The following is a 53,736-nucleotide window of genomic DNA, read 5'->3' as shown; positions in this document are numbered from 1 at the left end:
ATATATATATATATTTTGCAGGAAAAGCTAGCATCCCTTTCAGGCGAGGTGAGATTTGGAGAGGCTTAGCTTCTCCGTGTTGACTGTGGAGATATCACAGGCAAGTGAGACATTGAGAGGCAAGTGGGATGAGCGCCCTTCATTGAAAGCACAGACTCCAGCAGCTGTATAAAGGCTGCTCTGAAAATTGCACTGCCCCTTGCCTGTTGGAATTTGGGTGACCTTGCCTTGGAGATGGACACAAACCAGGAGTAAAGTTGCATCAAAATCCTGGACACATGGTAGTATTATTCACAGTGCGCCCTGCCAAAAATGTGCCACAAACTCTCAGATACGTTTTTAGAGGGGAAAGAGAAAAAGCAACAAAACAACCTCTCTGCCATGATTTTCATTCCAAATAGAAAATGAAACAAATTTACTGTTCATGAGCATAAAATTAAAAACTTAGACTACTGAGCCATTTGAAACGACTATTTAAAAATAGGACTCATGCTCTCTTGAAACTGATACTGCAGAACACAAAGTCAGATTTACTTTAGAAGTGCTACAACCGGATTACACAACATTATAGGCATTTTTATAAACATTTTTATAAATCTGTAAAGCGTTGTATTATCTCTAACAACACAGTGAAGGGTGACCTACCAGTGGACGTGGGAAGGCAGGATCCTGCTTTAATAAGACATACGTATATTAAAGACACTAATTTTGAACAGTTATGGAAACTAGATCTGACTGTACAGTAGGTGTTATAAATAAGGACCTGAACTTTGTCAAAATTCAGATGTATTTTCATTCAGGGGTTTGCTCCAAAATGATAATACTAACCGAAAAAATCCTTGAATTGCTAAGATGCACTGAGGAAGTTCTGGAGGGATGTCTGTTGCATGGCTACCGAGTTTCTGCATTCAGATTTTGCCTCTCCAGCTTTAAAACAGAGGACTCCTCTCACTTCCGTCTTGCTGTTCACAGAGAGGTCACCTGTAGTTTCTTCAGAACCATCAAGTACTCTCAGAGGCTTCTTATTTCACAGTTGAGAAGATGTAGCTTCAAGGTCATAAAACTTTGATGTCCTCATCAAAATCTACAGTGTTGTAAGTGTATGCGAGGCCATTTATCAGAGTGTCTGACAACCATAGCCGAGCACTGAAAATATACAACACTGAAATGGTGCTTGCCATTGATAAAGAGACTTCAGGCAGAAAAGTGCTAGCCTGTCAAAGCTCGACAAGTTCAGATGTCTCCAGATTAGCCTAGATATCACCAGCTACTAAGAAGTTTCAGGTAATTTTAGCCTACATGTTAAGATATAATGGAAGGTGCTAACAAGATCCACATTTTACTAGGGAACACATTCCCTCCAGTATTAAACTCACATAGCATGAGCTATGCTAGTGGGAACCAAATGGAACCATGCCAATCTATGGATCTAAAATGAATAGTTTACAGTAAAAACAAAACAAAATGCTCATAAGCTATGCAATGAACTTTAAGGTTTTACAATCTTGTCTACTTTCTGGATGCTGACAGCAAATCATGGCACAAATAACTGAAGAGAAACGGAAAGGAAATACCGATCGGAAATACTGAGACTTGTTTTGTGGTTTTCCCCCATTCTTCCTCAATTTAGAAATGTTTGCTAATTTCAGTGCAGAATGTTTTTATTATTTCTATAGCCTTTTCAAAGTCTCTCATGAAACTTTACTCCTTTAATCCTCTTTACTCCTTTACTCCTTTAATCCTCTTACTCTTCCCTAAAGCAGGTATCTAATTTTGGGACTGTTTCTCAGATAGGGGAAAAAAAAAGTCATAATAACTAATTTGTTTGTTACAGCTTGTTAAACCTGATGTTTATTTCCAAGGTTACAGCCTATCCCATCTATCTGAGTCCCCACTATTTTTTTCTGTCAATAAAGCATCACCTTAAAAATTTGTCTCCATAACTGGCATCTAAAAGAACAGTCTTCAACTTTATCCAGTAACTTCTGTTTCTACTGGCTTTCACACAATTGTCTGTTTCAAGTATGTAGACGTGCACTTGAACACTTTATAATCATAGAACCATAGAATGGCCTAGGCTGGAAGAGATCTTAGAGATCATCTAATCCAACCTCCCTGTCGTGGGCAGGGACCCCTCTCAGGTAGATCAGGCAACACATGGGGACTGAACGGGGATCAAACCCGTGACCTTGGTGTTATCAGCACCAAAGGAGACATTCACTTACAATTACTATATGAAGATTACAGAGAGGGAAATTATGCTTTAAATACAGTTTACTATATGGTTATCTTAAACACAACAGTGGAAAGGAAAGTTGCCATGCCTAGTGGGTTTTCTTTGCAGGGAACGAATCTCCTCCTACAAGCCCACATTCTGCTCCATCTCGCTGCTCGAAGCTACAGGCCGAAATCTTTTCACATCTTCAGTTGAAATGTAAGCCCTCCCTCTCCAAATTGAATGCTGACATGAGAAATTGTATTATAACATCATATTCTGCCGACACATCTCAGAGCAGACATGTGCACCTTAGCATATGTTCTCATTGTAACCACCTAGTCCTGAAAGCTGGGTCTTGTCTAAGGGTCTCATATAGCAGTGAGAGAAACCAAGTGTGCAAATGGATTCCCGGCACGTTGAGCAAGAATGACAACTTCCCGCCCTTGTACTAAGTAAGCAAACAAGCACGTAAAGCAGCTGGGCTCTCCTTCCCATTTTCTACATCTCCCCAATTTACAGATGGCTTGGTTATGTTTTCACACTAACAAACTGTTGTGAACTACTCCAAAGCCCTTGAAATCTCAGACGACTCACAGAAAGACTGATGTACGTCCAAGTTAGCCCTGCTTTGAGCAGAAGGTTGGACTAGATGACCTCCAGAGGTCTGGTCCTTCCCCACCTGAATTAATCTGTTCTATGAAGTAGGAGTCAAAAGTACCATCCAGTATAGGTTCCACTTGACAAATTCAACTTTACTGTAAGACTGCAGGAGCAAAAAAATTACAATATTTAAAGCAGTTCATTTATCTGTAGCTCAGAAAAATCTGTGTAGTCTGTTAATGATGTTAAGGATTATATAAGCTAACCAACAGTAGACTTAGCTACACTTGTGACTACAGTTTGGCTCCAAATGTATTAAAATTACAAATAAAACCTCCCTTAAGAAAAAAAAAATCAGTTCCAGGGAATATGTGAGTAACTAAAAAATGGTTTTCATTATATTTCTTTTTGCAAGTTCATGCTTCTATTGATCAGTAATGCTCACTGTTTCCTTACTATCCTCATCTGAATTCTGCTTCTTTTAAAAGGTGGTCAGTACTTGATGAAGTCACTTAAACTTCAACAGGACTTGGCAATTGCTGATTCTCTTTGAAGAATCTTTCCAATTGCCTCAGTTTATTGAACCAGAGAAATAGACTTCCTTACTGGAGTTTATATTAGGATAATGAGCCAGAGAGCTGACCAGTCAGATTACCTTAAGCAGCAGCAAATGTAGTATCATCATTTACAGTAGCTATAGGATTCATTGTTCCAGCTCAACAGAATATCAAGAATTACTTTAGTGGTTTAATTGGCTCTCTGATTTTAAAGAGTGAAAGAACACAGTAAAAAACTAAATGAACTCCTTTTAAGTGAAAAATAATAGCAATAGAGATTTTTGTTACTTCCATCTAAATATTTACTTATCTAAAAATCCACAGAACTCCTGACCAAACAATCAGAAGAGAATTCCAATTAAAAAGAACTGCTATAGCAATATAATGGGTATTGTGACAGCACAGTGATGGGCCTTTTACAAAGAGAAAACATCTTTTCCACAGTTCCACTGATGCTGACACTCATTGCCATGGTCCCCCTTCTATCCCCCCCACTTCTTAAAAAACCATAATAGATCTGTGTGTAGCTGAATGCTCAGAGGCAATGGTGGGAGGAACCTTAGAAATTTGGAAAATTCGCCAACTTCCCACTGAGGAAGCAGCAGCAAGTCTGGCAGGAGAGAGATATTTAGAATTCTCAGGTTCCATCCTAGGGGGTAGAGAAGTCTCCTAGTTGCACATACGGGCATCTCGGTCAGGATCTGCTAAGTGGGTGCTGATGCACATCTGATGGCCAAGGACACTCACTAGACAGGACATCAGAAGTCCAAAGGCCAGAAGCCCAGTATCATAAGCTTTGGGATTTTCACCTTGTGGGTTTTTTTCCCCTCAAACACAGATTTCAGGGAAGGGCTTTTTCACCAGTCTAAGAGCAGTCTGACCTGGCAGGACTACAATGAATTTGATAAGCATGACCTAGTTACAGATTTCGAAAGGAAATTAGGTGCTAAGCTCTTGCGATGGGTGTAGATTTCAGTCTGTCCCCTTGTTCTCCCTCTGTAAGATGAAGATACACTGAATTCCAACTGTATCACATAAATAAAATGGAAACCATTGTACTAACAGGCTGTAGAGATAGTCTGATACCTCACCTGAAATGAAGTCACCCATGTTTACGATACGGTATAAATGAAACATTGCAATTCTCATTTTAAAAAAAAAAAAATTACTCATTTGAATATGACGGTCCTTTAAAATCTTGTCAAATTTCAACAAGAAATAGCTGAGAAAAAGTCACCCTCAATTTTGCATTGCTTATAGATGCACACAAGTATTACATTCCCGAGGAAAGATCACAAAGGACTGTGTAATGCTTAGCAGGCTACTGCTTTGATGAGGGAGGTCTGCATATACCATCAGGATATAAATGACAGTATTATCCCGTCAAGTAGAGCATACAAGGAAACACACATTGAAGTTTTTTAGGACTGAGGCCTGATCACACTGATTAAATTCCTGATTGGAGGGTGGATTTGTCATCATCTCACATAGTACCAAGTTTTACCCGTGCCTTATCCACAACTAACCAAAGAAAAACTGATCACTCCATCATCATATAAATTGATCTCTCTGTGACTTTGCAAGGAGTCAGAGCAGCAACGATATTGACTCTGTAAGAATATTAGGTCTGTTGCCCAGAGGCATTAACCTTTGTTTAACCAAAAGGTAAATCTCTTGATGAAAGGCAACGTTTTATTACTATACACCTGCCATAAATAGCTTGTTTCTTACTACTGTAACTCAACTGCTGGCACCAAAGAGCAAAACTTGTGCTTTACATTCAGAGGCTCTTGAGTAATTCACACCGAGGTCATGGATCAAACCTGATTATATAGTTGTAATGATCAAGTCCTGCAAGGTGTTATGCCTAGAACAGAGGGCTCAACACAGCAGGTAAATCTGGTAGAGATAAGAGTTTGTGAACAAATTTACCTTTAGTCAAGAATACAGACCAAGTTGCAGGAAGAGGATGGCGAAGCAGGAAAGGCGTTCTTGACTTCTGGGGCAGAATTGATCCTTTCAATTGCTCCTTTATTAAATTTTTCTGAGACAACCCACATAAAACTGAGTAGTCACTGTTACTCTCTTAGTTAAGAAACTGCTGAAAATCCCAGATCTGGAATTTTTCCATGTCTTTTGAATTAATGACTGGCAAGCTTATGTTGCCAAAGGCCCATCAAACACCACAATTACCAGTGTTTACTTCATCCTCAGCAGTCTCTCATGGTTTGAGAGCATCTTGCCATGAATCAAATACATTAAGCAAGCATTACATCAGGTATTTCCTTGGGCATTTCACTGCTCTGTAAGATAAAACTCCGCCCATAAGCATGTGTCCAAACCAGATGATTTTCTGCAACATTCTGCATACCCAGCCTTGGTTGTACCTGCTCAGCTCCTACCCCAACACAGTCCCAAAGTTGTGATTTTCTCTATATGCAGTTTATTTTTCTTTATTAAAAGCAAATGTCATCGGGGCTTTTGAAATCTGTAGGCCTACATGGTAGGCTGCAGCAAACAGTACTGCCTTCCAAATTTAATATTCGTTAACGTGTTTGTTAACAGAACATTGACGTTTGTTTAATGCTTTCTTAACAAGAATGTGTCAGATCTCCCCTTATGTGTTTCCTGCCAACTCCAACTATCAGCTTTTGCATTTGCAAAGCAGAACATGAAGAAGTAACAATGCAGCTTAAAGTTCCAGAGCTAAAATCTTGCATAAACCTCTTTCTTGTTATTATTATTTTGGAAAGTGCATCTGCTTTTGCAAAAATTTTTCATCGCGGTGATCTCATATACTGAGTTCTGTTTAAACAAAAGCCACCCATTTATGGGAAAACTACAAAGCAAAGCAATGAACTAAGGAAAAGATAGTTAATACATATCAGTTCCCTTCATGCCAATGTTGCCAGCAAAACTCTAGTGCAAATCAGGTCCTTCATTGGAAAGAATTTTTGGCAGCCTAAAAAGGAACAGCAGCAACTCAAGTATCTTTCTGAATCTCACTTATAAAACCAGTCTCATGTACTGTAAACTCTCACTTGTTATTTTTAACCCTCAGGATTCCGTGTTTTGTTTTCATTTTGTCAAAACAAAGGAATGAGAGATGTCTATTAGACTCCTTCACTCAGCCTGAGGGTTAATTACTCAGTTTGGTAGACATTTGAAAATATTATGTTACCTCTAACGGCAGAATTGATAGAAGCTTGTTTCAGGCTCACTTTATGTCATTATGGCAGATTAAATTAACTAATCATAAATTACATTGGCTAAAGTACATTGGCTGCTCACTAAACCTGCAGAAGGAAGGGAATGGTTTTTTTTCTGAATAAGAGGTAAACGCCATGCAGCAAATTAAAGACTTTTTTCAAAACAATAAAGATATATTCGACTAACAAAAGCTGGAAGCATCCCAAAGATGACAGTGACAAATTCTGAAGATCATGACAAGAGTGTAACACTGAGCCTGTAGTGCTGTGGAAAGGCATCAGCGCTGCAACGCTGTAGGGGTATATCCACAGATCAAACAGTAAAGATGGTTCATGAAAGAATAAAGAGGGTCAATTAAAAAAGTATGCTCACACTGTTGATATTCAAAGACACCTAACACCATGACACAAGGCACATGTTTGCAGCCTCTACTTCCAACATCACCTTCCATTTTCTGTTCAAAGGAGCTGAATGCACACATACTTTACTGGTCTAGAAGACAATACAGATTTTACGTTGATTCTCTCCTTACCCTCTACATTTCAGGACACAGATGTGACAGCTGATACCATGCCAGTAAGACTGAATTCCTAAACATGGCACAGACAATTGAAGTAAGAGAGATGTGGGCAGAATAGACAGAAAACACAGGCATTCAAGACCTCTTCTGTGCAATATAAAGAATTGAGTCCCTGTCTGTAGACAGGGTAGACTAGCCCCTGCAATCACATTAAATGAGGATTTTCTTTCTTTTAGGAGAAAATACGGAAGAAAAGCAGTACTATATTGCATTACATGTGGATTCATACATACAGTTGACAGTTGAAAAGCAGAGCATCATTTTGGGATGACCAAAGAGTGTTGTCCTGTCTAGGAAATAAACTTTGCTGAACATCTCCAAAACAAGTCCAAGTAAGGCAATCATCCTCCCAGTGATTATGTTTAAAGGGAGGGTAAACAAAGAATTGACAAATCTGTTGTATTCCTTCAGGTGTCCCAGAGCCTCATAAAGCTTTAGGGATACCAAATAGCCCAAACTTTTTAAGGTGTGAACTCTCAACATACAAAGCCTACTGGAGAATTGTAGCTTTCTAATCTACTGTCGCCAGGTTCCTACTCCATCAGTCCTTTGAATCAGATACTTCTCTTAGTTCCATCCAAGTCCTTTTCCCTCATATTTCCTTTCCCTCCCATTTCACGTTCTCTGAACAATATTTCCCAAGCCACCTTCTAAATATGACGCACACAGCTACAAAAGAGTCAGAAATGCAGCTACACAAGGATTTAGAGGAAAGCAGCAAGGAAGGGAACTGTGTCCCTTGCCAGCATGCAGAAGGCAATGATGAGGTTTAGTCCTGCAGTGGAAAAAATTATAAAAACTTCCTCTGAAAATAAAAGAAAGCTTAGATCACCATCAGTCACTGGATAACCTATTTTAAGCCCATCAGAGCCAGTACGCTGTTCCCATGTTGCTAATTAAAAATGATAGATTCATCAATTAATCTCTCTTCCTGTCCCCTGGTCTTGGTATGAGATTTCTCAAAGGGACAAATGGTAGTTAGGGCCCACAAGTCACAAGGATCATTTCAGCCCAGAAAACTTATGCCTTTGTCACCATGAACGCGACCTTTTCTCTTTGCACAATGAAATGACAAAAAGAAAACCATAGGAAGCTTTGCCACCCTGAAAAAGACAACAGACTTACAATTTGGGAATAATCTTATCCTCTGTACAACGAATATCGCTACATAAATCCTTCCTGGGCTCCAATCCGAACTTTCTCATTGATAGATGAATAAGCCTCTGTTAAATTTGGCAGAGAGAGATATTCTAAGCTTAGATTCTTGATTGAAACTCAATTGCTATACTTACTACAGAGCAGTCAGAGACACTCCACTATTTAGGAAAGAAGCGATGTAGGCAATCTATTTTTATTCACATTGAAACGGAGACAAAGATAAAGGTCCCGCTGTTCACTTAGTAAAGTGCCAGTCGCATAAAGCAAGCCAACGAAATGGGTTTTCTTTTCCCCTTTCAATATATGTATCACCAGGCAGTGAAATAGAATTGGGGTGTACAAGGTTAACAAGCCAGCATCATGTTATGAAGCAAGCAATAAAATTGTCTTATAGTTCTTAACTCTGACCTGTTCCAGTGAAAAGCTGCCAAGCAGAATTATGTCATCCTGAACATCTCTCTCAAACTGTTCGATATATGAAGGAATCTCTTCATCTTCAAGCTCCCTGTGAAGGTCACAAGCCTTACTGGAGCTGACAGGCATCACAGAGTCTGGAAAATCTTCACTGGCGAGGTGGGCTGCTTGAAACAAAAACAGCAGATTATCTCTTAGTGAATGGGAGTTCATTCACTGGTTAGTACCTTCTGGGTTAATATGTTTGGCCCACTGGCATTGTAAAACAACAATTCACCTTATAAAAAGAACAGTAATAAATAACAGCAGTAGAACAGCTGGCGAGTACCAAGTTATTGGGAAAACTCTCCTCAAGAGCAATATCTGCATGCAGGTACAAATCCAGTGCATGCAGCTTGTTCCTTGCTTTCAAGTGGTGCTCTGCAGTTCACTTTGCTTCCCTATAATTCTTAAAGGAATTGAGATTTGGAATGGCTTTGACTTTTTCTCCCGAGGAAGAGGAGGAACAAATGCAGTTGAAAGGGAGTTTCAGATAGAGCCACACATCTTCCTTCCACTCACTGCAGAGGATTGGATGCCTGTCCTAGGTGTGCGCATCCAGCTCCTGCTTAACTAATTTGGTCCAGTTTTGCTCTCACCCACATCATTCCTCTAATTTCACTGTGGTGGCATATGAAGAACCCAAGGATATGCATCACACACAAATCTCATTCATAAAGTCAACCCTAAAGAGAAGCTGTGTCCTTTCTTCAGTAGAATTCATCATGCTACATTAAAAAAAAAAAAAAAAAACCCAAACAGATCTTCTCATTGATATCTGCTGCAGTACTAGTACTAGTTTGGGTCATAAATAGTAAGGATAACTTTTTGCTCATTTCTCCTCGTTAGGATCATGAAGAAATAACAGATATCTTGTTATCCACATCTATCTTTCTTGCCTCATATTTCTGTGTGCAAGTTTTTATAGTTCTCTTTGTTTTTCTCTGCAAGAAACTGCCACATCTAGTTATTTGCTTTTCTCTTTGTCCATCCTAAGACATGAAAGCAGTTTAAAGACTTTTTTTTTTCCTCACTCCCTTTGAAGTCTTTCATTCTCTAATGAAGACCAGAAAAGGAAAGATAAAACTAAGGCTATTAACATTTTCAGTTTTGCTCACTACTCATTGTTTAATGACTTTAATTGTTGAGCCTCCCAAGTGCTTAAATCACCTCGGTGCCACCAACACACAGGAAGCAGGGTGGGGTTTTTATTTAATTACAACAGGATACAATTCAAAATCATGTGGGGGGAAATGTACAGTAGATATAAACAACCGAGACCGTTAACTTAGGGTACACAATCTCCTCACTTAGCATCTTACAAGCCTAATGAAAAGCGATTTGACCTACAACTATTAACTGCAAAAGTAAAACAATATTTACGTTTAAATTTGTTGTAACATTAAGGATTTGGCTAGGAGATGGAAAATCCAGGAATCACTGCCAACAGCAGAAGCTGCAGTACCTCTTGGTCCCTTATGTCACATGCAACCGGCCCAAGTTGGTATAAATCAGCTGCTTTACCACTTTGCACAGGAGTGGTGCAAGACTTCAACCCATACATTCCTATCTCAGGATTCTCTGGGTGTAAGCAGGTAGTCCCCGTATGTCAAAAAAGGAATTAAAACTTTTGGTTTACAAAGACAACCATGCAGTGATTGATTGAAATATCCTCTTTTTTTGTATTTATTATTTGTATGAGGAATCATATTATGTGAACTCAGCTTTGGTGGAAGACACTAGGCTCATTTTATGCACGTTGCATGGAAAAAGGAGAAAAGCAGAGAGAAAACATTTTCAAATGCCTTTTTAAGGGAAGTAGCTGCTAAATATACAGAGACAAATTACAATCCAGCTTTGAAGAATATTTGATTAAAACACACATATGCTCATCTAAGCACACTTGGAAAAACTGTCCATGTGCTTGAGCTAGAGGCAGGGAAAGAACAACAATGTTCAGTTGGTCTATTCCTTCCAGGCTGGCTTTGCAAAGAAACCTCTGAAACTTTGTCACCATCACGTTGCTTCTGTTCTGAACTGACCCACAGGTGAGAGGCTTGAGCTGCCACCCGGGAGTAAAGCCTGACCAAAGCCTCTACCTCCTTGCTGTACAAAAGCAGTCCCTGTATTAAAAAATGTTACTACTTTGTACGAAATGTGCTGAAAACTTCTGAGGAAATTCATCAATAGATTGATAAACTAATTCAGAACTGGCTGCTTCAAGTTGTTAGCATCTGCGTCAAGCTTTTCGTTGCCTCGGCTGTATCTGAGTCACACTTTCAGCACAGTTTAAATCATTTTTTCTCCTTAGCATAGGCTGTATTTACAAAGGCTGTGCTGTAATTAAAACAATCTCTCCAGTATTAGCTTAGAAGGCTATGTGTGTAAATTGTAGCTAAAAAATGTGCTTCATCAAAGGTTCATGCATCCTTTTCAAACTACCAAAATGTTGCATAATATTGTACTTGGATTTTTCTGTTGTTGCCAAAGAATAGTATAATAAAAAGTATTTTTTATAGTACTCACCAAGCATCATTTTAGATGTGTGTGGATCATGATCTTACATTGTTTGAGAGATTTTATCCCTAGGTAAAAAAATATTGAGTCTATATCTTTCTCTCAAAAACAACCAACCAGTACTGCCTATTAAGTTGCCCTGCAACATGAACTAACAAATAGCACAAGAATGACCAACGAGTTGCTCAACAACAAAATGATTTAAATATACAATAATAGAAATTCTGAGCCATGTTCTTTCCCTTCCTTTGGGGATCATTTATTAATTAGGACTGTATGACTATGTGATTTTTCAGCTCAGTGGCCAAATGAAGAAAAGACTGCTCTGTAAGAATAGAACCAAATGAATCCTAGTTTTCTATGGATTTTCTGATGTCTAATAAGGGTCAAACTCCCATATTATTTTTTTCTCACTGGAGACATTAATAATGCTTGTCTGCTCTGCTCAGCTGTCCCCTTCCATAAAGCTGGTAGGGAAGTCAAACCTGTGAGACTTGCTCTCTGTTAAAATGGGGTTTGGAAGTCAACAAGCTCAAGAACTGACCAGGCAGAAACACAGACAGGCAGAAATAAATAAAGCCTGATATAGGCACACAGAGGTGGAGACTGCATAAGCCTTGCTTCTACAGGAAAATCTTGTTCTTTTCTGGATTTTATTCTTCCAAGTCAAGAAAATTTAAAAATTCCTCTAGGATGGTGTGCAACACCCAACTGCAGAACAAGAGTCTGATATCCATGATGGCATTTTTCAAAAATAAAAGCGCCAAGGCACCACTCAAGACACAAGACAGGAGCAGGCTGCAGTATATCTCTTACTCACTGCCTTCATGGGTATACGGGGGCTCTGACGCGTGCCCGGTGTTGCAAGACACTCGCATGTTAACACATTTGCTTGCCCTTGAATTGAAGTTGTCAGCTCAACAACCTTGGCAGCCTCAACAGGAGATCACTGTCCACAGAGTACACCACCCATATTCAAATGGCTTTGGATGGGTGAGAGATTTGAATCTGCCTCATGCCCCGCATAACCAAACAGTAATAAAAGCATTTTGCCTCTCATGGTGATTTGATAAACTAGTTGGAGAACAAAACATTTTTAGTTCAAAGATACCTAGTGAGTTTAAATTATAAACATTTGAGGAGGTCAGTGAAACCTTATTTCCCTCTGAATATGGTGTTTGCTATTATCCTCATAAAACATCTGTTCCTCTTAATAATATTCATTAATATTACTTGTAACAAAGTCTAAAGGCACCAGGTTGAAGGAGAGAGCAACCACTGGTGGACAAGGAAAGCTTCCCCTTCCTTCCCTTACTTAAAAGGGGACAAATACACATGGTACAATTCGGCTCACCTATGCTTAGTCATGCAAAAGGTAAGTCTATGTTTAGACTTGCAAAAGGCAAGTCTAAGTCAGTTATTCAAGACCCTTCTGGAGCCAAAGGAAAGAACAACCACTTAGCTGGTTAGACAAATTGCATCCTGTAAGAGATGTCTGCACCAGGTGGGCTGAACCACTGCCCAGAAGTGTTTCTCTCTCCTTCTTGCATCACTCTTGTGAGAGCCCCAGAAGGTGACTTTCAGAAAACTGTGGAAAGGGTACCAGGCCCCATCCCAGGGCAGCTAGTAAAATAGCATCACGACATTTTCCTTAATAATACACGTGTGGTTTTTTTGATAACAAAGCTATTGAGGAATATGAGATGCTATAAATAATAGTAGACAAGGGCTACATAACTATCACAGATAGACATACCATGTCAACCTTTCCTTTTGAAATAACATTGGCTTCTCAGCCAAACACGTTTTAATTTTCATCTATGTTGCTGCAGAATAACAACCTGCAGCACTGCTGTAATCTTTCTCAGCAATGAGGAGCTCTGTGTTAACACACAACAACAGAGAGCGTGCTAATAATTTATTAAAAGTTTTTTCTTAAACTATCTGCATGAATTCAGCTGTGACAGTTGTGTTTTCTTTTCCTTGCATTTAAAATGAGACAAAACAGGTTTCAAAGACATTACTGACAACAAACAGTGCCAGTTCAAGGGGTTTTGCAACCCTAAGCAAATGAAAATGTTTGCCTCTTTTAGAACAAAGCTACTCACAAATAAAACAGTCATAAACCATGTTGCAGCTCCTGGAGCTCTGGTGCCATAGGCAACCACCTGCTGTCTCTCTGACATAGTAGGTGCTGTGTAAAACTGAAATATAACAGGAAACTTCACGCAGATACATAGAACAGAAAATGCATTTGCACCGAAGACTTCTGCTTAAAAAAGAGGGCAGATACCCAAAAATACAAGTGAAGCCCTGAGCTGGGGCTTGTTCATACCTCACTTCTAGGATGACCCAGAGGAGAGCAGCAAACGTGTACCCTGTGTAAAGGCTGTGGTGGTAACTGCCTCGTGAATCAACTGGATGTGAAATAACACCTGTAAAAGTAAGTGAAGCCAAAGTAAAGCTGTTGGCTTGAAGTGAAGAAAACTCTTCTCCTACATTTTGTTGTTTTTGCTGTAGATGGAACATCAGTTTGTGTTTTCTAACTAAGCCACAGAAAATATTTCCTTACTCACCTGCTAGTGTAAACCCTTATGTAGATAACCTCACACACTGTGTGACGTGACCTGTGCATCTGACAAACAGCCTTATTTATGAGCTTAACTAAGGATTTAGATTTCTAGCTTTGAGCACATAAGCGATGATATTTCCAGTCTTTTTCATGAGGGTGGAATTCAATATGCAAGGAGGCAGCCTAGAGAAAGCATGCCACTTAGGTTACACTTAAAACCACATAAACATGACTCAAAACAAAAACATTTGTGGAAAAAGTTCTTACAGGCTTGCATTAAAATCAATGTCCCTTTTCCTTCTCTGCTCAAGGGGATGGATTACCCACTCTCCTCCTGCATCCAGACTCAAAAGAGTTGTATTTGATTTAAACAAATGATTTTAGTATTTACCTTGGAAGTCCAGCATCTTGTTTTCTTCTTCTAAAAGCTTCATCAGTTTACTGTACAGGATTTTCTCAGCAGAATTCTCAGGGTCTTAAAAAAAAAAACCAACAATGAAACATCTATTGTTTCTTCCAGCAGTATGTCAGGAAACACTATTTTAAACTATAAATAGAGATATAAAAATACAGAAGTTAAGAAACCATTTGACACTTAGTTTTCACAGTGCTAGTTTCATAACAGAATTGACTAGCATTTTCTTCTAAGTCATGAAGGAGAATTTAAAATTAAAAAAAAATACATAATGTTATACTTTTAAATGGTGAGCAATGCTGTATCTTGAACTGGACTGAAACTGGTTTACTGATTCTGCTAACAGACTAACTGAAATGATTATACTCAAATTTTCAGGTGAATTCTATTTGATTCAATAAAAATCAAAGCACTAAGTTCTTTTCTAATGCATTTTTGGATTGTTGCTAGAAATGTCTTGCTGTCCATAACACTAACACATTATCTAGTATGAAGAGTTATTACAGCACACTGTGAATTTTGATTTTGTGGCTTATCAGTCTTTCAAATTCCCAGTAACGCCTTCAGATCTTAAAAAGGAGCAAGGGACACACACACATGTACATTTTGCCATGACACCTAAGAAAATCAATTCAAATGTCTATATTCGAGGGAGAAAAGACAGACTGAGATTGACTTCTCTCCAGGTCTCCCAGACCCTGGCTTCTCTAAATTGTTGGTGAAGACAGGCAGGTAGAAGGCCAAAGAAATGCAAACAAGGTAGTCAAATTGAAGTACAGCTAGAAGTGACCTTGGGTGGTTGTTTTTAAGCCCTCGATAAAATATTAAAGAATAAATTTTCTGTACCATGAAATTTCGTGGCCAAGTTTACGTTGAGCAGTCAAAGAGGAAGGCTTCTGCAAAGCTCTTCTGCAACTATGGAATCTCTTACATTTCTTTTAGCAAGTAACGTTGAGACATTCCCCTGGTGTGGGGGGAAGCAAATCCATAGCGGGGTGTTGTTTGTTCTCAGGGCATTATCAACTCAGACAAGTTTCCGGAACAAATTTAATTTATCAAATATAGAAAAGATAATTGGCAATATCTTCATTGTCATAGAATAATCCATTAAAGAATCCCATATGATGAACACATTAAAATTATATTTAACTTTGTATAATAGAGTTAGTGGCTGAAGATTTACTTTTTGCCAGCTATTCTCTTTGGGCATTGGGCCTGACTTGCTTAAATTATAAGAGTGTAACTTCAAAGTGTGCCCTGATTTCTTAATTTTGTTCTGCTTTTGCCTCTTGTTAGTGACAAGCTGCAGCTGGAAAGAGGAGGGAAATGAACATGGTTCCCAATCAAAGGATGACCACAAAGGTCCAGACTTCAGTTCTGTCTCTCCTTTTAACCCTATCCACTGCATACAAATGCAGCTCTGCTAATTTAACACCTCTTCAAGAAAAAGGAAAGCCATGAGCCTGGTTTGTGAATACCATTGATTCAGACTGCCTGAGGGGGTAAGGGGCTTCTGGAAGTCATCTGGTCCATCCCCTCTGCTCAGAGTCACCTAGAGCCAAGTTCCCCAGGACCATGCCCAGATAACTTTAATATCTCCAAGGTAGAAGCCTTGCTCTTGGCAGAAGTGTTAGTAAGTGTAGCCTTACAACTGCTCTGCAGATGTCAACACAACCAACCTAAGGCCAGTATCGCTGCTAACAGACCTTTAATAAACAAGTGTTACCCCAGCGTTTGAGTGACATTTTGGTTGGGGAGAAAAAGGTGGAATGTCAAAGGACAGAGGTTCACACAGAATCACAGAATGTCAGGGATTGGAAGGGACCTCTAGAGATCATCTAGTCCAGCCTCCCTGCAGGGAGAATCCTCAGAACAGGATCCCCTAGGGCAGCCACACAGGAATGTGTCCAGGCGGGTTTTGAAATTCTCCAGAGAAGGAGACTCCACAACCTCCCTGGGCAGCCTGTGCCAGGGCTCCAGCACCCTCACAGTTTCTCCTCATGTTGCGGTGCAGCTTCCCATGTTCTAACTTAAATTATTTCTTGTTCTACTGCTGAGCACCACTGAGAAGAGATTGTCTCCTTTCCCTTTGACACCCACTCCTCAGATAATTCTATACGTTAATAAGGTCCCCTCCCAGCCGTGTCCTTTCAAGGTTGAACAGCCCCAGTTCTCTCAGTCTCAGGTCTAGTCTGATATGCAAGTGCCTAAAATCATCTCTCCACTCCCACCCTTGGAACTGTGTGGACTTCCTCAGAGCTTTCATCTATTCTGAACTTTATAAATAAAGAAATACATGAATACATTTAAGATTAAGTGTGCATCACTCAGCTTTTTTCTTAACACACTCAAGAGAAAGTTTTCTCCCCATGAAAACTGTCCTTTAACATATCCCTAATGTCACCCCTCTGTTCATACTTTTTTTTACACACACATGTGCAGTTACAGAAATCTAATCTGCTTTTCATTCTCTGGTTATGAAGCAGATCATGACTCATGAAGCTTATTCATGAGATGAGCCAAGGCAGTGCCAACAGGAAAAAAAAATAAAAATCTTTCATTTAAAAACTCAGTCAGAAGCCGACTTCCGAGATGTTACCTTGTTGTCCTATACAATGAGTGGGGAAATTAGAGGGGTTAGGTGCAATTCACCCTTGATAAACCTTGTATTTTTTCAGCAGTACACAGAAATTCAAGACGGGCATCGGAGCCTGTTTTTCTCAGTCATGCAACTTCTTGCCTCAGAAGTTTAAACTCATATCTACTCAAAGCAAATGTTTCTCATGAATTCTGGAAGTTACTCACTCTAAGACACTTTGTGGCAGATAATTTTTATGGTTTTTTTTTATTTGACTATAGCTGTGTGTCTAGAGTCTCTGCAGTACGAATGAGCACAAGATTTTAAAAAAAAAAAAAAGCCAAGGGCTAGCAATGTAACACAGAAGAGCTGGGTCTTGCGTGCTGTCAGGTTGTTAGTGCCTAACAACAGGAGCAGGGCCAAAGCATTCAGTGTGTAGGCTAAGCACTTCATTACCATGATGATGTTCTTACTTAAGTCCATGCAAATTCAGGCAGGCCCGTTCCCACCCTCTTTTATCTAAAAGCCATGACAGCAAAGAAGAATTTCCTCTGCTAGACAACACCTCGTGGTTAATCTCGCTCATACCTGTGCACGGCTTCTGTTCTTCCAGCTCTGCAGTCACACCCTCCCACTCCCGGCTATTGCCCACAGACAGCAAAGCTAAACATCTCGCCTAAGCCAGCAAAAAGAAAACCAAAAATGCCTCCTTGGGTGCCAAGGATGTGTATGGACTCTGGGATTTTCTTCTATTAGACAACCACATATTCAGCTCAGCAGTAAAATTGCTCTCCAAGAAGGACTTCAGGAGCAGGACTGCAAGAAATCTACAGCTTAATACTCAGTTTTAGACCAACTCTGTTAAAGAGAACATGGTGTAGACAGCGTTCCTTGATGCTACAGTAGCGGAGGGAATACAGCACAGCCTCACTTTTACCCATCCATTAACTCACTGTCCTTGATCAAAGACTATGTACACTGGCCATCATGTTCAGAGTGGTTAAGGCTTATAATTTAAATTGTAAACCTCAATATTTAAATAGAACTGCATATGTGATCTTTGTCACCTCATTTTCATGAATGGAAAAGAATATTCTGACACCAAAATTACATACTTAATTCTGTCTCACCTTCTTCACTGACCTCCATCCCACACTGCCTTGGGTTTATTTCCTCATCCATCAACGGGTCAAAGTAATTTCTGCTGTATTCATTTCCTGTGGAAAGCACATGAAGTAAGGGTCAGCGATTATTAGAAGCACATGAACCAAAATGTTAATTTTGAAATCGACACCAGCAAGCAAAGGGGCATTTTTTGCTACTTTATAAACTTAATTTTTTTAACAAGTCCTCTAAGCCTACTAGTACTGCAATTATCATCTTGTGAAAGGTCAGAAAAGGTAATTCTGGAAACAAGTGCACTTTATGCTACTTTTGCTCAGAAACTAATGAGAAAAATTCTCAAATTTAGATGATGGAAAGGTAAAAAAAAAAAAAAAACCAGCATTCCCAACATAAGCCAAATTATTCTTGAAACACACTGTACAAGTGAATTACCCATGCTGTAGAGGAATTTGTGTTTCACAGCTGACCCCTTCAATTTCAACAGTTTTAAATTTCACCACAGAGGTTTCAACGTCTGGTGCATCTTTAATACTGTATTCAACCAGAGAAGTGCTTAATTACAGAGGAATATTAGAATATTACCTCATTAATCTGAACAGCAATTATATTCAGTTAGGCTAGGTACCTAATCCAAGATTTTCCATGGGATAAACCCACTCATTTTAGCACTTTCTATTTCAACATCTAGTCCTATCCACTTTTTATAAACTAATCAAGGTCACCAAAAAGAGTCCTTTGCTGAACTTATCAAGGAATAATGTAGGATCTATCTGTCTAGAGGAAGTCCCAGTAAAAGCCAGAAGAATTTTCTTCACACAAGGAGGAAGGGAGGATTTCTTCCTCAAAATATGTCCTTCCTTCAGCAAAAGTGCTAGACTTTCTTAAAACCATAATCACATTAATTTGGTTTAGCAGACACAGTAAATTACTAAAATTATTAAATCCATAACAAATCTTAAAATTTCTTGACTAGACATAGATCTATAATCTGGAAAATACATAGGAGATAAGTGTACGAGGAGGTTAATTCACCTGAGATAAGCGATAGTAGCCTACAGTATATTTGTTTCAGGATCAAAAATAATCCAAGTAGCAGCTCCTTTTCAGAGACTAAATGAAACTTTTATATGAAACTAGGTTTAATTTATATTTCTGGACTGGCACATTTTGACTGTCAGTCTCTGTTCCTTCAATGTAGTAAGTACAAGAACTGAAAATTTGCTTTACCTTGAGGTCTCAATAAAGAAAAAATAAATGAGTTTCATTTTTGTTACTTTATCTGTCAACAACTACTAGGCTGGTATGAATCTTGGCAGTATGTAATCAAAGTCTTATGTACTGCAATAACAGAGCCATTCTACCTTATTCACTGTAATTGTTTTTCTCTAGCACAAAGCGCTGTGATGTTATATGAACACCCCTTCACATGTTGGTAAAATAATTCACCCACATGCTAAAAAAGAAAATGATGATGCATTTCTTTATTCAACAGCTTCATAGCCGTAAATGTAAATTGCTAGAAAGTATGTTGCAACTATACAAGCAATACTTAGTACATAGGCTTTTTTGTACATATCACAACAGCTTTTATTAATATTTAACATCCCTTGTCCTTTATCCTGTGGGTCAGGACTCTGGGGCAACTTTTCTGGACAGAATAATTGGTATTTAGGAGGAAGTGTTATGTTATATTTGAGTCTGCAAGGTATGGAAACCATTATTCAGAGAAGAGATACTTTGGCAAATACCATTAAACTTCTTACTGTTTGGTCCTCTTTAAAATAAACAACAACAAAAAAACCCACTCAAAAAACAAACCACCTCAACTCTTCTTTGAGGAGTACAAGATATTTTGTCCACACACTGCTGGAGACAAAGTTATGCAGGAGTAAAAAGAATCATCAGGTCCAATTTCTCCAGAGTAAAGTACACACTTTAAAACTTGTATAGGTGGAATAAGTGGTAAATACAAGATTTTCGGTGGGGCTTTCTGAAGAGTCAAAAACACTGCTTTTGGTGGGGTTTTTTTGTGGATTTTTTTGGTCTTTTCCCCCTCTATTAACTCAACATATACCTGGAAAACTAGTGTGACCAGGAGCTCTGAGCTCTGTGCAGGTCCTAAGATTATTTTTTTTTTGGTGGTAGCGGGAGTTGCTTTAGTTTTAAAATACAAAATTATCAATTTTAGTCAACATAACATACTGCCCAAGGCATTTTGCTAATAACATTTTGTGAGCATGTGAACAGATTACTAATCATTTCACATTTGCTTTTTGAAAGTGTATAATATGTAAATTAACAGTCCACTAAGGAATTTCATGGCACTCTGCTTTGTGGTATAAACACAGTAAAGTAATTGTTAATACAGAGCTTGCTTACAGGTATTTTGAATAGCAGCATGTAACTTGGTGATTTTAGACAGCAAGTTACTTGGAATACCTATTCCTACAAAGACTTGACCAACTTTAGAAACTTAGGTCTTTACTTTGATACACAGGTTCACTGCAACCAAATCAGTTTGAAGCCCTGGTTCACACTCATCCTCTCAAAAAAAAAAAAAATACAATGCATTATGTCATGTAGAAAACACAATGTATAATTGAAGACATCAGAATTGAAGTGCAAAACTGCAGATTATCTATAAATTCAAATAAAAACGGAAAGAAGGGTGTTAGCACAACAGTGACCAGGTGGGAATTTATACAGTTTAATTAAAGCAAGAGGAGTTGCTAATAAAATTAGCATAATCCTTGGATGCAGCCCATGGGACTGCGCACGTATTATTAGGACTGGATGAAACTCTAAGATGGCATTTAAGCTCAGATGTCTGTAGTCAATTACACAGTCTATGTCCTGAGAATACCACAGAAATGGCATGATTAAGCTACATTTCTGCAACATCATCTACTCTGCAAAGAGATCAGGTAGCCCGTATCAATATCACATCAAGGGTACAGCATGGAATTTGGATGACAAGCAATAATTCCATTCAAATTGTACTACTGATCTAGGTCATTTTTGTTTAATGAAAGAGTAGACAAAGCTCTCTTGGATTTTTTAAGTGCCTCCTGATCAATGTAAAAATGATAGAACTATTAATAGTCAGGTGACTAATTACCAAAAGCTGGAATGAGAATTAACTGGTGCTTGTTTTCAGAGTGATGCTGCGCCTTAAGGATAAAAGTAAAAATTTTGTCATTAGAAGACAGAATGCAGATTATAGTCCAAGAAAACTTACATTATTAAGTAACAGCTCTCCCTTTTCATGCAGCTGTGTGGTCAACACACGTCTCTACCAACGACTTGGTAGAACTTTACTGGGTATTACTAAGGCAACTCTTAAAAGCATTTTGCATAAGACAAGAATAAGACAGAAGCGTCTTAGTAAAATAAAATGCCAATCTGAGACAGCATTTTGACCTAAAGCACTTTTGAAACGTAACGATGCAGTCAGGATTGGAAGAGAGTAGTCCTCCTTTCCACACAGCTGTCCTTTCCACAGCAGCAATTCCTGTTAGTGAACATCATGATAAATACTCACTGTCTCCAACAGAATTGAACTTATTCTTCATTTTACTTTGCAGATAGGGCCCTCTGAGCAGTCCAAACAGTGCTAGAAGATTTTGCGGGCTCTTCACGAGAAGAATACGCAGCCTCATGGTCCAAAGCAGTGTCCTGGGGTCACATCCGAATCCTCTCTAAGAGAGGTCCCTACATCAACTTGGCCAGTAAGACCTACGCCTTGGGGTCAGGAGGAAGGGGAGAGATGCTCTCGTCTCCTACATTTCCATCTACTTCACTGATTCACTCTTCCTCAAGACATGGTGGGTCCTATGACTGGCAGTCCTGCTCCCCTGTTGTCATGATTCATCACCTTCATGGGCAAAGCTTGACATCTGCAAGTTATTTCTTTGTAGTTACAGACCTTTCCTTCTAATCTGCACTTTGCAAAAAAAACTCTAAAGAATTATTAAAAAATAATTCAAAACAATGAAAGTATAGGAGAGGAGAAAAAAGCCTGCACCCTTTAAACAAAAAAAAATAAAATCTCACAGAACAGAGTAGTGAAGAAAAATAAAAATCAACCCCCAAAACTGCATAAACAGTTAAAAACTGGACAGTTAAAAACTGACTGGATTTCTAGTGATTTTATAGGTTGATTTAAGCAATGTCTTAAAACTGGGAAATAATTTAGGCAAGTTTGAAACTTTCATAAGAAAACATTTCGAATTTTTATTCCAAAATTTTGTGTTGCTAGATTCACTCACAACTAAATATTATGAATATGTTAAAAATGCAACTTCCATTTTGAAGAACAAAATGAATTGATAAGTAACCCACAAAACAGTGCTAACACTCTGTTCTTGTTTTGGAAAGAAAAAGAACAGAGAATTACTATGAGCTAACTAGAAGATCTACTATTAATTTGGATTTTTGATTGTCATTACTGCACTGTGATATCTGTTATATTTACTTCTGCTTGTGCCCATTACAAATGCCTTCAATTAAAATTTATATAGTCTAATCTAGGTTACACAAAGTTGAGTAACATAAGATATATTGTTAGTATTTTTGATTTACATCTAATGCTATCATCTATGTCATAAGTATGAATAAATGTTATTTCAGATCTAAATCTAAAATACTATAGATAAGATTCCTAGGAAGCACAAAGTTATTCTAGATTATCACCAAATACATAGGAGGGACAGAGTTTTACAACAGAGCTTCAAATATTCATGAGATGCAGGCAGAATTCAATGAAAAATTATGTCTTAATGGCATCCTCAAACTGAAAAGCAAGCGACTGGACAACAGATTATATCCTGAAAACACAGCTTGTTAAATACTGCCGCCACCAGATGACTTCTTAATCTTTAAAAAGTTATACAGGTATTGGATGTCACTTCCCTTATTCCTCAGTGGAGACCGTAGGTGATGAGTAAACCACATAGCTGTGTTTTATGTTTATACAGCAAGCCTTGAATAAACCCACTCGTCAGCTCTGACAGGACACTGGCCAAGCAGCCGCGGCGCAGACCAGGCTGTGCCTTCCCTGTATTGGAAAAAAACACCGTACTCACAGCACCCGCTTTTGGTTTTTTCCTTCCCACTCCATTCCTGGAAGACTTATCATTTGCTAATATTTAAGCAAAGGTAGAGCGTGAGAATATTTTAAATTTTGTTTCCCCTTTTCTGCAGGCAACAGGTGGCACTGTGCCAAGGGATGCCAGAGGGAAACCTGCTGCTTTTCCTGCGGAAATGCTGTTGGTCTAAGTCATGAGAAGAAGATCTACTGATGATGACTGAGTTCATTTAGGAACGCTATTAGACAAAGCGACATATGTCAGTGGGGCAAATGGATATTGAATGCTCCCAAGCTGGCAGGCTCGGCTAGTCTTACACTATGCCAGGGAGGGAATTTACCAAATTTTGAAGGTTCAACAGCACTGTTACACATCAAACAACTTCCAAGTGTAAGAAGCTAGCCTTAAAAATATGTATTCAGTCACCCTCCGAAAGATCATTTCCCAATTATAAAATGCATCCATTCTTCACAATTCCTCTCCCCTTACCTTTCACAAATTCAATTTTAGCACATTACTTAGATGAGTGGTACAGTATCCCTGTTGTTGAAATTGCATGCAATGGATCACGTTTTGCACACTACATTACACCTTGTGCTGTTCTGCTGATTTCAATTGGATTACATATTGTGTAATTCAACGCAAAATTACTTCCAATGACAACCCTTTTATTCCTATGCATACATGGTGATCCATCATGCCCTGCATACCGGGTTTGGCATTTCCATTTCAAGTCCCTGTTGGAATCAGAAAGCATGGAACCACATACACAGAACTTGAATTATGAGATATAAACTTTGCCATCGTTTAAGAAAAAAAGGGTGCAGTTTTTGATTCATGTTTCCGGTCCCATCCTTTACAAAAGTCATTTTACCCAACAAAAATAACCAGTATCACAAGCTCCCATTTCCTTCATGTGCAGTACAACCACGAGTTTCCAGCAGATGCCTGCGTTTTCACCTGCCTGTACTGTCTCTCCAGTGGGTACCTACTATCTCCTGGAAATTAAATCAGACCCTGTCTAAAAAGCTTCAACCTCCAGTTCTCTGTAAACAGACTGAATTCGATACTCTTGCCAGTGTTTTTATCGAGTTGATATGCCACACAGTACCTTCACAAAGCCCTTTTTTTTGGCTGTGTATTCCCTGGTCAAAGTCCTTGCCCAATTACAATCTTCAGCAAGAAAGGACTTACGTTGCCCTGCTCGGCAGTAACCTTTCCTTCACAAACACTTTTCTCTACTTTGGTTTTTGTTAAGGAGCCGAACTGCTCTATTGTACAGCTGGAATTTCCTTGTAGGACACATTTAGCACCATGTTGGATACATCCAACCTAGCTCTGCAGCTAGGAGGTGGTAGAGCAGAGCACCACACAGAGACACTAGTTTGATCCCAGTAGCAGTACAGCCATGTTAATGCTGTGCTGCACCTAGGCAAATTAGAATAGTTTCTGGTCTTCAATCAAAAGCACTCTTTCTTTTTCCCCCCTCTTTTTTCTCCCCCCTCAAATGTTGTTAATCTCTGTGGGCAAATTTATTGGAGCATGATATGAGATGTTAAGAGCGCCTGTTGCAGAGAAATCACTAGAATTAATTAGAGCTTTTGATTTTAGGAGACAATCTAGTTTTGAAAAAAAAAAAGGTTTGTCTATTGGGGATGATAGGGGGGAAAAATGAATGCTTCTTGTCATCTGGAGACAATTTGAACTGGAGTCAACATTTAGGGTCAGACAGCCTCTAGCTTTTGCACAAGTACACAAGATAAGGGACAACACAATTAGCCTTGCTTTCATCTTCCAAGCAAAAACCACAAAGCATCACAGTCTCCAAAGGTGTCCACGTAACCACGGGGTGCAAGGGAGACCATGTAGTAGAAGGATGCTCAAAGCCCCCTGTGTCTGGGTCCTGTGGCTGGCATGCACGGTCAGCAAGCCGGAAGGATCACAGTCTAATTTTTTCTGACATATATTCCTTCTGTCTGAAAGGACTGGAAATTTTACCTGTCTTGTAAAAATGAGAACAGTGGCATTCCATAGGGCTCTTCTCGGGGTTAGCTGGACCAAATCTGTGTAGCTCTGTGACTGTGCTAAACTCTAAATAGTGCAAACTGGCAGAAACTACCTGCACATTTTTTGATCACAGCAGCTGAGGACAAAATATATCTAATGACAAAATAGATTAACATTTGCTTTACAGGCCTATGATAAAATGTCAAGTACAGTAGCACTGTGTTAAGGGATTGCTTGTGACATACATTGTCCATCTGAGGTTGAGCAACTGCCCCCATATTCTGCCATCAGCCAAAGACAGCGTGTTCCTGGAGATTTGGTGCTTCCATCATGACAGTTTGCCAGAAGTCCTTTGCTGGGCAGAGATTTTACCAAGCCAGTCTGAATGTCAGGGCACTCTACAAAGTGTTCTGGGTTTAAAACCCTCCGAAGAAAAGAGAAAAGAAAGAAATTGCTTCACATCTTGAGATCCGGCACCTGATAATTGAGAAACAGGTGAATGTAGGTTCCTGTCACTCCAGATTTGGGTAACCTAAATATTTTTCCCAGGGAAATTTGTCTATTAAACCTCCCATTGGGATGGCCAACATGAAAATTTCTGGAAAATTCAGTATGTGCTGAGGGGAAGAAAGGCAGAAGAGTTGGTCAGATTTAGTCACAAGGAAACACTGAGTACTTTCGAAAGAAATAAATTGCAGAGTTTGGTAAAGACAAGGCAACCTTAATTTCACAAGCAATCTGTGAAACAAATGAAGGTGATAGGAGCAATTAACAAAGAGGCAGCATAGAATCAAGAAGAGAAAATCAGGTAGAACCGCTGCAGACTTTCTGCTATTTGCTAGCAGAAAATCAGAAGATTAATCTGAGTATATAGTCAGCCAGTTCCCCTGGGTCACTATAACATTTAACAGCAGTACCAATTCCTCACCGTATAGAAGTGACAATGGAATGGATACAGCAGAAGGAGTTACTCTGTGGCCTATTCGGGTATACTGGTGATAAAATTTGTAATTCTCTTTGTCATGGGAAATACAATCATGTGAGAGATAGAATGGTCTAACAAGCAATGACCTAAGGATCAGAGGTTTTATTTCTATTTCAACAGGCATGCAGATGAGTCCTCATGTTCTGCCTCAGTTTCCCCACAAGAAAAGGATGCAGGAGCCTTGTACCTTGAGTCACAAAAATAGTTCCAACCAATCTGGTTTGAAAATTGAAAAAGCCTCTGAAAAATAAAAATACTGGAAACAGTTAATCAGTTTCTTAAAACAAGAATCAGTTCACAAACTCATTTTCAGGAGATGTTCCGTTATCCGACGAAAGTCAAGGGACAGTGCATGCCTGTGACTTAAGCTGTTTTGGGGCAGATGCAGGCAAGTCTTGATATTGTGGATCTCTGCACTGGATATTTAATCCCCAAGTAGTGTGTGTTCTGCATAGCAGCCTCCACTACAGATATAGTCAAACTCCAGGAACAGGTTTTAAGGCCGTCTTGAACACAGAGCTGACTATTCACACTCCTTTCCCAGGTATCCTTACCACGGAGGTGTACGAGACGACATGGAATCATGGAGCCATAGAACAGTTCTGGTTGGAAGAGAACTTCAGGATTGTCCTTTTCCCAAGTCCAACCTTTTCCAGGCCTATCAACACCGCTAAACCATGTTCCTCAACGCAGCATCAACCTGTCTCTTACATAGCTCCAGGGGTGGCGACTCAACCACCTCCCTGGGCAGCCTGTTCCAATGGCTGACAATCCTTTCAGGAAAGAAATCCTTCCTAATATCTAACCTGAACCTCCCTGGGCACAACTTAAGGCCATTTCCTCTTGTCCTATCGCTTGCCACTAGGGGTGAAAAGACCAACTCCCACCTCTCTGCAACCTCCTTTCATGTAGTTGTAGAGAGTGATAAGGTCTCCCCTCAGTCTCCTGCAGGCTAAACAGCCCCAGATCCTTCAACCATTCCTTGTAGAACACGTGCTCCAAATCCTTTATCAGGTTGGTAACCCACCTCTGTACCCTCTCCAGCACCTCAATGTCCCTCTTACAGTGAGGGGCCCAAAACTGGACACAGCACTCGAGGTGAGGCCTCACCAAAGCCGAGCACAGGGGCATGATCACCTCCCTGCTCCTGCTGACACCATCATTGCTGATCCAGGCCAGGATGCCGCCGGCCTTCTTGTCCCCCTGGGCACCCTGCTGGCTCCTGTTCAGCTGATTGTCAATCAGCACCCCCAGGTCCCTCTCTGTCTGGCAGCTCTCCAGCCGCTCCTCCCCAAGCCTGTAGCGCTGCTGGGGGTTGTTGTGGCCCAAGTGCAGGAACTGGCATTTGGCCTTATTGAAACTCATGTGATTGGCCTTGGCCCAGTGATCCAGCCTGTCCAGATCCCTCTGTAGAGCCTCCTGACCCTCAGAAGCAGCTGAAGGTTTTTCTAGAGAACACTTCCCTCCAGCAATTGCTGACAGAAGAACAGGCTATGATGCAGTAGCAAGATGGAGGATACAATAGCAAGCCCTGTAGCTGTTACTTGCTGCCATTAATGACACAAGCGATGGGTGGAAAGATAATGGAAAGGCAATGCCATCTCCATGCCCTGCCTTCAAGTGCACAGCCTGAAAATCCAGCCTGATGTTTATATAGTGCTTTCAGCCTGTAATCTGCTAAATGCTGTGATTAAATAATTGTGCTTAAGGTTATAACTGTTTTTAAATTGTACAGTTTCACACTTAGCATTAGAATTGACAAACGCCATTCCCTGTTGAGTAACTGAACCTAAGCCTGGGTGCTGAGAGCTGGAAGAGCAGTCACTAGTTGTGGAATCACAGACTTATTTAGGTTGGAAACGAGATTTAAGGTATCTCTTGTGAAGTGCACAGAGGCTTCGGAGAGCTGAGGGGTGGGAGACAAAACTGGAAGAGTTTCCTCTATGCTAGAGGATGGTGGTAGTTTTCAATACCACGTGTGGTTTTGCAATGATCTGAAATGGCAGCAGCTGCGCTAAGTGGCTATGGACATGGAGCAAAGCAAAGGAAGGAAGGCTTGAGAAATGATTCCCTTGGGCTCTGCTGGTCCCAGACCAAAACAGATTGCTGCACAAAGGCGTAAACTACCTGCAGACCTACACTGCACTGAGGACTGCGAAACATGACCATGTTACTACATTCATGTGATACTGCATTTACCTACATGGATGGTTTTTCCCTTTCCCTTTTTAATGAAATATTCTTACACTTGGGAATAGGGAAAATTAGCTCTTGAGGTATTGGAAGGTTTAGTTCAATTTCTTCCCAGGTTTCAGGACAGGCTTGAAGCTGTTGTTTCATTAGCAGCCCTTGATAAATTTGAACTGGCCCCTGTGACTGCCAAACAAGTCCTGACATAAGTTAGACTAAGAATAATTTAATGCAAGGTTGGACCAGATGATCTCTAGAGGTCTCTTCCAATCTAGACTTTTTATGATAGTATAAATGGATGATTTTTTTTTTTAGTAGCTGTGTGACTTAGAGGCAGAGCTACATGAATAACTGATCTTTTGGTTAACTGGATTAATAGGAGGTTGAGGAGGGAAACACAGTGTTGGGAAACAAAATTTTCCAACTCTCAGCACGCTTTCCTCTCCCATTACAGAAACACTTAGCAGTGTATCAAGGCATTGTATTCCAGGCAAAACGTAACAATTTCTACCCCTTTCACAAAGATTATATTCAGTTAGGGCTTTTTGAACAAGTGTTACTTAGGATGAAAAATCAAAATGTTTAAAAACACATTTCAGGCTTTTAAAAAAATGTTGTTTTCTTGAGGGAGCTATTCATGAATTTCTGAAGAGGCGACTGAAAGCATGGATAGTCTCCAGCGAGCCTGACTTCCTTTTTTGCCAGATAGACTATTTCATTAAAAAACAATCAATCCCTTTGTCTGCTTAATCACTGTTCTGACAGGCTGCAAAGGAAAGACGAAGAATTCCTGCTCTGCGCGGCGCTGCACAGAGTCACACGAAGGCTAAATGGAAAGACAAACCTAATTTTGCAAGGGGCCATTAGGAGCCGTGGGCTTTCAGTCCCTCAAGGATAAAATCTCAGCACGGCAAGGCCCAGCATTTTAAAAGCAATGCCTGAAGTTCTGCTCACCAGCCTTCACTTACCCATTTAAATACCTGGGCTGGCATGGAAGGGTACTCAGCGAGCTGCTTGCAAGTTTAATGGCAAATGCTGGGTGATTAGGACTTTCCAAAGCCATACCAGTTTACTTTGCTGCCTTGGGAGGTCTTAAGTCTTGAATATACATTTGCATATTCATGGTACACACACAGTCCACATGAAGTTAATGAGACCACACAGTCCAATAAAATATGGGATTTTATGGGTGTTTAGGGAAGATTTCGAGTCTGACTTCAGGCATTTTTGCTCTTACATTAAATCTTGGGCCGAGATTTTCCTCATATAGCTCACAAGATACCTTTAAATTTTCTTTCTCACTTTCTTCTTCACTGGATTACTAGGGTGAAAATAACCATTTGTCATAACATCCAGCAGTAATAATAATTCAAAATGGAATAATTAAATAATAAGTTAAAAGATATCAGACCTTTAAAACAGGAAAGCTGACATCACTGAAGACTCTTATAGTTTGTTTGAATAAACCTAAATAATAAACATACAATAAAGAAAAATGCCTCCTAAGGCAGTGACTCTTTTGGGTGCTGCATCAAAGCTGAGCCTAAAAGCCAAGATCGCTCCCCCGGACAAGCTGAGTGAACAAGACTCTGCTCCGAGCATCTGAGCAACACTGGCTGGAAAAAAAAAAAATTGTAATGAAAGATGAACTAGAGGGAAGATCCTGATTGACTGAGGGCATATGGGAGACCTAAGGACAACAATCAATCACAGATCTGTAAGCTGTTTAAAAACTACTCGATGCTTGGGAGCCAGTGAGGGAGCAGCATCTGTGTGCTGGGACCGGCTGCGGTGCCTCCGAAACCCAACCCTACCCAACTCACGGGGAAGCGCTGCCAAAGGAGCCCACTCCTCGTGCTCCCCCCCGCAACCCATGCCCGTCACACAAAGTCAATCGAGCATGGCGACGGGTCTCGGAATATTTCGACAGCCGAGGTTTTCGGCAGCGTTTTGAGTTTCCCTTTTTGTGCGGACACGTCGGGATGGGAACGCCCGGCGCAGGTCGGATGGGGAATGCAACCACCGTCGCTGCGTTTGAAGCTAATGAGGTTTGATGCCTCACCTCTTGGTTCAGCATGGGCTTGCAGCTCGAGTTTTTGTTGGTGAGCTGCAAGGGTGCTATCTGGCTTGTCATGTCTAATAACTTTCTCTTCTGAAGGCTGATATGCTGAAAGATCTGTGCTGCTGATGTTAAAAGCTGGATTTTCAATGCCTTCTGTTGCTGCTCTCTCTTCTTTTACTATGGAAAACAAGGAGGTCAGAAGAGCACGTTATAGCAAAGTGTATTTCAATGACAAGCAGAAAATTCCTTCTAGTAATTCCTTTGCTGAAAGACTCAAGTGTATCGTCCTCAAATGTCGCCAAAACAGAATTAGGTTAAAATTAACTCTAAAAAAAAAAAAAAAAGAATAAATGATTAAAATAATTACAAATTGCACCCTGACAAGCAAGAGCAAAATTTCGCCCACAGCCATTTGTCTGTAATTAGTTAATTAATCCTTACACAAATTATGAGCAATAACTCATCAAGCAAGGCTCACCCATCAGAAATTCAGCCGACTTGGATTTCTTCTGCTTAGTTTGCTTCAGAGCCTTCTGCTGGAACTTCTGGAGGGAAATTGTTAAATGAATAAATTAGCTAAAGAACGAAGATCATCCTTTATGATCCACAACTAACACAGTATTTTAAATATGGGATGGCATTGAAATGTCATTTAATTTACATCTCTGCTAAAGGGGTCAAACACTAATTGAACAACAGAAGTGGAAGAATTAAATAAAATAGGAGAAGAAAAGTTAAAACAAATGCCAAATGAAGGTCACATTAAAATACTTGGTTTTTTCCCAATCTTAATTAATGCAAAGAAACCTCAACAAATGAAGAGCATTATAAGACTTGTCTTTACAGTATGCATTCAGCAGCAACTGCTTTATTTCACTTGCAGAACTGCAGCACTTCATTTAGAAAAGTTTGGTTATGCAGCGTATTTATAGACAGACTTTCCCAACAACCTCCATTTTTTTTTATTTTCTAGGCCCACTTACATAACCAGTGTGTATTTTCCATCACAGCAGCTAAAAATGAATGAGAAGCAATAAAATAAGAATAACTCCAAAGCAATTTACAACAAGATGTGACAACAGAGAGATCACGGTCCAAGAGAGAGGAGAAACAGGACTCATTACAACAATTAGAAGTTCATTTAATATTGGTGAGATGCCAACAATGGTTACAGTGAAAACAAATAGCAGCAGATCTTGGAAGATCTGAACTCTGACAAGTTTCACACTAATTCCCATGGGGAAGTAAGAGTCAAAAAAAAAAAATACGGTCTTGTTACTGTTATTAGGAAGGCCCAAGTCTTTGTAAAATACCTTGAGAAGCATTAGCAAGAGTTTCCTACATGGGCTTGTGCAGGGCTGCAGACCCCAATAACAGACACTAACAGGCAAAGCAGGCAAAGTTTACCTAAACCAAATCACATCTAGGAGTATTAATCAAAGCCAAAACCAAAGTAAGAAAACAGTTCAGACCCATTTATTTTCAAATGTCACATGGCAGTTTCTGAAAGCAGCATTATTTTTTCAAGCCAGTTGCTTAATTGTCCAGTGATAAAGACCACTCCTGGCAACATAGCTCCTGGAAACTGTCAATACAGAAGGATTAATTACAAGATTCATTGAAAAATTGCAAATTTTACAGCATCCATCTTTCCCTTTTGATTGTTGGTGTCAATTTCCAGTTAAAAAAAAAAAACAGGGCTTGCAGCAGACACAATCAATAAATCTGTCAAAAATAACTGAACCATACTGCTGACAGATTAATATAGATATTAATATCCTTTTATATATATATGCATATATGCATACATGCATATATGTTATTCTGAGAACGGTGGACTTGCTCTAAATTAAGACTATTACCCTACTAAAACAGAAAAATGTGTAAAAATGACCAGACACATTCTGAAAGCTACAACAAATAAATATTATCACAGAATTGTTCCTACTAGCCACAAGCAGCAAAACTGAAGTTAATGATAATTTTGACAGGAGTTCAATAGGTTCAGAAATTCACCCTACTGCTGCCGATTTTTTGCCCAACTGAAAAATATTTCAGAAATACATATTTGCCCAGTTACTATCTTTAGAATTATCTCTCTTTTGCAACATTAAAACATTACTGCATTCCAGCATACCGTAACATTTTAACTGAATCCGTTTTAAAGATTCCAGCAGTATTTGTAACACTGATGTGTGACAACTATTCTTACTATGTTGTGTGTAATCACCATATAAAAACCTTAAACTTTATGTTTACAGCTAAAGAAAATAACAGAAAAAATTCCGGGCAAACTTTTAACTAGTGTAAATCAATATACATCTCTAACTTTGATGCAATTAAGATAATCTGCATTACATTCTATGTATTCCTTCTGCAGGTCAGATTTTCCTAGCAAAACCAATCATAGGCTACGCTGGCCATAGTCAACTTTCAATTGTTGTAGTCTGTAAAATGCAGAAGATCCTTGCACAGAAATAAAAAGCATTCCTCCTTCCTCCTGTCTAATAAAGATGCAGAGTGGCTTCTAATGTTTTGGAGCAGGGTTTTGTGTGCATGTGGTTCGAGTTTTTTGTTTGTTTTCTTTTTTTTTGTTTTGGGTTTTGTTTATTTTTAAAGTATTCAGTATAGTTACCACCAAATTTTGTTTTTTCAGGGACACAATAGACTACATGCTTTGGCACTTCACTCACCTAAATGTAAATTAATATTTTAAAGCAGCTTATGTAACAGGCTTGTGACTCCTACTTATTTACAAAGAACTTCAAAAGAAATTATGTCCTTGTCACTTAATGTGATCAGGTTTTGGAAGGTACTTTACATGAGTTCTTGTTTTTAGAATTAAAGCAACAACCGATTTGCAACAGCAGCGAGACATTCTTCCAGGGTTATTTCTCAACGTAACGGAGTATTTCGGTGGTGGCCTTTGTGTAATCAACACATGTTCTGTCACTTTGTGCTCGAGAGGAAATTAGAAGACATTTTCCTTTCATACCTATCTCCAGCCAATTTCCTCACCCTTCTCTCTTTTACACTTGAGTACTTTTAAGTAGTGTACGTTACATTCTTTTTAACCCCTCCTTTCCAATTTTAGGTTTCTTTCCCCAGCCCCCCTACCCTTATGATACTCTGTCTTCTCATTAGAGAATAAGCAGGAAATAATTTAGTGGCATTTTATATTCATTTTATCATTAGTAACTACTAGTTAATTTATGTATTTATGCAAGTTTATATCTAAAGCAATTATTCTTTAATCAGTTCACATGTACCTGCAAAACTTAGGTTTCCAAAAGCAAATTAAACAAAACTCCTCCAGTGACCACCTGCCGTTATGTGCAGGCAAAGCCCAGTTGTGTGAACATACCTAGACAAATGCACATGAGCACATCTGTACAGAAAGCCACCAGTCTGATTACAGAATATTAACCAAAAATAAACATATAAAAAAAAAGATTCCTAAAAAAAAGCAATGTTATACTACTTGAAGCCAGAACTTTATTTGCTACAAAGGCTGTACGGGTTTACACCTGCAGTGCAGGTGGTCCAACTTGCACCCACACACAATCCATACCAGACCTGTCCATTCACAATGGGCACATAGAAAGGAGATGTCCTTCACTTGCAAAGTCAAGTTTAAAGGGTGATGCTGCTGCTGCTAACAATTCATCCTATGTCAAAGCTCCACCACAGCTGGTGAAAAAAGTCTTGCTTTTCAACTTTTTTTTTTTAAATGCCTTTTTACCTTGAATATGCTTCATTACAACAAAGGCAAGGGGAGTTAGAAGTGTCTGAGCACAGTGCAGACCAGTCACCATGTCATTCCAAAAGCGACCTAAGCCTTTAAATGCCTTTTTGCATGCCGTCATCATTAAAACGCACCGCCTGCTTTCCTATACCAACTGAAACAAAGGAAAAACTGGAGTACCAGAACCCAGCGCACTGGGGTCTGCAGAAGAGCAGCGAGCGCCGCAACAGCAGCGGCAGCAACAGCGAGGGAAAAAACCCTCATTTATAACCAGTGACAACTAAAACCTATGAAGTTTTTAAAAGAATGTGATTGTTGTCAAAAGGAATTGGGTACAACAATGCTGCGTTCAGCTCTGGTTCCACTCAAAGCCGTGGCTGAGGGGCTCTGGGAAAGCTGCTGGAAGGCTGGTGGGCACAGACCAGCAAGAAAGTGAATTTTGCATACTGTACGGATCATCGCTCAGTTCAGGGCAGTCATATTGAATCTGTGATCAACCAATTGTGCTTCATGAAACCGTCAGCCCTCATTTATGTCTAGCTGTTTTCTTCTGTCCTGCTGTAAACAAGCTCTGCTCTGAGCTGTCTCCCTACCCTTATCTGCTTACGAAGATCACACAGACAGACCTCATCAGCAGCCTTAGAGTTAAAGTTAAAGTTACTGCTTCCAGACAGCAGTCCCCATGCAAGCTGGAAGTCAAAAAGAAGAGCAACTTTGGAATGACAGAGTTTTAGTTCCTTTTAGGAAATGCATACCTTAGATTCATACACATACTGGCATGTTATGTCTCTTTCATGAAATTAAATTAGGTGTTCCTAATATGAACAACTGTTTCTAACATCAGCAAACTAGCTCAGCAGATTCATCCATGGTTTTGTTTGTGGGTTGGTTGTTTCGCTTTTTTTGTAGGTTTTTTCTTTTCTTTTCTTTTCTTTTTTTTCCTTTGGGGCCTTGTTTGAATACAGCCAACAGAGAAGTAGCTGGAAATATTGTCAATCTGGTAGGGCTCCAAAAACCTAATAATGCCTGAAATGCTCTAAGGAGTGTAATGATGGTAAACAGGAACAGGTATGTTGGCTTCTGTTCTCATTCACTTCAGTGAGAACATTAGCCTTTCAACGTAAAGCAGAACACAGTTTTCAAAGAACGATCCTCTCGCATAAAAAGGGAAGGAGCCTTACTGAAAACATATTCCTCTGTTGACGCACACATGCAAATGCATTAGTTGGTATTTACAGCATTTAATTCTTGCAACCAGCTGCTAAGTCCCTGTTAAGGCTTTCCTTTATCCAGCTGGAGCTGGAACCTTTTCCTTTCTCCTAGCCTATTACTTCGTCTATTTAAGGGATGGCAGCCAAAGAGAAACAGCTTGTAATTTGCACCTGTCTGCTTTAAGCATTCCATGTTAGATTTTGCAGAGAGCAAACTCTTCATTGCTAATGAGAACGACACTTAGTAGGGTCAAACATATTTTTTAGCTGACTCCGCAGCAATTAAAAAAAAATAAACAAGCATCCACACTTCGTTTAAGCCCGTTAGCTAGAGAATGAGGCTAAAGGAAAACCTGTGTTCAAAAAGCACAGCTCGATGTATTAGGTGGAAGATGTATCCCTAGGTTTCCAGTCTAACATAATGCTGGGCGCTGTTGAACCTGTACACTGCCTATTCAGGAGAATGCGGGAGAGCTTTTGCCTCTCCCCTAAAAAATTCAAAATCGGTTCAGAAAACAATCACGTGCAAAAAATCCTCCTGAGTTTCTAGATACCTGGCTGCCTTCTGAGGACTCACAGTATGCTTTGTTACCTACAGAGTCAAGACTGTGAGAAAATTGTTCTCTGAGGGTTAAAAAGGAACACACACTTCACTCCGAATCCAGAGGTGTGCAAGCATGGCCACACAGAGATGCGCTAGCTGGAGTGTAAAGAACTGAGGGCGTACATGAAGCAAATAACCCATGTGTGATCTTTCAGCCTTATGTAAACTACCTTAACATTTTTGCTTTTGCTAGAAAACAAGCCCTGTGCTTTCAGACAACTGTGGTATCATTTACAATTGCACTGAAAGAAACAACAATTTCCCTAGCGTATTAGTTACTAAGTAGTCGTCTTATTCTTACTTGCTCTTAAAATAGAAAAGCCCTCCAAAAACTCAAGCTACAGAGCTGATGACAAGAACAGAAATGCTGGGGGAAAGAAGGAAAAAAAAAAAAAAAAGGAAGTAGAACAAAGTAATACATACAACTTATTAAAGAAAACATTAGTGCTGCATTGTGATTTCATAAATTGTCCCCATTTGTACTTCCTGTTTAAACAATAACTACCACGATGATGGGTTAAATGAAGTTGAGATTGTCACAAACACGGCCTCACTAGTAATTAATGTAGTTTAATATGGTTGTTGGCACACATCTCACATGACAGATAATGTTCTAACATGTCACTGATAGGACCTTTCAGCACAGCTTTAGGAGATCTACCAGGCATTGCTGAGGTTGGTTAGGTCAAAGGGTTGAACCATGTGTAATTCAGAACAGAGGAGGTCCCACGGTCACCCCACAAAAACAATTACACTACTTATTTCACTCCATCCCTTGCCCGAAATTCACAAGCCTCACAGTTTCAGCGCAGTCAATCTCGCTCTGCCCTGGGGCTACGAGCCACATGAAAATATGTGGTGCTGTGTTTATAAATCTAATCAAAAATAGAAACAGTAGACAAGCACAATGAGGTCCTACTATGGATCATGGGAATTCTCTAAATTCTGAAGGCACTTTTGTTTAACTTCTGTGGGCCTTCTCCTACCATTACATTGTCTGGTACTCTCGTTAATCATCCCCTTGACTTGTCAATGGCGTAAAGGAGCCTACACGTCTGCTGACTTCCCTCCCATCACACTACAAATAATATTATGAAATGGCAATGCTAGGAATAGCCTCTTTCATTTTTCTGTTTTAAAGCATGACTTTTCTCCACTTACCTCTTTCTCCATGCCAGCCCGCCCCTTTCTCAGACCTGCAGCAGAAAACTCTTCCTCCTGCAACAAAGGAGAGGGAGCCCATCTGAATTTTCAGTCTGCACACTCATTAATACTCTTAGGTTTAACGCACCAGCCTAGAAACCTGCCAGGATGGCAATATTTTCCTGCTGCAGTGCTGGCTCCTGCCTTGCCAAAGAGCAAAGGAAGGATATAGTGCTGTTCCATCACTTCATCTCCTTGAAAACAACTTTGCATCAGATCACTTCACATAAATAATAATAACAAAAAAGTCAGCTAACAAAGATAAACAAGAAAAGCACAGTAAAAGCTCAGATGAAGTAACACCAGCAAAGGTGTAGTTTTAAGCAGAAGTAGTCCAGAAGTAGATAACTCCTACCCCTAGACAGTAACTACTAAAAGAGCACAGTTCACTGTGGAATACACCTAAGCTGAATATTACAGTACCAAAGCAGCCAGACTCAGTAATGCTTCTGTGATCCAGCATTTAGATGGGTCCCGTTTGTGCCTCATTCCTTGTGCTTAGATTTCCATTAGAAGGATAGAAATTATCCTCTGCTTTGAAGTTATAACCAATAAGCAAGCATATAGTAGTTTTAAAAGTTACATATCACATCAGCAAAAATGTCTCTATTTTATACCAACTACCTTTGTCTCTGTGTGGGGAAAAAAAATTATTCATTCACGGAAATCAATGGTAAAACTCAGTCTGACACCACAGTCACAGGATCTGAACAGTAGTGAACAACAAACTTATTCCTTTGCCAGCTTTTCCCTGATGCATTTATACAAACACATATTCAGATTATTCTGCAGAGCTTGAAAACAAAGCAAGACTTTCAGCAGTTAAAAATACCCCTTTGGAGTCCCTCAGAATCTTTAATTGACCTTCCGGGTCAGAAGATGTGCCATACAAAGTACATGTTTGGCCCCAGTTGAGGAAACTCTCTCTCCTGAGGGCACCAGGGAAAGAAGTGCTTAATTCTAAGCGTGCGCTTAAGTTTCACTGACATCAATACAATGGACAGTGGAGTGAGCCACAAATCCTCTGTGTGAAAAGGCTGCATTGTCACTCTGGTTGCTCAGAAATGAATGAAGGGCTGAGCTTTTGCCCAGACTTTGCTGATGCTGAGAGTCTGCTGACCTTTGCCATCCTTCAGTGCCCTCCTCGGGGTACCAAGGCCTTTGCAGGGATGCCGGGGGCTGCAATTCCAACAACTCCCCCTCCTGCCGCAGACAACCCTGCCCAAACAGCCCCTGCCCCACAGCCCCAGGCTGTCAGAGAAATCATACTCAAACTCCTTTGCTCCACAGCACTCTGTGGTGTTGAAAATCAAGCCCCACCAAGATCACACAGGTAGGTTTAGGTCCCGTATCTACTCATCACATGTCTCGGAAAACAACGTCAGAATCCCAATTCCAAAATCTGAGCTGAGTTTCCAAGCCAAGGTAGCATCTGCATCACTTATCCAACTACTGCTCCCATTTGCCTGCACGTCCACCGAACAGCAACTAGTCTTGAGCCCGATGGCATAGCACATTCCTTGTTAACGAGTCAAACGAGAGCAGCAAAAAATGAACCTGCGTGAACCAAAGACAGTAAAAGCTTGAAACGGCTACTTTCCTTTTCAAAGTAGAATCACAAGAAGCTGCAAGCAGAACGAAGTGGTGAAGATGTAAGCTGTAAATTCAACATTTTCATCCATGGTCAACATCTGCTCATTGAAAAGGTGCCAAAGATGCAGCAATAAGGACTTTAAAAGCCACGATAAGCCCAGGAATCCAAACACTAGTGGAAAGACTTGGAATCTCATCTTAAGGAGTATGATTGACTAAATCAGGAAAGCAAAGACAAAGGTATATAAACAATAGTGGCTTAACAGTGATTTTCTTAGAGTTCAAGAATTTCCTTTTATTTGGGCTTTTTGAGGAATTTGTTTGTTTGTTTGGGTGGGAGCCACTTCTTTTTTTTTTTTAAATGAAGGTGCTAGACATTGCTTTTCCTTTTTTTGTTTTAATACCAATCAGGCAACACATTCAACACTACATTAACTGATGTTGACTATGGCCTTACTTAACCTCATCAGCCTATTTTCTTTAGCTGGGTAACTGCTGAATCACTGGCATTAAACTGTCTTGCAGTCCTGAAAGAGTAGAGTAAAAACAAAAGTATGTGATTTTTCCATCAATCAAGAAACAGCATAAAACCTATTTCAGATCCCACCAGACACTTCATACCCAGCTGATGTAGTGGTTTGCAAGGTTTAGGGCTGGACTTTAATTATTTTTAAGCATGTTTGTAGTAAAATGACAAAACAACCAGTTAGAAGTTATTAAACTGAATATTTTCACTTTTTTAAAACAAAATATTTCTCCCCGATTTTGCTTTTTTTCCCACAAGAGGAACGACTAAGGAAGCTACATTAAATATGCAAGATATATGACTAGCTTCCTATAATTAAAATAATCTATTTTTAATCCAAAGATGGAGGAATTTAGAGAAATGCAACAAAAAATAACTCTTACAGCAGAACTGTATTGATGTGACCCTGTCGCCAGTCACAGATGTGGAATAGATCAAAACAATAAACTTTTGAACTGGGAGCAGGCTGAGGTACCTATCTCACACTGATTGGGATATTTTGCTTTGTCAGTCGCTGGAAATCACTTGGGCTGCATGAAGAACTGGTACACAACAAGGGTCTTGAATATGTAGCCATAAAATGTCCTGTTCTTGCCATGCTGGCGTAAGTCTCACCGTGCTGTTTGTAACCATGTACCCAGCATCTCCTTAAAGCACTCCCAAATGCACAGGTGCATTGTCATGGGCCGAGGAGAGCAATGCTGGGCCCAGCTAAGGTGCTGGTGGTTGCTGGTAAAGAAATATCAGGTTCGTAGCAGGAGCAGCAAAGCAACAGGCTGTCATCACCACGGCTGCCCTCACTCCTTTCTCACCTTCACCTGGCACACAATTTATCACATGCTAAGAAGAAGTGCTGTGGGATCTCTGTGCTACAATATCAGTAGAAACTACTGAGTAAATGATAACCCTAACAACCTACTTGTAATTCCCTTTAGACTCTCTCGTAAATACCAGCTAGCCAGCGTTGGTCTTTAAGAAGTATTTCTTCAGGGGAAAATTGCACCTCTGGTGAAGAGAATCCATCAGTCACTTAAATTCAGCAGTACTGACCTTTGAAGCCACAAACACTGTACTTATCCTTCTTTAATCACCAATTTTGGGAGCAGGGTCCTTCAAAGTAATCTCAGATCCTTTCTATTAGTTTGGGGGCAGGGTGTGTTTCATCTTCTTTTTTTTTAATTTAAGATGCAAAGAGTATACTACAAATGCTTTTATAAAGATCGTTAACACACTTAACACTGAGCTCACGGGGTTTTTTTAGCCTTTTTTTCTATGTACTTGGAAAGGTAGGTAGATAAATGATTTTTATATCGAGACACCTCAGTACGCAGCTAAGTATCACTAAGCTGGTCACTCACAACCCCTTCAGTAGAATGAGAAAGAAAATCAGAAGGGTAGAAGTGCAAAAACTTGTGGGTTGAGATCAAAACAGTTTCTTGATTTGTTTAGAGAAGAACAAAACAAACAGAGAAACAACAAAGAGAGGGAAAAAAAAAACCCACAACAAAAACAAGTGATGCAGAAGAGAACAATGGCTCACCACCAACGGCCCGATGCCTAGTCAGTCCTCAAGCAAGGACAGTCCTGGTTAAACTTCACCCACATCCCTCACCCTCACTTCTACTGCTGACCATGACGTCCTATGGTGTGGGACACCACTTCAGTGAGCTGGGGTCAGCTGTCCCAGCTTCATCTCTTTCCAAACCTCTAGCACACCCTCAGCCTACTCACTGGTGGAGCTGCCTGAGAAGAAAACACCTTGACTCCATGTAAGCACTGCTTGGCAACAGCTCATCCATCCCTCTGTTAACAATACTTTTGTCACAGATACAAAACATAGCAGCAGGCAAGATACTACTAAGAAATCTAACTCAGCCAAAACTGGTACACTATATCATGCCAGCAATTCCTGTCGAAGTAGCAAACATCAAATTTTAATTTCTGTGCCACCATTCCAACATTCCTGTTTCCCATCAAATGGAAAGCGTCATGCTCAAACATTCCTCATGCTACTTCAGAGCCTGGCTTATGGAAAGTCACCTCCTGATGAAGTCCCAGGGCCCACGTTTGAGAGTGCTGAAAGTTTTAGTCATCATCACCTGACGGTCAGCACTGAGGGAAGAGCAAAGCAAGCACCAGTCTGGACAAAAGGCTTTCCAGAATGGGGTGACAGGCTCTCAGTTTTGTTTGTCAGGGTTTTCTTTGGCACAGCTGTCATCACAAGGCTAGGAAACAGCTCAGATGAAGAAGGTAGCTGGCAGCAGAGTTGGGGGATCAAGCACAGTAAGTAAACCATGTTCCTTACGGTCACGGTGAAGCCTGAATCTATCTTTCCTTCAGTTTTCCACTTGTAAAACAGGCACAAAAATACTCTGCATTACCTCTGTGACTCTACCAGCCACAGTGGATTTCAGCTGACCCCTCCAGATGCAACATATCAGCATCCTCAGCAACTGCCATTGCCCTTCCTTTCCCCTTCCCATCCACGTCTCAGTCCTTATCTAGAAAAAAATAAAAGCTCTTTTTATTAGAGTAAGATCTTGTGACTTGCAATTCTTAAATAACACAGTCTCCACATTACAGTAGCACATCAGTTAGAAGCAGTGAGCTGTACGTTAAATTCTAGGAAAATATACAGCTTTAGAGACAAAACCAGTGAACGATTTTACCTGTGTAAAACAATACTGTGGAATCTAAGGGGACACCATATGCAAAGGTGAATAAAAACCTAGCATAGTAGAAAATAATTATCAACAGTAGACATATGAATATATTTTGACTTGCACAACTTTTAACGACAACAGTTCCAACTTCTCTTTTAAGAAGTGTATCACATTTTCCTCCCTAATTTATTTCCAGGGAGTAAGTAGTTCATTTTGCGACTGTCTGTAATAGCCATATATTTTGGCATTTCCTCATGAAATTCTACTATTCATTCTCTGGTTTCCACTACTATTACAAAAAAAAGTCAAACAAACAGAAGTTATTCTTACGTATTCTGCAGTTTAAGAAGTAAAGCCATGATTATTGGAGCATCGTTTACAAGAAAGCTTCCCTGTAAACAGTAAAAAAATCTGCAGTAGGAGAAGGCCAGCTTTGATGTTTATCAGTTACAGATTAAAATTTCAAATATATGTATAAAAATGTAGTGTTAGAGGGTTTTTTCTCTGAATTAAGTAAAAACATAAGTAAGGATACACTGGAAAATAAAGAAAATGCATCTTGTAAAAGAAACCTTTTTTATACATATATCATTTCAGCTATCAATACTGTTGCTAATAGAGCAGTAGAGTTTTCTTTCAGTCAAAGATATCATACCATATGAGCAATCTCAGAAGGAAAACCTCCAGTGATTCAAAGCATATTTCACTCGCCTCTGGCATGAGTTTCTGGATTAGCGTCATATACATGTCTACATGAAAGAACATAGGCTATTTGTTTATACATTCACATTACTCCTCTTTACGCTGTTCTGTGTGCCAGCTGACATTAAATACACATGTATATCAATATATTCAACCCAGTGAGTGCATTCCTCTGCCAGGTAGTCATTAGCAAGACATAACCATTGAGTACAAATGAAGGGAAACTGAGGTAATGAGGTCCGTGATTGTGAGAATGCAGCACAAAACAGACAGGGACTTAACAGTGCAGTTCGCATGCTACCAGTGAGAAATGACATTGTATAAAAACATTTCAATTAACAAGCAAACAGAACTGCAGCTCAGTTCCTACGGGGGATGCTTTCGAGTCATAGGCTGGACTTGATGATCTCAGAGGTCTTTTCCAGCCTCAGAAATTCTGTGATTCTGTGATCTTAGCTGATAAGCTGTTTTAGCTGACAAAGACCTCATACACACACGACCTGAAGACTGTAGTGGTTTCCATTAGCTTTCAACCAATAATAGTGGGAAAATAGTGCCTGGCATGCGTTAAAATGAGTATCCTCAGACAGCTAGGTGTGAAGTTTCTTTGTTTCAGCCAGAAAATCAGCAACCCAAATCCTGACTCTGGGATTTGAATTCTTGAACCAAATCTCCCTTTGAAATAAGTGCTAGCGATGTTCCATTTATTATATGTTAAAATCAGTCACCTTGAGGAGGCAAAGAATAGTTAAACATCACCTCAACCAAATTCCTGCATTTTGGCATATGTGGGTTGTCTAATCAGCCTGAAGCCTATTTCTAACCAAGGGAGGAGCCATAAAAATGAGACACCCTCTGCATAACTTGCATATCATCTAACAGAGTAGAAGGGTCAGCAGCAATCCCATGACATGCTCTCCTTGGTGATGAAGCAGTTTAATGAGTTTCTGCTCTCTGTCCCCTTCCGCTCTCCAGTCATTTATTCCAGTCCGTGGGCTGCAGTCTCACTGAGCTCATATTCCTCTTGATCTAAGCCAGGTTTAAAAATACCCATCCCCAAAACACTTTCCTTTTTAATTATTTACCTTGAACCACTTCAGTGGTCCTGCACACACCTCTACCACCACAACCAGGGCACAAGGAACATCAGCAATGAAAAAAGAGATCCTTAAGTGAGCTTTCCCATTGTTTTTTTTTTTAGCTTTTACTCTCGTGAAACACGAAAGAATGACATTTTGCTTTGAAGTTACTCTTATGCCCATAGGCTAAATTTAAGCCTTTGTTTAGTTATTTTTAATATTTCACAACACTTCCCTGACGGTGATCTTTAAAGGCGAAAAAGAAACGAGTCTGCCCTGTTCTTCTTTAAGATCCATAAAGGATGCCTAAAAAATTTCCCTTTTTGGTTTTCTTTTTGGTTTTGGGTTGGGTTTTTTGGGGTCTTCTTTTAATATCTGAATTAAGAATGTCAAATCTTGTCTTTCAAGATGTTTTAGAGATGGTTTTACAGAGCATGGGAGAATTGGACTAGGAAATAGCTTTATCTGTTGAATGAATTAAGATTATGGATCTTTCATTTTTTTCTTGCAATAAGCTGTTGGATGTTTGAGTTAAGACTGAAGAAAACAAAACAAAACAACGCTTCACAGGAGATTTCTGAAGGTCCATTCTTTCAGCCACTCACTTGCATTAGATAAACAGATTTTGGATGTTCAGCCTATGTGAACAGGAAGGAAGACTGGGTATTATAAAGCTTGCCTTTAAACTTTGAGGGCTTTAATTTCGCTTGTACTAAACCATGCCAACCTGTCCAAGATGGCAATGAATACCATGTGATTACTGACACTCAGTAGCATGTTATGAATTTCCTACTACCCTAAATATGTTGTTTAAGGCCAGTAAACAGACTTGTATCATTAAGCTAGAGATTCTGAAGTCCATACTTTTGGATGGAAGGAAAATATGCCACATCTTTAGGGTGGTGGCTTTTTGACTCTAACAATAATATTTCATCATACTGACTCCTTTATGCCATCAGCCATTTGCAACAACAGTACAGAAAAACAACGTGACAAATCAGAACCAAGAGTCCTCTTGACCATCCCATCTGCAAGAACAATGGGCATAAAATTTTTCAAGAGAGTTGTCCTCCTACAAGCGTTACAACCTCTTTGTAGTCTTTGAGTTCAAAGATGGATTTGCCTTGACAAAAAGACCGTTCTAAATTCACTACACCACGTATCCCACAACAAAGCACAAGCAGATATTCAGTGTGTTAAAAGTACTAACTTCATCTTTTTCCCTTCTCCCTCCCATCAGAGAAAGATCACAGGAAGGAGACTGTTTGCAGGACCAAAGTAGTATATGAATCTATGAAAAGATATACTACTTGCACCCAAAAAACTTAGACTCAATTCTTGGCTTTGTTCCAAGTTTATTGTGAAATCTTGGACAAATCTCCAAGCTAAACCACAAAGATCGGTGGATGGCACGGGCATACCAGTTGGGAAAAGCTGGGTTAAGCTGGCTGGACCAGGTGACTCGTTTCAAACCTTAGAGTCCACCATGCCTGAATCAGAGGTTGGATTTTGGAATAGGCACCAGGAGAGCACCTTTGCACCAAAGCCATGCTCTGGAGGGGAAGCTACTTCAGCAGTCCAGGAACAGATGCAGAGGTCTGCCCTGGTGTAGTCAGGCAGGCACAGGGGCTGAGCTGTTCCATGCATGGCCATCACTGTGCCTGGCCACAGCTCCTGGGGTCATGGGTTTCCTACGCAGGGGGGAAAGGTACATTTTAGAAATTAAATTTGGGGCGAGAAGGAAAATAACCTAAGGGGTTTCGGCAAGATACAACTCTTGCTTCAGTTTCAACCAAGAGCAAGCCTGTAAGGCTTTCTTAAAAAAAAAGAAAAAAATCAACTCAGTCTATATACTGACACCTGGGCACAAGCTGACCAGGAACACACAGTCCCCCTTCTCCTGAAAACACACAAGGTTATTGCACGAGTCTCAATGTGAAGTTTACACTTCATACCCTGTTCATCAACTAAGAAACAGCTTCCTGTGACACACAGGCAACAGGAACAGTCTGGTTTTGCATCAGGGTGTCACAGAATTTGCCTCAGTTTGGATCATGAGTGTTCAGCCCTGACACTGACAAGATGCCTCCAAAGCAGCTTCCTTCACACCATCTGCAAGTGGTGCTACTGAACGCATTAAATACTTTCCAGCATTCAGCCCAGGGGCACGGTTTGTATCTTAACATGACCAAGTGAAGAAAATCTACTGCAGCGTCCTAAACCAATAGCACTACAGGTGCAGAAAGTTCCTAAACACTACCACATGCTTTATAGAGCCAAGGATACTTAAAAGGGGCAGTGGAGGAAATTGAGAAATAACGTGTGGGTGTGAAACAGGTTGCCATGATCACAGATACAGACAGAGGCCACATGAAACCCAACCAGATAAAGCTTTGTATCAGTAGTAAATTTATCTGTCCTTACATGAAGCTCTTGTGACAGGACAAAACGAGTGGATGTTAACAGTGATCTTGTATTAAGTCTTCAGCCTCCATGAGCTGTTACCCACCCTTTTCAGTAGAGCTGCACCCACAGGCAATAAGCTTCTGATTTGTGGGGGTAACACTTTGACTTTTCTTTTTTAAAAGCAATTTCTTCCAGCAATTGTTACCAAAGGAGAGAGCATACCTCAAATCCTAAACATTGCAGGTTGCTAGTAGCTACAGTCCCAAGCTCAAACCCACCAGCCAATACCACATGCCATGTTGAGCCAAACCTCTGTTTGCAGTTGCAAACATCGTGGAATTTAATGCTTTAGTCCTACTTGTTCCTGTCCCCGTATAATAGTATCTTAACTCAGATACTAACAAGAGTGTGATGTGTGCTTACACAGCTATATTTTAATACTTTTATATATAAAAGTTAAATAAAACTGAAGTAAAAGTGACTGATAAAGATCTTCCTCCTTTCCTTTGTATTGCTGCCATTAATACCATGAATATCTTCTTAAACACTAGCCAGACAATTCAGACTCATTTGGGAACTAGTCAAACTTGTGGTCCTGGCTTCCCAGTCAACAGTTGTCACAAGTTACAAGACTCAAATATTCTGAGCTCCTCCTGCCACCTCTTGTCCGTCATTATCCCAGATTAATGCCTGTGTCTCCTTTGTTCTGCACCAGCCTTTCCTGACAGTTGTGTGGAAAAGTATTTTGCGGTACCACATGTTGAGAAATGCACACCATCAACCACCCTGCTCATTTAAATTACTACAGAGGAGTTGCATCGTGCCGTTTTCTCTGGATCATTTGTGAAATGTCAGGTAAGGCAGGATGTGACTCAGCCATGACTTGATTCAGAAGTAGGACTCTGTGAAATCTTCTGGTTTCAGTTCACATCGGAATTCTTGGCAGTGGCGGTCAAAGGAAAGTGAACCAAGGGAAATTTCGTGATAGCTGCTGTAAACCTTGGCCTTCTACCATGCTTCTGTGTATCCCTTCCTCAGAAGGCATTAATCCTCCAGTCCTCCAAGGGAAAAAGGGAGACAGAGAAGCTGATTTTCCCTCTATTCTCTTCTTTTCCTAGCTCTGCAGGAGAAACCTTTCTTTCCTCCAGTTCCAGGCTGTTTAGCATTAGGAAGCAATTGGTCTGTCAGCAGCACCTAGAGCAACTTTTTCCAGCTGGGAGATCATTCCCTCTGGTAAGGGTGGTTTAGAAACCACCTTCTCATGAACCATGCCCTCAGCTTCCACACCTTTGCTTTAAGACAGACTCTCATTATACTTTGCCTGAGGAAACTCCAGATATCCTATGCTCTGAAAAATGGCTTGAGGCCTTACACTTCAGAAAAGAAAAAAAAAAGCACCAAACAAAACAACCACTAAGAAACCACAGAGAATCTTGCTAAGAGTTTCTAATCTCAGAGATACGCACATGCACACACTCAAATCCCGACCATCTCCCCGGGCTACATCTCTAATACATCTGAAATTTTTGTATAAAACCATTAGACACATGTGTTTGCATATCTCTAGATTGAGAGGTAACTCTTTCCTAGTAGTTGAGTGAATTCACCACCTCTTCTACACAGTATGTAAAGATGAATGAATTTCATAGCACTAAGTTTCATAGAATCAAGCTGATTCTAGTATGTCTTGCATATGGATGGAATGTCAGATACAGACATATTTCAGTCCTCTGCCACTCATGGAAATAAAGAGCATACAACTGTACCAATTCCACTAATCCAAACTAATCTTTGAATGGAATACATGGCATTAAGAGGCAACTTTTTAACCCCGAATAAGAAAGGTGATCCATTTCTACTCCATACTCACTGGATTCTCCCATATCGGCCTACATGCACAGGCAGACTCCCCAGAAGATATAACAGATACAAAGAGGTGATAAAAGGATCAGAGAGGAGAGAAATACTTGAAAAGTTGGAGGATAATAACCTTTTAGGATAGTTCCCAGAATTTGGGTAAGTAAATGTGTCTGATACGAGCGCTTCAGTCATGCATAGGTAGATGACACATTTATGTGTGGGCAGGGGATGACATTGGGTGTGGACTGCGTGCCTCTGCTACATGTACAGTGATAGGTCTAACTCAGCACCAGCAGCACTGAGTCATCTGTTCAGAGCTTAGAGTTCCTCATCATTCCCTTTATGACACGGAAAAATCTTGACTGGATTGCCTACAAATTTATCTGTGTTGACTGGGGCCAGATCTGAAAGTTCAACAGCATAGTTGGCTTTCCACACATCCAGAAGCCCTCCCCAAGGTCCACTGGTTCGTGCAAAAAGGGCTTGTACACCCTTGTTACAACACTGAGCACTCAGTTATTTTGTCTCATTCAACCTCTTATAGAATGAATGTAGATGAAAATAAGTAGGCTTTGCAAATATCTTAAGAGTCACTTTAAAGATCGAACTACGAGACAATTAGAAAAACCCAAGCACCTACCCTAGTGTATGGAAGTGTGCAGAAGGAAAGTTGTATCCAACTTTGGGCAATGATCACTACAATCAATGAAGATGTTTACAGCTCTATATTCTGAAATCACGCCTAGAATCATTTTCACATTGTTCTTTGCCTATTTTTTCAACACAAATTGGTAAATTATCTACATGCCAACAAACGCAATGGCATGATTTCAGACAGGTACTCTCTTATCCTAAGAAAAAAACCAGAATTGTAGCCAGCCTCAACAACCTGGGCCAAATTAAATCTCAGGAAATCTTACAAGTGACAATATGGCAAAATGACACTCTAAGGAAGGTGGCTGAAGTTGCTCTACTTGTATGATCTGGCAGACTGTAGCATAAATCTGGTACAAATTGCTGTAATGAGGAAGAAAAAAAATAGTTGCTGCATAATTTCCAGATGCAGGTCTTGACCACTTCACACAAGGAGTCAAGTGTGAAACATTACAGGAGAGGAATCATATATAGCAGAGGAATTATATTACCCACACCACTAATAAACAACAGGGGGGAAAAAAAGGTGGCACTTGTTAGAAAAGGTGTTGTTTCCCATTTTCCCTCTCAGCAGATAAAGCATGTATGTTCTGCGGCAAGAACAGATTGTAGAGGTTGAGCAACAAGAGCAGCAGCTGAGGAGCCCCTCTAGTCGAGGAGCAACTGATTGAACGTGCCAAAAGCAGAGCTCTAGGCTGGGTATGAAGCATATCTTTCTGTCCACTCCTCCTTCTTCTACTGTCCCTCAGAAGTGGCTTCTGCATCAGAGTAAAGTCTTTCAGTTCAAATTGCCTAGATAATGTTGGCATCCAAGTCCTCTCTTGACATCTGGCTTTATATTAACCTCAGTTGGTAATCAGGTTCTCAGAGTCGTTTGTCTGCTGAAGGAAATGTACATAATGCTGGATAACCCAGTGCTACACATCAACAAGATCTATGTTTGCCTGTCTTATACTGCAAGAGGCAGATGGCATTCAAAAAAGTAGAGGAGAACAAGTCAAAAGTCAAGAAGAAATACTTTCAGGGAGAAGGTAAGGTGGAAATCCACTTGCTAAAGGATGCAACAAAAACAATTAAGGTGGAAATCCACTTGCTAAAGGATGCAATGAAAAAAACAACAGGATTCCAAAAAGGATAAGATAATTACATGGCTATAAATGTTCTCACATGTTACGTTAATGATTTTTAAAAGATATTTTAACTGAAGATATACTGAAAAAAAAAGTTTCTATAAGAGCATGACAGATTATCTCCTTCTTGCCTAACACAGGATTTCTTTTTCTTTTCTCTGAAGCAGTTGGAGACCACCACCACAGTAGACAAGGAACTGAACTTGATGAACTCTAACGTAACTGCAGTTTCTATGCTCCCTAAAAAGCACAATCAAATGAGTAATGAATACAGTGTGCCATAACTGAGACATAGGCTGATCCCAGAAAGTGAGTCAAACCTGAAAGTTCACCAGCACAAATTTTCATATCGATACCAAGGATCAATTTGGTCAGAAAGTTCCTGAAACAGAAGTCAAGGTGAAAGACTAAAATCCTGGCAGACAAGATCCTGCAGCAGTCATCAGATAAAATCAGTTAAAAACGCAGTTTGTTATGGAATTCAGCCAGCTAACTGCATGTCCCAACAACGGAACCCCCAAAAATTCAATGCCCGGCCGCATGTAAATAGAGAATTGGGTTCTTCACACGCACCCTGGTTGCCTCTTCTACTACCATCAAGCAAATACATATTATCATGGTTTGTAGAGCCCTGACAACAACAGCCCAAGCAATTTTATCTCAGGGTTTCCTTGTGCCCCGCAGGCGCTCTCTCCATGTCCTCTGCTGTCTTTACGCAGCAGTTGGACCATAAGCTGACTGCAAAGGGAGCTGCCTTTTGTTCTGTGTTTGCAGAAAACGCGTGAGTGACGACAGCAGTAAGAATGATAAATACAAATGGTATTACGCACACATGCAAATATCCACGTGGAAAATTCAGCCATAGGGTAAATACCAAAATTTTACTTGTCACTTAGTTATTTATAAAATCAAAGAGACCTAGAAATAGCAAAACTCAGTTATCCTTGCCAAAACCCTCTCCCAGAGTGGACAGCCCCAGGGGCCGAGATCTGAGCTCTGCTCCAAACAGCAGTGGTACCCTCCCCGGCAGGGAATTCCCGAAACAGGAAAGATAGCCCAGAGCTGACACAAAGCCAATAGATTTGGCTCCCATGCCAGACCTCCTAGAGCTGTCAAGGCAAGAAGTGTGTCATGGTTAAAAAACCTGCTGTACTCTGGCTACTCCCTGCTGGAGCTGCGGCAGGCTGGGCAGAGACAAGAGGAGCTTGAGGGCTCTGCTGAGCATCCTTGGCCCAAGATCAGAAACACACATCCAGCCCCCGTCCGCTCTGGTGGCATCCAGTGCAGCACGGCATTACGGACAAGGTCTTTTACCAGTCTCTGTAAGCCTTCTGCCATCCTTTCTGCAACAATGCTTATAGGGTGTTAGTCTTTAATAGTTCATCTATTGCTTTGCTGGATGGACTCCTCCTTGCCATCACTGCCCTCCCCATGAAGATATCATTTGCTTTCAAGGTGTGATAAACATCCTTTTGGGGTCAGCACCTTGCTGGGAATTATAAGTGCACAAACTGAATCCTTAAACAAGTCCATGTATATCACCGATGTGGTGGGGTAAGCCATCAGGAGGGGTGGTTTTATCTGCTGAGACAGGAGTGGGCAGAGAGAGATTATTTGCAAGCTGTTCTGGCCCAGTATAAACCCAGACTCTAAAAGTCCCATGTAGTTAAAGAATGACTCATGGCTGATCCCTATCTTGTCTGTCAACACTCACCATTGCTTTATATCCGTATCATCGCTAAAGCACAGCAGAAGACCATGAAAAGGGGCAGAAGGGAACGACATTAATTTACAACGCATCGCGGCTCACCCAGCTTCTGTGCAAAACAGATAAAATCTTGAGGTAGTGAATATTTTATGACTTCTTAAAATAAAATTGAAGCAGAACTCAGGTCTTGTTTTATACCACCTGTAAAAGAAGTTAGTTGGAAGAGCAAAGAGGAATTCTAGCAACGTCTTTTATAAACCTCCATCGGGTTCTTTTGTACCCCAGTCTATTCAAAGCAGTTTGTGTAAATATGCAAGTATATTTACGTGCACATATCCATATGTGAGTATAAATACACAGTAGAACATTCCTCTACTGTGGCATCTTTTCAAGCATAGCATCATTTTAAAATCCTTCATGAGAGATAAGAGACGGACCCAGCCTTACCTTCTTAGTTCCCAGTTTCGCTTCACCTTTTGAAACCAAATCCTCACTGCTGTATCTATGGTGACAGTGACGTCCAGGTCCCCCCCAGTTGAGACGACTGCTGGCACACACGTCAGGTGCCAGAGCAAATCTGTCAGCAACAGAAACCTCCCCAGTCTCCAGCTCCTCCATGGGACACAACTGCTCTTCTCCAGAAGTGGGTATGACAAACAATCCACTAAAGAAAACGATGTTAAACCACCATCTCACACCTAAAAGAGGGGAATAACGAGCCTAAAACTGGGCTCTAAAAGCTTTTTTATTTTTCTTTTCAATAACAATTACTGCTACTTGGAAAATAAATACAACAGCACTGTGTATCTGGGTAGCCTACACAGAATGAACTAATTACAGGTAATTTCTCCCAGAAGGTCTGACAGTGAGAAGATATTTGCGTCATGAAGTACAAGTAGCTGATAAGCAGCATGATAAAAAACTCCTCTGACATCCATCCACCTAGCACCCAGAACCAGCAGCGACAGAAGGATATCTTTCAGCTCCTGCGTGGTGCAGAGAGGAGCAAGAGGGGAGATTTTTATCGAGGGCTAGGCAAGGAGCAGCAGACGGCGCCCACAAAGGTGTGCCTTTCAGGCAGATGTGGGAGGTGGCTCCAGTGACTTTCCCTCCTTAGGAAAGACACAGTGAGTCACTGGGATTACAAAACAACAGCTATTATATATAGTCCTGGTTATATCTTACAAGGTGTACACCTACTCCCACATAATGCCGAAACACACCTCCGTTGTACCGTGCCTTCCTGCAGCAGCTTGTAAGTGCAGTAAAGAACTTTCAGTCCCCTCTAGCGCTTTCCCTCTGGATTCCCGAATCGGGGGCGATGTGTCAGGGAAATAGCCTTGCCTTTCTGCCCTCACTGCTGCTAACATCACACCCTGTAGGTGCTTTACATCATCTTTGTATTTTACCGACCTTTTGTGCGTTTGCAGGTGAAGGCGTCTGGCACAGCTTTGCCTTGTTACAACCTCGCATCCCACCGCAGGGGAGGAGGTCAAGTTCAGCAGTGTTTGAGGCAGCGGGTCTTGTCCAGAGGGTTTAACTGTGTGTGATACGCTGCTGTAACCCGCTCATCTGCAGTTACTCGCTGATAAAGTCATCCATTCAAAATTCAAGAATTCTATTTGATCCAGATAAATATTTGGAAATTCAGGTTAGTTTTAAGTTTCCATGTCCTTTTTCACCTGTCGATCAAAAAATATATAGCCCGTCATCTTAAAAATGAAGGTTTTAATAGTCCAACAGACATGGAGTACAACCCAGAAAAGACATAATAACAATAGGATATTACTAAAACTTGCATTGCTATAACACATGTTAAAAATGTAGTCCCAGACGAGGTTACTGATGTGCCATACCTATCGTGTGGAGAATTTTCCCCTGCCATGTTCTTTTCTTGATCCTTATTCACATATTGCCTTTTTAATAACACTTGGTCTGTAAATGCCTGGGATTGGGATTGGGGGAATGTTTGCTGCTGTGTGTGTTGCCCTTCTCATGCTGCGTTGCTGGCCCTTGCCTGAGGCTTCAGATGCTACAACAATACAAAACCAAAGCTGTTTAAGAGGAAACACTAGAAAGTCTAAAAGGAGGCAGTACTGCAGGACCTGGGAAGTGAGGATTGCACCCAAAAGATGCAATGCCTCAATCTGCATAGCTGGTAAGGACAGAAATCATCTTTCCATCCAATGCGATGGAGTTTTCTCCATATTTTCTTCCTCACATGAGCACCAGCTACAGACACACCGCAGAAGCCAATAGATCGGCTTTTAAACAACCATGACAGAGGCTCAGATGACGATCTGTCTCACCTAGTCCATGCAGAATTTATTTTTATTTC

The 53,736-nt window shown here is 40.2% G+C and overlaps 1 protein-coding gene across 1 annotated transcript; it reads right to left on the bottom strand.

The window, feature by feature from the left end:
* Positions 1-8,686: 8,686 nt before the first annotated feature.
* On the bottom strand, positions 8,687-52,010 carry LOC104269234 (orofacial cleft 1 candidate gene 1 protein homolog). Its single transcript, XM_009868642.1, has 7 exons — positions 51,846-52,010; positions 37,036-37,092; positions 30,793-30,859; positions 30,315-30,491; positions 17,989-18,075; positions 14,257-14,340; positions 8,687-8,901 (listed from the first exon to the last, which is right to left on the bottom strand). The coding sequence occupies exons 2-7, from the start codon at positions 37,045-37,047 to the stop codon at positions 8,687-8,689; spliced, it is 642 nt and encodes a 213-aa protein (XP_009866944.1). The 5' UTR covers positions 37,048-37,092; positions 51,846-52,010.
* Between the last annotated feature and the right edge of the window lie 1,726 nt (positions 52,011-53,736).

Source organism: Apaloderma vittatum, unplaced genomic scaffold (genome assembly GCF_000703405.1).
Source record: "Apaloderma vittatum isolate BGI_N311 unplaced genomic scaffold, ASM70340v1 scaffold4724, whole genome shotgun sequence".
NCBI lineage: Eukaryota > Metazoa > Chordata > Aves > Trogoniformes > Trogonidae > Apaloderma > Apaloderma vittatum.
This window is presented reverse-complemented; position numbering and strand designations above follow the sequence as displayed.

Coding starts and splice junctions, on each gene's coding strand:
- LOC104269234 (XM_009868642.1), bottom strand. Junction 30,492..30,792: donor GTCGGCTGAATTTCTGATGG/GTGAGCCTTGCT, acceptor TGTTTTCCATAG/TAAAAGAAGAGAGAGCAGCA. Junction 8,902..14,256: donor CAAGATGCTGGACTTCCAAG/GTAAATACTAAA, acceptor TGTTTCAAGCAG/CCCACCTCGCCAGTGAAGAT.